Consider the following 72,089-nt stretch of genomic DNA (forward strand, 5'->3'; position numbering starts at 1 on the left):
AGTGGAAATGCATGCTACCGTCCACGCCCTCTAGCCCCGGGTTGAGACATCCGCAGATCAAACGGCGGTGCACCTGGAACCTTCAGTGATACACGTGTTGTGGCATGTAATTCCATGAAAAGCGGCGTTTGGTCCCCAGATAAAGTAATGGGTTTGCCCCAAACGAGGAAAGAAATGTTTATAAGGGAGGCTCAAGAGGGCAGTTCAAAATATTTCTAGATTTATATTTAAAAAATGTACTCAGTTTAAATTTTAAGCTCACCTGAGCCAAAGGCTCATGGTGAGCTTTTGTGACCGCTCAATGTCCGTCGTGCGTGCGTACGTCAACATTTTATAAAAAAAATCTTCATCTTAAAAACCACTGGGCAGAATTACACCAAACTTCACAGGAATGATCCTTTGGTGCCCCCTTTCAAAATTGTTCAAAGATTTGATTTCCACCCAGAAAGGGAAAACTTTAAAAATCTTCTTGTTCAAAACCACAGGTCATAGGGTTATATTTTCTGATCCTTCGGGATCATAGGTTTCAACTCGTTTAGATTAGAAGATTGAATACTGCTTAAGCCGGTGCTAGGGAACGTGGGCAGTGTTGCATTTTCCATTACTGCTCATGAACAGAATCTAACCGAGACTGCCATTTTCACTGTTTGCCTTATTCTCGGTGCTTCCGAGGGATCTACTTTTCAGATTTTATTGTCATCTAACTCGGCTTAAACATATATAGCAGGAATAAGTTATGTTCACAAAATATTCCTGCACACCGGACTGGCGTTTCTGGTGATTTTAACCATGCCGGCAAAACCCATCTGGCACCCAAGTGCTATTAATGACAACTAGCGCTTCATGCATTAATTATATATTGTGTATGTACAGTACGAAAAACTAAGTTTCTGTACCTTATTGTATATGTTTGACAATACAATTGGCACCGACTTGTTAATGTTTTTTTAGGCCTCTTCGGGTAACCCCGTTTATTTTCAATAGCCATTTACATACATAACGGTACACAATCAAATTTAAGCATACATGTATAGTATCATAATATTGTCATATACATTGTCTTTATTTTTTTCGTTTTAAAGTATTCTGTATTATGTTTCATAAGAAATGTAGATAATAACTAAATGTAGTGTGTACCTATTACATACTTTTCGGTCTGAACCACAAGTAAAAAGGAGGCAGTAGTAACATACTGAGGAAATAATGTCACAAAATTTTGGTCAGGTTGAATAATGTTATTCTTTTAAGTTTTTAACAAAAATAAAAAGGAGAGAAAGGAAAATATATATTATATATTGATCACATCCATCCATGTTAATACTTATTTTAAGATTTCTTAATGATCGCTTCCATCTATGTTAATACTTATTTTAAGATTTCTTAATGGTAAGCTACGATATGCTAGGAACTGAAAACGGCCATTTAAGATTGTGTTTTTCTAACTTTTTTTTACTAGTGCAATTTCTTTTTCTATATAATACTGTTATTCTATTATTGAGAAAAAGTTTGAAGTGTTCAAATGTTCTAAATATAGAAAATTTGCAAAGAATTATAATAAAGTTGACAAATTCATTATTTCTTCTGTTGTCGAGTATGCAAAATCAAACATCTTTATAACTTAGACAATAGTTTAAGCCTTTAGACTTTAAAAGACTAATTAGCTGGGACCATACTTCAACATTGTATCTTACTGTTTCTGAAATACTGTTTTTTTATAACGCTTTGGTATTTATCTTCTAGTAAAATATTATTATTTACTTTAAAGTATCCTGGGCCACGTTTCATGTTTGAAAGATTAATGTTTAGATATACTGATGCATGGTCTGTTTTATAACCTGGAGTTATTTCACATTTTTTAACAAAATTTTGTAAACATTCTGACATTAAAAAGTAGTCGAGTTGACTGGATATAGGTGGGATTGTACTGGAATGCCATGTGTATTCTAATTTTTTTTTTCATGTGTATGCCTCCATATATCTACTAGATTCAATTGCTGTTTTATATTGTTAAGTTTATGCCTACACTTAGTATGAGTATCTAATCTACCATTCTTCTTCCATGTTCATTACTGTATTAAAGTCACCAGCTATAATGAAATTCTTATTATTTTCGTATAAATATTTTTCAAGTTGTATGAAAAAAGCAACATCGTCAGTATTTGGACCATATACATTTAGAAATGTAAACTCTCTATCATCGGTGTTTATATCAATTGCTTTTAAGCGGCCTTTTACTATTTCAGTATAGTTTGTTATCTCGAAACTTTTACTGGCATTAAAAAGTATGACAACACCCTCTTTATTCGACTTGTTACCACTAAAATAGGCTTTTCCATCCCATTCAGATGTCCATCTGTCAATGTTATTATTAATTAAATGTGTCTCTTGTAGCAGACATATTGAGTATTTTTTTCTTTTAGCCTCTGAAATACTTGTTTCCTTTTCTGTGTGCTAGCAAGACCTCTTACGTTTAATGAGCATATTATAGTTTCCATGAAATTTTAAGGAACATGTTCGAAATGGTGGAAGGAGGAAGCGATCTTAAACAGTGTAATAAGAATTAAATACATTTTGATATTGATATGAAAAGAAAAGGTGTAAAGGCTGTATCTACAACTTTTGCAACATTTTGAAAGACACTATCTACATTGGTAAGTGAATAATCGGTATTAAAAAAATACAAAAAAAACCCCAAAAAACAACTAGCAATGCATGTAAGCATCTGATTGAAGATAAATTTTGGGAGCTTTTATGAAAGTCGACAAGGAGACGTTAGATGAGCTCCTTGCATTGAAAAGAAGAACAATATGTGTTACAAGTTAAGGTGATTTTTTTAACATTGATGATGTTAGAAGAATAACAGGGAGTTGTTATGGGCTGGACATATTTACATCTAAACAGACATTGAACGTTCCTAGCGATCCACCATAAGCACTAAGTGCTAAGATGGAGAAAAGGTTTTAATACTGTATTTAATACTCAGGTTTTTACAGTATTACACATCTTATTAGTCCCCTACTGGTTGAAAACCAGTTTCGGGGACTATAGGAATGCGCTTTTCCGTCATTCCGTCCGTCTGTCCGTCCGTCCGTCCGCAATTTCGTGTCCGGTCCATAACTCTGTCATCCATGAAGGGATTTTAATATTACTTGGCACAAATGTTCCCCATGATGAGACGACGTGTCATGCGCAAAACCCGGACCCCTAGCTCAAAGGTCAAGGTCACAATTGGAGGTCAAAGGTCAACAGGGCTTTTTTCCTGTCCGGTCCATAACTCTCCCATCCATGAAGGGATTTTAATATTACTTGGCACAAATGTTCCCCATGATGAGACGACGTGTCGTGCGCAAAACCCGGACCCCTAGCTCAAAGGTCAAGGTCACAGTTGGAGGTCAAAGGTCAACAGGGCTTTTTTCCTGTCCGGTCCATAACTCTCCCATCCATGAAGGGATTTTAATATTACTTGGCACAAATGTTGCCCGTGATGACACGACGTGTCGTGCGCAAAACCTAGACACCTAGCTTAAAGGTCAAGGTCACAATTTGAGGTCAAAGGTCAACAGGGCTTTTTTCCTGTCCGGTCCATAACTCTGCGGTCCATGAAGGGATTTTAATATTACTTGGCACAAATGTACCTCATAATAAGATGATGTGTCATGCACAACTTTCAGACCCCTAGCTCAAAGGTCAAGGTCACACTTAGCAGTCAAATGTTAACATAGCATGAACAGGGTCTGTTTCGTGTCCGGTCCATAACTCTGACATTCATTTAGGGATTTTAATATTACTTGGCACAAATGTTCCCCATGATGAGACGACGTGTCGTGCGCAAATCCCGGACCCTTAGCTCAAAGGTCAAGGTCACAATTGGAGGTCAAAGGTCAATATTTTTTTTCTGTCCGATGCAGAACTCTGTCATCCATTAAGGGATTACAATATCACTTGGCATAATTGTTCCCCATGATGAGATGACATGTCATGCGCAACACCCAGTGCCCTAGCTTAAAGGTCAAGGTCACACTTTGAGATCAAAGGTCAGTAGGATATTTTTCCTGTCCAGTCTAAAACTTTGTCATGCAAAACAGGATTTAGATATCAGTTGGCACAAATATTTCCCTGGATGAGACAACATGTTATGCGCAAAACCCAAGCCCAGGGTCTAATGTCAAGGTCACACTTAGAGACCAAAGGTCAGACACAAGAATGACTTTGTCTGGAGCATTTCTTCTTCATGCATGGAGGGATTTTGATGTAACTTGGCACAAATGTTCACCAACATAAGACGGATTGTCATGCGTAAAAACCAGGTCCCTAGGTCTAAGGTCAAGGTCATATTTGGAGGTCAAAGGTCAAATTCAAGAATGACTTTGTCCGGAGCATTTCTTCTTTATGCATTGAGGGATTTTGATGTAACTTTGACCAAATGTTCACCACCATGAGGCACCCTTGTTTTTAGAATTACGCCCCTTTGTTATTACTATAAATAGATTTTATTGTAACTTTTTTAATATTGGCCGTAGAGAAAAATCGAGACCACTTTTCTGTGGTACAATATGCATGTTACATCCATTTTTTAGGTGTATTTTGACCTATCTCTACTTGGTAAAGAGTTTCTTGTGGACTTATATTATATAGATTTTTTTTTTTTTTTTTAAGATTAATTTCCTTTTGTTGGTACTATAAATAACTTATATGATAACTTTTTTATAATCGGCAAAAACATTTCAATATGAAAACAACTGTTGGTTTTTATGTATGCACATTTTAATCCAGTTGTGTTGTTATAACATATTGTATATAACAGTACAATATTGTTTATACATCATTGACAGATATCAGTTCATGATGTTATACTGCAGTAGAGAAAATTAGGTACCTTCCAGTAGGGGACTTTGTATTGCATGGCAATACTTCATTCACTTGTTTGTATTAAGAACAAGATGCCCGTGGGCAACATGTCGAGCCCGCCAGTTGTCATAAGGGCTTTCAGTTGCACTTGATACTCTAGGTCCATGTATAAATCCTTTGTACCATTAAAGATAGGTCATAGTACACATTAAAAAATATATATGTTGCAGGCATGTTATTCTACAGAAAAATGGTTTTGAATTTCCCATGACCAGTAAAAAAAACAAAAAAAAAAAAACAACAAAAACAATACAAGCTTTTTATTATAACTATAAAGGGAAGTAATTCTATGGTCTTGCACATGGCACTCCGTTTAATAATGGTGAATAATTGTCAGTTAACGCCCATAATTTTTAATATCTAAAGAAATTTTTGAAATAAGCTTTGCCTTCGGTGTTCTGACTAATGAGTTCCCACCACAGGGTCTTGGCAGTCTGCTGTTCTGCGAAGGTTTCATTCTACGAGAGGTAAAACTTCCTTCCAATTCATCCCTCTTCTAGTTAACCATTAGATTTAGATGCTTCTCCCTTCCTGGCCTAGGTTGTTTGAAGAGCGTCTAATAGCCCGTTTCCTTGCCCAGAAGGGGATGGACGAACCCATGATCCATGCAACTGAATTTTTCATTAACAAAATATTACCGTTCAAAATTAACGAATATAGCTGATATAAGCATCTGAAGCCCATCGGCCTTTTTTCTTGAAAATGTTTTGCGGCATTCCTTGCGACTCCAGGTAAGTAGCTGCCCCTATTCTGAAAATATGTTAGTATTCTACTTGTTGGCAAACCAATATGAATCAAACAACGTTTCAATAAATGACAAAATAAATATTAACTAACAAGCCTTGCTACCACTTAAAATGGACACACATTTGAATTAGCTTTAGCTCCTAAGATCTGCTTTTGTTGTTTTGTTCTGTCGTGAACACATAATAGATATTATTATCCCCCGCCGATGAAATTCGGGAGGGGGGTATTGAAATGGCGTTGTCCGTCCGTCACGTCCGTGTGTGCGTGCGTGCTTGCGTCCGTCCGCAGCCATTTCTCAGTAACTAGCAGGTAGAATTTCATAAAATAAACATGAGCCAACATACTGCGATGATGCCCGTCAAGTTTTTTTTTTGGATTGGTCAATTTCCCTTAGAGTTATTGCCCTTGATTTAATGAAAAATGCCCAAAAATGTCCGTCCGCAGCCATTTCTCAGTAACTAGAAGGTAGAATTTCATGAAACTTGAAATAAATATGAACCAACATACTGCAATGATGCCCATCAAGTTTTTTTTTGGATTGGTCAATTTCCCTTAGAGTTATTGCCCTTGATTTAATGAAAAATCCACATCTGCAGCCATTTCTCAGTAACAAGCTGGTGGAATTTCATGAAACTTAAAATAAATATGAACCAACATACTTCGATGATGTCTGTCATTTTTTTTTCAATTGGTCAATTTTCCTTAGAGTTATTGCCCTTTAATTGTTTGAAAATCTACAGATTTGTACATAACAAACCAACCAATTGGTAGAATTTCATAAAACTTCTTTCATTCTTTTCCATGAACATTTATTGTAAACATGTGAAGTTGTGTACCCACACCTGTCACCACCTTGCCTTCGTCACACCCCCCCCCCCCCCCCCCCCCCCCCCCCCAAAAAAAAAAAAAAAGAATTCTTTCCTTTTTATTATTATTATTTTCAAACCTTCCATGAATATTTATCAACATGCAAAGTTGTACTGTTCCCCCACCTCACTCCTCCACCAAGTCATCCCCCCCTCCCCTACATTTTTTTTTCATTTTTAATTTTCCATCAATATTTATAATCAACATCAATAATCGATGTTTTTTACCCTCACCCAGTCACCCCTGCTGCCCCCGCTTCCCTAACCAAAAAATAGCATTCATTTTCTGTTAAATTGATTTTGACAAATGAAATTATTTGCTTCTTAGTAACATCCTTAACTTTTTGCCAGATATATTTTTTTGCCATTCCTGACCACAAACCCTTTCGGCGGGGGATACCAATTCATCGAATTTGCTTGTTAATTATTAATCTTATTGATCAAACTATGTCGTTTAATGGTTGGTTTAAGACACAATGGGTCACTGACATATACTCGCATTCCGATATCAATTGACGATTTCGAAGAAGTCTGGTTTCAGCTCTTGATAAATTATGCACATTTTATGAAACTTGCCTCTTTAAAGCATGTTTTGGTTTATTTAGAATAAGTGAACTTGTTTTTACTTTGTCCGCTTTACAGCATTATCCATTACAAAGAACGGCAGATTATCTTTTATGATACTGACACTACGTTATTCTAAAAACAACAAAAGTTCTTAATACAAATGAGATGTGTAGTACTGTAAAAACCTGAGTATTAAATACAGTATTGAAACCTTTTCTCCATCTTAGCACTTAGTGGTTATGGTGGATCGCTAGGAACATTCAATGTCTGTTGAGATGTAAATATGTCCAGCCCATAACAACTCCCTGTTATTCTTCTAACATCATCAATGTTAAAAAAATCACCTTAACTTGTAACACATATTGTTCTTCTTTTCAATGCAAGGAGCCCATCTAACGTCTCCTTGTCGACTTTCATAAAAGCTCCCAAAATTTATCTTCAATCAGATGCTTACATGCATTGCTAGTTGTTTTTTTGTTTTTGTTTTTTTTTTTGTATTTTTTAATACCGATTATTCACTCTTACCAATGTAGATAGTGTCTTTCAAAATGTTGCAAAAGTTATAGATACAGCCTTTACACCTTTTTTTTCATATCAATATCAAAATGTATTTAATTCTTATTACACTGTTTAAGATTGCTTCCTCCTTCCACCATTTCGAACATGTTCCTTAAAATTTCATGGAAACTACAATATGCTCATTAAACGTAAGAGGTCTTGCTAGCACACAGAAAAGGACATAAGTATTTCAATGGCTAAAAGGAAAAAAAAACTCAATATGTCTGCTACAAGAGACACATTTAATTAATTTCAAGGTTTCAAGTTTATTAGCAATCGGCAAAACATTTGCCTTTGGCCATTTACAATAGTGATAACTTATGGCAAAGACAACAAATATATACACAAGACAATTTACAAATAGCAAAAGCACATAAACGCACAAATACAATTAACGATCAGTAGACATATCAAAATCAGTTTTCAAGAGTATTTTTACGTAAGCATAGCGCTTCTTTCACAAATCTTGCAATATTTAGCAACCGTGTTCTATTTTGTGTTGACATTAATGCATTGAATTTTTGTATGCTAGGCCAGGAACATCGACCTAGATACTTTAATCTGACACAATGATACAGAGGGCAGCATAAGATAAAGTGGTATTCAGATTCTATCATATTTTGTGAACATAATTTGCACAATCTGTTTTGTCTGTCAACATTATTGTATCTACCTATTTCAGTTTCTAAAGAGTGTGAAGATAATCGTATACATGTTAATTGTTTTCTTAATTTATCGTTTGCTATAACATCGAGATATTTTTCGAAACAAAAATCATTCTTATATTTACAATAATAATCTAATTTTGGCATAGAATTAATACAGTCCCTCCAGTCTTGGACAAATTGATCTCTTATCCTTAATTTAAACAAGTTGTCATAGTTCATACTTCTGTCAAAATTGAGTCTAACATTTGCAAAACCAATGTGATCAACAATTGAATTTAATCTACTTGCCCAGCAAACAGTAGTAACATTATTACATAAATCATTATACATTGAATACACAGGTGTGTTATTATTTTTCATCATCTTTATCCAAAATTTAATAGCCCTTTCCTTACAAATAACAGACAAAGGAAATCTACCAAGTTCGCCTAACACAGCATAGTTTGGAGTTTGGTATTTTACACCAAGAATGTATTTACAAAAACGTATATGTAATTTATCAACATCTTTGTAATTATAAATACCCCATACTTCACAGCCATATGTTAAAATAGGAACGATCATTAGTCCTCCACCTCTGATAATTCATGTGGGGAAGTTGGCAGTTACTTGCGGAGAACAGGTTTGTACTGGTACAGAACCCAGGAACACTGGTTAGGTTAACTGCCCGCCGTTACATGACTGAAATACTGTTGAAAAACGGCGTTAAACCCAAAACAAACAAACAAAGGAACGATCATTGAATCAAAAAGTGATAGCTTAGTTTTAATAGTTGTAATTTATCAAATACACACAACAGATTATTGTACGCCCTAAGGGCTTGATCGTGTAATGCTCTAACCGCATTTGCCATATTTCCAGTGTACGTAAATTTAACACCAAGATATACAAAATTATCAACAATATCAACTTTTTCATTATTTATGTAAAATTCTGGATAAACATTTTGTTTTCGTTTTTCAAAAACACAAATCTTAGTTTTATTCACATTGATTTTAAGTCCCCATTTTTCAGAATAATGATGCACAGCATCTATCTGAGCTTGTAAACTACCAGGATAAGTGGTAAACAGAACTATATCGTCGGCAAATAAAATCATATACATGGATAACAGATCATAATCTTTGTCAGTTAAGGTATTAAAATCAATATTTTCAACAATGTCATTGATGAACAATATGAAAAGTAAGGGTGACAATGGTTCGCCTTGTTTTAATCCAATTGTTACGTCAAAAAAATTACACATATTCATAGAAATAGACATTTTAACACATGCTTGTACATTTTTATATATGCATTTTATCATATTGGTCATTTTACAACTAATTCCTGTTTGTATAAGTTTTGTCCACAGTGCATCTCTATTAACGGTATCAAAAGCTCCTTGATAGTCAATAAAGATGCACCACAGTTTAGACTTTTTTGATAACACTTTTTGTATAACAGCATGTAATATGAAAATAGCATCTGCCGTAGACCGACCATCACGAAAGCCATATTGGCTATCATTAAATATATGTTCACTTTCGCACCATTTATTGATACGGTTTCTTAATATCAACGAGAAAATTTTTCCAATAACATTTACTAAGGTAATTCCTCTGTAATTTGAGGGGATATTTTTATCACCCTTTTTATAGATTGGACAGATGACACCCTTAGACCATGCCTCAGGATATATACAATTATCATAAATGTAGTTGAACATTGTACATAAAAATGGCGATATTACACTATTTGCATCTATAAAGAAATCAGAAACATTTTTATCCAAGTCACAGCTTTTATAACGATTCAGAAGACGTATAGTTTTTTTTTACTTCTTCGATAGAAATAGTTCTATCAAGACATTCAATATTAACAGGCTCATCACGTACATTGTTTATCACATCATCATTCACATGGCCCTGATTTTTATTGGATATATTTTCGAAATGATTTTTAAACTCCTCTAGACTAACACTGGAATCAAGACTATTAGTTGATTTATACTTTTTAACATACTTCCAGAATTTACGTGGTGCTTTTTTACTCAAATTAGCCATATTCGCTTTTTCTTTAGTATAGAATTTATATTTAGCATCTCGTTTAACCGTTGAATATTCATTTCTACACTCAAGCATATATAATCTGTTTTCATCAGATTTTACAGTAGACAGTCGACGTTTAGCATCATAAAATTTATTCTTAGCAATTTTACAATCATAGTTAAACCATAGCGACTTCCGCTTCTTTGGTTTTGGACTATTACTGAAAGTTTTACCATAGCACGAATAAGAAATATCAAATACAGTATCTGAAAAACATTTCATACATTGATCGATATTATATTCTCCACTCAACAATTTATCGTTGATTTCTTGAAAAGTGTCACATTTATTTTGTACGCTATTAATAAACTCATCTGTTCGGGACGTGTCCCATATAATTCTATCAAATTCAACGTATTCATTATAAATGACATTCATACAACAACACAAAGAAAACGTCAAAGGACAATGATCAGAAAATTCATTTATATCAAATACACACATATTATTTACATTTTTATAACAATCAGGACTTGAAAGTGCATAATCCACTAAGCTAGATACCGGTTTATTCCGGTATATAGTATTGTAAGTACACCTGCCCTCCTCTTTACGACCATTTAATATGATAAGATTATTCTCTTTACAAAGAGTCAAAAGTTTTGACCCGTAATTATTAAAACCATTATCAAGATTTTCACGGTCGGGTAAATCATACGCAGACACGGTTTCGGGAATATTTCTATAGACCGCAGAATCCTCTGGTGGAATGTAGCAAATACAAAAATATGAATCTTTGCTGGATTCTAAAAACCCTTTATCTAATTTGAGCCAAATAATACCCCTATGGTCAATTTTATCAACACTGAAATGACTTTTATAACATGTTTTGTAATAAACAATTACGCCACCACTATAACGTCTAGCATTTTTATTAGATTTGGGGCGTGGACAATTTATACATTCATACCCATCAATATTAACATCTTTAAAAGAAGCGTTCCAAGTTTCAGTAAAAAGCAATACATCATAGTCACAAACAAATTTTAAAAAATCATTATCGTGTTAATAATAACATTGACAGAAGGACATCTGAATGTGATGGAAAAGCCTATTTTAGCGGTAACAAGTCGAATAAAGAGGGTGTTGTCATACTTTTTAATGCCAGTAAAAGTTTCGAGATAACAAACTATACTGAAATAGTAAAAGGCCGCTTAAAAGCAATTGATATAAACATCGATGATAGAGAGTTTACACTTCTAAATGTATATGGTCCAAATACTGACGATGTTGCTTTTTTCATACAACTTGAAAAACATTTATACGAAAATAATGATAAGAATTTCATTATAGCTGGTGACTTTAATACAGTAATGAACATGGAAGAAGAATGGTAGATTAGATACTCATACTAAGTGTAGGCATAAACTTAACAATATAAATCAGCAATTGAATCTAGTAGATATATGGAGGCATACACATGAAAAAAAATCAGAATATACATGGCATTCCAGTACATTCCCACCTATATCCAGTCAACTCGACTACTTTTTAATGTCAGAATGTTTACAAAATTTTGTTAAAAAATGTGAAATAACTCCAGGTTATAAAACAGACCATGCATCAGTATATCTAAACATTAATTTTTCAAACATGAAACGTGGCCCAGGATACTTTAAAGTAAAAACTAATACATTGTATTTTACTAGAAGATAAATACCAAAGCGTTATAAAAAAAACAACAGTATTTCAGAAACAGTAAGATACAATGTTGAAGTATGGTCCCAGCTAATTAGTCTTTTAAAGTCTAAAGGCTTAAACTATTGTCTAAGTTATAAAGATATTTGTTTTTGCATACTCGACAACAGAAGAAATAATGAAGTTGTCAGCTTTATTATAATTCTTTGCAAATTTTCTATATTTAGAATGAAATATTGAAAAACAATTCCAACATTTGAACACTTCAAACTTTTTCTCAATAATAGAATAACAGTAGAAAAAGAAATTGCACTAGTAAAAAAAAAGTTAGAAAGGCATTTTTTTTTGTGGCTAGGGTTACGGTACCGTAATCCTAGCCTCTGATTCTAGGATTACGGAAGTTCCGTATTTCTAGACAACCCTATGAGAATAGGCTAGGATCACGGAAGTATTTAAGAGGAATCAAATATATATGTTAGGACATACATAAATGATGTTGTTAACTTAATTGTTTCACTTAAAATAGCGATTTTTCATGTCTGCCGTATTATTTCGTGTTATCGATCCGCCATTTTGGGTTAGTAAAATATAGGTGGACAGTTATTTATGCGCTGTTGATGAATGATTATGAATGATAAAAGTTAAAATATTTTTAATGAAAATAGTAATGTTTCAATGTTTACATAATTGTCCAACTATATCCGGGCCACATCACGAGGAGTGTTCAGTTCAATTGGCCCATTTCTTTTACTTTTCAATTTCCATAAAAAAATAATCGTTCTTTTTATTTTTAAAAAAAATTTGTTGTAATTTTGTTTTTGTTTAGAGTACGTTATTATTTCATAGTCATGATTATGCAAATTTTTTTTCTTTCACTTTTAATTGTTTTTCTCTATTTTGTTTTCTTTTCTCTTTCTTCTTTTACTAACCCATAATACGACAGACATGAAGAATCGCTATTTTAAGTGAAACATTTAAGTTAACAACATCATTTATGCATGCCCTAACATATATATGATTCCTCTTAAATACTTCCGTAATTCTAGCCTATTCTCAGAGGGTTGTCTAGAAATACGGAACTTCCGTAATCCTAGAATCGGAGGCTAGGATTACGGTTCCGTAACCCTAGCCACTGCCAGTTAGAAAACACAATTTTGTTTTCAGTCCTACTAGACAGACCAAACTCATATTATACACCCCCATGTTCGTTTTAATCTTATCCGAACTATGTTTACATTTACTGAGAGACATCGGTTTCGGCTGGTTCACATTTAATCCTGATTTTGTAACATTTTCCAGCGTGTGAATCACTATAGTCTTTGCTCAAATACTCTTAAGTATTTAATTGTTTGTTAAAGACAAGTATCATCCTTTTGTTCAGTCTGCGTTCTGTATAAATCATAATTATTTTCCAAATAACTCATAGAAATTGTCACATTTCCTGACAGGATATGCATCCTTATTCGCATTGCATTGTTGGACTATTTACCGTTACTAAGTAACATAAATTATCATTGTCATCTACAAAGATGTTTAAATCACTTGAACATGTTAGAGTTAACCCAATGGTGCATAATTTGGTATTCTTTTCATCAATACACTTCATAAAAGCGCCATTTATATGATACGGCAGGGTTCAGCAGAGAGGTTAACGTTTTAGGTCACTGTGACCATTTGGTCACTGTGACCCGTCGGTCACTAACCATTTGGTCAATTTACCCAAAATAACCCATTTTGACTGTTTTTGGTAACTTTTTTGGGTCACTTTCACTGGAAAACTATAAAAGGGCCCGATATTGGTCATCTGCAAGGACTTCAGCTCAGGCATTTAGACCTAAAACCACGTTTGACTTGTTTAAACAGATTTTAATTAAAATGAACACTATGCTGAACATATAGATGTAAGAAAGTTGCTCTGCAATCAGAATTTATATTAATTAAAAGCCATAGGTTTATAAAAGCCCCATTTGATACAACATTTAGTAACATTTCTACTAGTTTATTTGCACAGATGTATTTACATATTCATTGCTTATTTAAAGTAAAGTCAGTTAATGGATTTGTCTTAAGTACTGAGAATATAAGTAACTATATCTTATAGAGGGAATTTCTGTTGTTGAACAGTGTCTTTGTATCCGCATCAATATTTACAACTTATGGGACGCCAGATCAGTCATAAGTAGATTAATCTAAAAGGAGATGTGTATTGAATCTTGCATTTTTGTACCTGTAAGAGTGTGCAGTATTTAAGAAATAATAAATATGTGCCTATATTTTATCAGTTAATAAAATATGGGCAGGAGTTCGGATGCGTAATAATTAAATCACGAGTGCGTAGCATCCGAACGACTGCCCATATTTTATTAACTGATAAAATTATTGGAACATATTTATTATTTCAATTCTAACCACGCAAATCCTTCGCATTTAACAGCACTACATTTTAGCTCGATATGTCATTCGGCTGGCCATATGCTATTATAAAAACCTCCCCACGAATGGAAAGCGTTGCATAAAACGGAATTTTCCGATATTCAGCAACTTTTAATTAAAGTATTATTATTTGCTGCTGTAAAAATGTTATTTTCAATAACATCTAAGGTCGGATATAGAAATCAGAGGTAAATACTTCATTCAAATTTTATATGCAGTTTCTAAAAATAGTGCATGTCACCTAAATGATGGCACTGAAACATACACGCCAGAACATTGCGGCTGCATATAAACACGTAAACACTTGAGTTTGGAAGATTGGGTCATGAATTATAATTTATTTACTGTCAAAGTAGAATCTAGTTGACATTTGTGGTGCCTACAACGCAGAAATTGTAAACTACACACACGACCAGACATAGATGCACTGGTGTTGAATTTGAAACTTACCGGGCTGAAACATTTTCTTACGGTAAAATTATAAACAAATAAATTCATCAGTTAGAAATTGTTTGTTTCAGAAAATTGTGATGTACTTTTTATTACTACTACATAGCACTGAAAAAGTTGAGTATTTAGTCGGTATATAACGGAAGCAGAGTAAAATCTCACAGTCATGTTACAATCGTAGGGTGGAATGGAAGAGCTATATTTTATCGTAGATTCATGTATAGGCGATTCCGCTATATGTTTATAGCAACTGCTGCGGATCGTGTTAGAATGTTTTGTAAAACACTTTAAAGTTCATTGTAACTAGCTTCGCTACCTGTAAACTATGGAGAGCCGGAACAGTCTTAATCTTATTTGATAAGTTTGTACTTATACTGACAGAATTTAGCCATCAATAGATAAATACATTTATTATCAAGAATTTGTGAATTTAATATCAGTCAGATCATTTGTTTAATGTGTTGACTTCACGTGTATTTTCTGGAGTATGATATATTAACAATAATAAACTTCATTAACTGTTATCCCGAGTCTTATAGTCTCTCTGGTTTAGGTAGTTTCACGGTACAAAGAATCAACTTGGCTATACCCTATTTGCCTTTTCGACTGCTTGAGTACAGTTTACCCAGAGTACTTTAGTACGCCTTACCTATGCATCTCCGCAACACCCCTGAGTCGTAACAGTATCATGTCACGTGCCGACGACGGACATTGTGCTCACTGTGACAAGTAGGTAATGGTAATGAAAGGCCGTATTTACATGGAATTCAATGGAGTATTGAAGAAGAAAAAATGCTACAGACGACATAATTGTTTTATTTATTCGGAAAAAAATGCAACAATCTTTCATTTTGTTTGAAAGCATGATGATTTCTAAACTGGCAAACGAGGAAATTGGTTTGGCGGCATGTTTTTCTACAGTGATCTACAGTGAAAACAATCACTGAAGTAAAGAAAAAAATAGAAAGTTATTGCACAAGATTTAATGTATTCATAACTTACTTACATTATAAAAACTGAAACCCGAAATATATCAATGACACCGCGTTTCTATTCAAATATGATATGCAAATCAATGATTTTGTTATATCTGAAAATCGCTCATTATTAAACAAATATAAGTGTTTCTTGTACATACCAGACGGGGACTTCCGGTATTTTTACCGGTGCTGGAAAATCCATCTTAAACCCCGGGTTGTAAGATGACTCTCGTGCTGTAAATGACGTATTACGAACTACATATACATGTAGAAGATTTATGTAGTAATTCACATTTTATTTCATAAAACGGAATAAAAGTCCAATACCTTGACAGTTCTTTGTTCCTGATAGTATATTTCTCGATTCAAAAAATGTTATCAAAAAATCATAACGTTACGTTGCAACTGAAAAAACAAATCTATACATTGTTATTTGTCTTTGATACGTCATGACACCTTTCCTGTTTACGGAAGTCGGTTTCCCGCGCTTTGTTTAAATACGCTGCTATAAGAAATACTTATAAAAAGAAAGCCGTTGGATTGACTTTTTATTATTATCATTTATTGAATATGGTATGCAAGAAAATGATTCTGTCACTGGTTATAGGTGCAGATGTGAATATCCTGCTCTCGGGTAACTGTTTACGCGGTAACTCGGCAGAGCCTTGTTACCGCCTAACAGTTACTCTCGAAGCCGGAAATTTCCATCTGCACCTACAAGCAGTAAAATAATCTTATATTCTATATTACGATATTTAAGAGACGAAGAAGCTACAATTTACTGACTGTAAGCAGGTATTTAGGCAACACATATTTTGTTCGCTAAAACGGACATATTGGTAGAGCTGACTGCAAAAAGATATGTCATTAAAAATGCATTATCTTACCCACCATTCATATTTGAATAAGGCTTTTAGCTAGTGCTATCCCTATATGTTTTGCTTGTGTACACTTTTACACCGTTCTCTATTTCAAATGTTCTTGCTTTAAAGAATAATATCACATTAAAAAAAAATGTTTGCATTTCATGGCCTTTCTGCATACGTTCGTGGGTTTTACCATCTGTCACTATAAATGTTACAACATAAAATGATTTGGAAGACAGGTATATGACAGGATTCCGTCAAGCAACTCCTGGGGCAAGTATTTTCAAACACGCAATTTTCTTGGTAAATAGTCGGCGTCAGTTGATTAATAATACACAATCGTTTCCATTTGTCCCATAAAACCGTGTGAGATCATAGTTTACGAGCGGAATGCTGCAGTTTATTTGGTGCCATGATTCGGTAGGTGATTCTTCGGAGGTGTTATGATTCTTAACAACATATAATTATCATAGGAAGTCTTAACTATCAGGCAGAATGAAATGGAACAACGGATTTCTATCAAAGCTCCTAACAGGATATAAGACCTGGATATGCTTTTATTTTCCAAGGCGTCGCGTGGCTTCGAAAAGTTGACCACACACCAGTGATAGCAAAAAACTAGAAGTGTCAAAAATGCTTTGTTTCAATCTTCTTTACCTCAAGGGTTCTGTTTCACAAATACCTACACCGTCAGGAAAGTCAGTCAATGGAAAGTTTTATAGAGACAAAGTACAGTATTGAAAGCTGTGAAACGAAGGTTAAAAACAAATGCACCCATGGACTGCTCTGCGGCTCACAACAAATCACAATCCCATTTATTCAACAGATCTATGTCCTTGTGATATTTTCCTTTCCATGGCTGAAAAAGAAATGCTGGCTGGGCGGATTTTTAGCTCACCTGAGCCAAAGGCTCATGGTGAGCTTTTGTGACCGCTCAATGTCCATAGTCCGTCGTGCGGCGTGCGTCCGTCAACAATTTCTAAAAAATCTTCTTCTTAAAAACCACTGGGCAGAATTACACCAAACTTCACAGGAATGATCCTTGGATGGCCCCCTTTCAAAATTGTTCAAAGAATTAAATTCCATGCAGAACTCTGATTGCCATGGCAACTGAAAGGAAAAACTTTAAAAAATCTTCTTGTCCAAAACCGCAATGTGTAGAGCCCTGATATTTTGCATATGACATCATCTAATGGTCCTCTTTGATGACTGTGGGGTGAAAAGAGGCTTCGCCGCGGGGGTTCACAAGTTGTACACAGACTTATATTGGATTTTTTAAAAATATTTTCTTATCTAAAACCACAAGACCTATGGCTTTGATATTTGGCATGTAGCAATGCCCAGTGGTCCTCTGCCAAAATTGTTCAAATTGTATCCCTGGGGCGAAAAGAGGCCATGCCCCGGGGGGTCTCATGTTTTACATAGACTTGTATGGGAAAATACTTTAAAAATCTTCTTGCCTGAAACTGCGAGGCCTAGGCTTTTGATTTTTGGTGTGTTGCATAACCTTGTGGTCCTCTGCCAATTTTTTTTAAAATTATGCCCCTGGGGTGAAAAGAGGCCCTGCCCTGGGGGTCCCAAATTAAACATAGACTTATATAGGGAGAAAGAAAAGTTCAAGGCCTATGCCTTTGATATTTGGTATGTAGCATTGCCTAGTGGATCTCCAACAAGATTGTTCAAATTATGCCCCTTGGGTGAAAAGAGGCCCCGCCCTGGAGGTAACTTGTTATATGAGTTATATACGAATAAATACTTCAAAAATTATCAGATCATATTCCCTAGACTATTTATCAGATCATATTTCCTAAACTGTTTACTTATCATTACCTGATGACCACAAGAAATTAGGGGTCACTTGACTGTAACCTTGACCTATTGACCTACTTTCTTGTTTTTAAGATACAGCCTTGAAATTTGGATGACATGTACAGTTTTTCACACCAATCTTAAAACTGACTTTAGTGACCATGAATGCGACTTACTGACCTACTTTATAATATTTTAGCATCAGTGTTCAATTTTAAACATGTGGCTCATATTACTCCGGTGAGCGATTCAGGGTCATCATGAGCCTCTTTTTATATCGGTATAGTAGTGTTCAATTACTGAAGACCATACCAAGGGGAGACTACTCTGCAGCGTCCACCTCTTGGATTTCTTAATGCAGAAAGTCAGGGGTGAATACTCTGAAGGGATAAACTAAATTTAAAGCGAGATTGCTATTATCGATAGAAATTGCCATTATTAGCTCATCTGTCACATAGTGACAAGGTGAGTTTTTGTGATCACGCTTCGTGCGTCCGTCCGTCCGTCAACAATTTCTTGTCTGCACGATAGTGGTTTCATTTATGATTTTATTTTAACCAAACTTGCACACAACTTGTATCGCCATAAGATCTCGGTTCCTTTTATGAACTGGCCAGATCCCATTATGGGTTCCAGAGTTATGGCCCCTGAAAGGGCCAAAATCAGCTATTTTGACCTTGTCTGCACAATAGCAGCTTTATTTATGATTTGATTTTTACCAAACTTGCACATAACTTGTATCACCATAAGATCTTGGTTCCTTTCTTGAACTGGCCAGATTCCATTATGGGTCCCAGAGTTATGGCCCCTGAAAGGACCAGAATTAGCTATTTTTCCCTTGTCTGCACAATAGCAGCTTCATTTATGATTTGAATTTAATCAAACTTGCACAAAACTTGTGTTGCCATAAGATCTCAGTTCCTTTGTTGAACCGGCCAGATCCCCTAATGGGTTCCAGAGTTATGGCCCCTGAAATGGCCAAAATTAGCTATTTTGACCTTGTCTGCACAATAGCAACTTCATTTATGATTTGATTTTAACCAAACTTGCACACAACTTGTATCACCAGAAGATCTTGGTTCCTTTCTTAAATTGGCCAGATTCCATCATGGGTTCTAGAGTTATGGCCCCTTAAATGTCCAAAATTGGCTATTTTGGCTTTTGCAGCCATATAGAGACTTCATTTATGGTTATATACAGACTTCCAAAATATCTTCAACAACAATAAATCTTGGATTCCATGACAAATCAGAGCCAATCGTAGTTTCCAGAGTTATTTTATATCTGATTACCTCCCCTGATTGTAGTCAAAATGGATTTATATCAGTAAGTACTTACAGGACTTATTTGAAATTTCATTATTGTCATTAGCTGGACCGAGCCAATCAGGCTCCGTAACTAATGAAGATACTGATCTGAAATTTCATTAATGTCAACAGATTTATTTGGCAGATCCTTCTTTTTTTTAACTTACAATAGTTTTCTTTTGAATTACGTCCCTTTTACGTTACTATAAATAGCCTATTTTTAGTAACTTTTTTATTATTGGCCGTAGGGAAAAACCGAGACCACTTTTTTGTGGTACAACATGGATGGTACCTCCAATTTGTAGGTGTATTTTGACATATCTGTACCTTGTAAGAATTTTGTTTTTCTTTTTTGGTTAAATTTCTTTCCTTTGTTGTTCCTGTCCTTTGGACTTAGATATTTTTTCTGAGGACCTTCTTGTCCTCAAGTGCAATGATAACAGATGGGCGATATAGGGCCATCATGGCCCTCTTGTTTTTAGAATTGCCCTCATGCACGGTGTCAATGTAGCAACATGTTCAATGTAATGCTATAGTTTAGATTCTCGAGTTTTACTTAGAGTAGATTTTTAAGAAAGTTCCTGGTCTTTAAACATGCAGTAATAATAATGACGAACTAGACAGCTGTAATGAAACTTCGTGATTGTACTTATTGCTGCATTTTTCGGATAGATTTGATGTACTTTGATCGAATATTACCATTTCAGTCCTTCATGTAAAAGAATGGTTTCCCACAATGCCCTCATGCAGGTGTTGTGTTTTAAGGGGAATACTGGATTTTTGGCATTATTTCCAACTGGAGTAGAAAGTTGCTTGTTACACCATGTACATTTTGTATTGTTATGCACATCTTTTTCTGTGAAATATGGTATTAATTGAGGTTAAGCTTTGAATTAAATATTACACGCGATACGTCTGCACAGGTACATTTTTCTTGAATGTAATAAATGCGTGAAATAGAAATGGAAATGCGTCGTCATAATTATATAATAGTTCTGCAACAAAGGAGGGTGTATTTCAGACAATGTTGATCACTAGTGTAAAAGCAAAACAGCAAGCGGCAGATGACCTGTTCGAATCTCCATCGAAGCGGAATCTCAGTCAAATTTCACTTCTTAATACTATATCATATGAAGAAACAGGTACATTGTAAATACAAAAATCGAGACAAACGGACGTTACAGTATAATATTTTTCAATTAGAACGGGGAGTCAAATGTCGTTTAAAAATAAGTTGATGTTATTGTAACATTATATTGAATCAAGATGCGTCATCATACAAGTGTGTGTTTATGTGTGCCTGCATACGTGCGGACGTGTGTGTGTGAACATGGTACAAGATGGAAATCTGCAAATCCATGGTTTAGTTAAACAGATTTTTCTGCGGCAATTATAAGCTACGAAGACTCATTACAACACCAACCCGAATCTTAACACCGATAAACTGCAGTATTTCCGCCGTGAACTACGCTGTCATTACGAATTTTATGACATACTATGAGTACTAAACTAAGCTGTATTAAATGTTTTATGAGCTTCCTGACGTTGTGCAAACTTGACATCTACCAACTCTTGACCTTAGATTGCCTGCTTTAAGATTATCCATTACAGGTGTTTTAAATTGATCATTTTGTCCAATCGTTGCCAACCAGAAGCTGTATTTGTTGGCAAAATAGTGACAGGTGCCTTTTGCTCCATTACATTCTATAAAAGGATTTACACGGAATTCTTCCAAACAACTGCCAGGACTGGATAATGGTTGACCACCTCCGCTTGAACCTGCACCAGTATACTGAAAACAACAAAATTTTATTTTATACTTGGTACACTTGTTATTATATGACTTTATCTTTTTTAACGCTTTTGGAATAGCTACAAGCAATACAATTTGAATATGATACATGTAGCAAAAGTACAAAAAACAATTGCATTTGAAATGAAAAGACTTTATAAATTCCGAAGATCAGGTATATGCCCGTGAAGAAATTACACGAAAAGTTATGAAAACATCAAATCTTCAATTACAAATTTACTATTTTTACCAGAATCATGTATCTACTACAATACCTCAATACCTGCATGTATATCTAACACCACGAAATTATGAAGCAGTGTTTAAGGAAAAGATCAATCAATCGGCAGAAAATAAAACAGTTTTTTTTTCTTATTTATAATCCAGATGTGAAATAACTAGAGACAAAACAAAAATTTCACCGGCTGCTTTGATTAAATACTTTCGGATGTTCTTAATTCGTAGGTAATTCAACTTGGCTGTACGATATTTGCGAAAATTTACACGATCTTTAAAGTTCAATGTTTCATCAAGTAATACACCAAGATGTCTAATTGTGTTTTCAAGTTTGATATCATCACCAGCAATGTTAATCGAACTTGTAAAACGTTTGCTCTATTCAGGTCTGCTACCAAACATAATTAACTCAGTTTTTGAAGTGTTAATTTTCAGTTTGTTCCTGTTCATCCAGTCATTGATTGTAACTGCGCACCGTACGAGATCTCCGATCGCTTGTGAGCCTACGGAAGCAGATATGAGACGAAAACTTTTATTTGCTATATAGTCATCAGCAAAATCGTAGACTGATATGGATTTGGGAATGACATCAAAAAGAGTTCCATGATAGGTGAGATACAGCCACGCACCATGAGCGTTGGGCGCACTGATTCAAACTGGCGGTCTGATTAATTGAAGAGCTGTTTCACAGACATCATACTGTACTTTTATGACATCTAAGAGAATGTCATGGTTGACAGTGTCTAATGCCGTCAATAGCATTAAGGGCCGTGACTTCATGTTTCTCCATACCACTAAGAAGACCAACCAAAGTAGAGCAGAGCAGATTCACAGTAGTGATATTTCCTATATGCAGACTGGTTCTTAGGCAAAAGATTGTTTTGATTTACATGTTTGTTTAATCTGTAAAGAACAGTTTTAACAAAAATGGTTAGTTACTCACAGGACGACAGTCAGAAAGCTCAAGTTCAAGGCCTGCTTTTGTAGCGAAGGTCTAACGACAGCTTGTTTGTATTTCACAGTAACATTATCCTTGACCTTTACCAAAGCAATCCAAAATGCAACTGAAATTTGGTCTCCATGAAAGCTATATATATATATATCAAGGTTTGTTGCAAGACCTAATTCCTAACAATCATTGAGCCAAAAGCCACTTTTCTATATTTACCAACAATGACCATGACTCATGCTACCCCTACCAAATACGCAACCAAAACATTGTCTAAGTAAGCTACCTGTTCACCTAATTATATATAATTACTTAGTCCTATCTAAAGTTATTTTGCGAAAAAGCATCCCTTCCGGTAGGAGAAAATAAAGGTAGTACCATTAAAAAGCTGTATCCTATCCATAGTCCAGTCCATCCAATTGGGCACTCTGGAATCTCAAGTGTCTGACTATGTACTGCTATCACGTTAGTCGGAGTATCGCAAACAACACATCTACTTATATATGGCTGAATCTCTAACTCTGCTACAGGCATCATTGGCATTGGAGCATTGGTTGACAACCAATAAGATTTGTCATTCCTGCTGGCATAGTTGCAGACATTATTGATATTGCAAAACAGGAATGGCATTGTGGTGAATCTTTGAATACAGGAGCCAGGCAATCCTGAAAATAAAACAGTAGGTGATTCATACCTCAAACAAGAAGTAAGTTTGCATCGTGTCTTGCCTTACAGTAATATAGTGGCGCTTTAAAGGCGATACATCAAATTCCAGAGGAGTTAGAGATAATTGGTATCACCCGCCAAATTGATTTGTGTTGAGGAATGGCAAAGAAATATATGTGGCAAAAAGTATGTTACTAAGAAGCAAATAATTTCATTACATTTTAACTTTAAAGATCAGAGGTCCTTCAGAAAGCACAATCAAGAAAGAAATCTGGAAATGGAGTGGGATTTACAACTTCACATGTTGATAAATATTCATGGAAGATTTGAAAAAGGAATGAAAAGAATGTCTTTTGGGGTAGGCGGTGACGGGTGAGCGTGCTTGATAATAGATATTGATAGAAAGTAAAACAAAGAAGAATTTTTTTTGGCTGAGGCAGGGGGTGCATGATCGGGATGGTGGGGGTGACTGGGTGGAGGAGCGAGTTGGGGAGGGTACAACTTTGCATGTTGATTAATATTCATATAAGGTTTAAGATTTAAAAAAAAAAAGAAACAAATGGGAGGGATGGGTGGCGAAGGGGAGCGGGTTTGACCAGGGTTGTGGGGTACAAATATATGGATTTTAAAACAATTAAATGGCAATATCTCTAAAGTTACTACAGACATCATGACGAAATGGAGTGTGCACTACCATACTATGGTGATTTAAATTCAGTTTAGTTTCATAGTTCTTCGTCAAATAGATATAAAGAAAAATAATATGAAGCAGAAATTGCCATATTCATAGTACCCTATAGGAGAGATCGCTAATATTTAGCTCTGGTGGAGCAAAGTGTTTTCACAATTCAAAACAACATGAACACACTTGGTAACGATCACCCAACGAATATTTCTCTGAAATTACTTCGAAATAGGACATGAGTTGCCCTAGGAACATTTAATGTGAACATATATGAAGACTTGATCAACATTTGTTTATCCGATTATAAACATACAGGGAAACTTGCAGCTAATGATTACAAAAATTTGATTGAATTTTACAGTAAAATTAGTTCGAAATTGGACCAGCAGTAACTGTTTCAACATTTGAAATTGCCGACTATATATATAAAGTACTAGAAATATTTACCAAGCCCTTTGGGGGCCGACTTTTTTGCCAAATCAGTATTAGGCGAGGGTCATTTGAGAACATTTACTGTTAAATTATATTAAAACTTTTGGGCTAATGCTGATGGAGGAAATTCAGTTTTAATGGCCAGGTTTTTTGACAACTCAGAAAAATTTTAATATCTTATTTTTTTAAAAAAAAAACCGAGCAAGTGATTTCTGACAATTTTTTTTGGACGTATTCACTATATACATATTGGGGGGAAAGTAAACAGGTCCTATCGCGGCTATGTATTTGGCTGAAAAAGAATAATTTGATTTTTTTTGTGTCAAGGTTATCCGAGGAATACTTATTTGGCCAGCATATTTCTAAATCAACCGTCCAAATGATGGCTATATTTGTGGCGCATCAGATGTCAAATATGAATAAGTATAGTAATAACATATCTATGCAATTATCTTTTAAATCGGACAAGCGATTAAGGGGAATATATCATTTGAGACGTTTTCTATTCTAACTGCATCAAACTTCACAATCTTAAAAAAAGGGAAGATAATTTTCTGAAAAGGGAAAATGAGACAGACCACTGGGCTTGCTCATTTCCTGCAAGCTATGCACTTTTTTACCTAAAGCATTATCAGTTACTGCTGATGGATTTGAGCAGAGCCCTATTGAGCGAAAAAAAATCTCTATGACCCTTTTGATTTAGTTGACTTGACTTATCATTATTACCCCATGTCACTAAAAACAAAGACAAATATCAAACAGGGAATGCCACGTACCAAAAACGCAGCCTCCTCAAACCGCCCTTACACTTTCAAGTGGCCGAGAGGTTAAGGTCGCTTCCAATCACTTGCCCTTCACCGATGCGGGGCGTTGAATTCTTCATGTGAGGAAGCCATCCAGCTACCTTGCGGAAGGTCGGTGGTTCTACGCAGGTGCCCGCTCGTGATGAAATAATGCACGGAAGGGCACCCGGGGTCTTCCTCCACCAGCAAAGGCGGAAAGTCGCCATATGACCTAGAATTGTGTCGGCGCGACGTTAAACACAACACAAACAAGAGCTGTTACTAATGATGACAAATTCCCCCGCAGCGCCTTGACCTTTAACCTGGTGACCTTGACCTTTGACCTGGTGACCGCAAAGTCAGTAGGGGTTGTGTACTAGATAAGTACTATCAGCATGTGAAGTTTGAAGGTCCTGGGTGCAGTGGTTCGCGAGTGAAGTGCCTTCATGCAAAAAGTTATCGTTGTGACTAACGAACTAACGAACGAACGAACGGACGGACAGTTGAAAAATAATATGCCTCCTTTCGGGGGCATAAAAACTTTCAAGCCAGCCAATTCAGAAACTTTGTATATATCATCGACGTCAAGTAGATATGCACACGCGGATGATCCGGTGTCCGTGTGTCCACATTCTGACTTAAACATGTTCTCCTCTGAAACTGCGAAACTAGTTTGGTGTAATTCAGACGGGAAGTGTAAGAGCGGTTTAGTGATATTAATAGTAATAAATCAAATAGGGTCATAAAGATTCCTTTTTGCTCACCAGTGTTTCAAAATATCTTTACCTTTGTAAGTACTATTTGGATTTGTTGTGGACTTAAGTGAGTTAAAAAGGGGGTAAGGAACTAATGAACTATTCGAACTTGCCCTAGATTCCATCAAGGCAACAAATCTGACATAATTTAATGAAGATCAATTGAAAAGTACAGTCTCTATCGCATATACAAGGTTTTTTCCTTGATTTGACCTAGTGACCTACTTTTTGACCCGAGATAATCCATATTCAAATCTGACATAGATTTTATAAGGGCATTCTGACAAAATTTCATGCAAATCAGTTGAAAAAAACAGCCTATATCGTTTACACGAGGTTTTTCTTTGATTTAACCTAGTGACCTACTTTTTGAACCTAGATAACCCATTTTTGAACTCGGCCTATATTTCATCAAGATAACCATTCTGACCAAAATTCAGAAAGATCAATTGAAAAATACAGCCTCTATCGCATTCACAATGTTTTCCTTTGATTTGGTCTAGTGACCTAGATTTTGACCCCAGATGATCCATATTCAAATATGATCTAGATTTTATCAAGGCAATCGTTCTGACTTAATTTCATGAAGATCAATTGAAAAATACAGCCTCTATCGCTTACACAAGGTTTTTCTTTGATTTGACCTAGTGGCCTACTTTTTGACCTCAGATAACCCATAATCAAACACAACATTGATTTCATTAAGGTAATCATTTTGACCAAATTTCATGAAGATTAATTGAAAAATGCAGTCTCTATCACATACACAAGGTTTATCTTTGATTTGACCTAGTGACCTACTTTTTGATCCAAGATGACTCATATTCAAACTTGACCTAGATTTCATCAAGGCAATTACTCTGACTTAATTTCAGGAAGATCAATTGAAAAATATAGCCTCTATCGCATACACAAAGTTTTTCTTTAATTTGACCTAGTGACCTACTTTTTAACCCAGATGACCCATATTCAAAGTTGACCTAGATTTTATCAATGCAATCATTCTGACTAAATTTCATGAAGATCAATTGAAAAATACAGTCTCTATCGCATACACAAGCAAAATGTTGACTGACGACAGACAGACGCCGGACATGGAGCGATCACAAAAACTCACCTGAGCATTGCTCAGGTGAGCTAACCATGTATTCTTCTGCAAACTAAAATGCTGTTTAATTTTATGTAATGATATTTTGAAGGTATACCTACATATAAGGAGTTTAATAGTTTTATGTCAGTGACTTAGCCATCTTACTAAATATTACGTTTTACAATATGTAAATGTGTATAGATCAAATTGTCTCTTATTATTTCTGTATAGAAAGGCATATGTATTTTTAAAATATTGTAATATTTATTATGCTGTACGTAAGAAGAGACATGAATAAACTATTTGGAGATATAAAGTCCTACGTAGGACATAGTATCTTCTACCTAGGACTTAGTATCTCCTACGTAGTTGTTAGTATCTCCTACGTAGGACATATTAAGTACGTATCTTCTACGTAGGACATAGTATCTCCTACGTAGGACATAGTATCTCCTACGTAGAAGATACTGTGTCCTACGTAGGACATAATATCTCCTACGTAGGACTTAGTATCTCCTACGTAGGAGTTAGTATCAAGTAAAACGTAGGCGAAAATGGGAAATATTCATTTTAACATCGTTAATTAAGAGGTTAATATACGGCTTGGTTGTGCCTTCTTGCCATAACGGCACACCTAGTGTCATAATTGCCCGAGGGCTTTAGCTCGAGGGCCATTATGAAACTAGGAGTGTTATTATGGCTAGAAGGCACAACCAGCCGTTTATTGACCTTTTTATGTATACCTTCGCTTCATATTCATCTTGGTTTTTCATTTTACATATTTTTTCTACAAACTTATAGGGCCTAAGCATCATTTGTACTGATTTATTCATCAACAGTGCCATCAGTATTTGACAATCTATCTAAAAATGATCCAGCACCATTTTACCCGCCATAATGACGTTGCTACATAAAGTAAACGTCAGATCGTGCTAACGTTCCGGTTACCTGGGGCCATTTTGATTATGGCGCGTGAGGCGCACTGCGCCGTTATGGATTCGTCAACAGAGGCCATAATGATCTTTTTGTTACTGTTAATAGTAACGTATATGATAAGTTATTATAACATCATGTTCGAGTAAGTATTACTTTATCTAACTTTATTACAGAAATATTTCGATTGTTTGGAGAGTAGTCGGGTACCCCGATTTCGAATAAAGTGCATTCTCCTGAATAACCGCGGGAAAAACAGTAAATTTGTTGTACGGAGGCTGTTGCTCCGAAAAGGTTAATTTATTTAGCAACTTGGTTAGATAGAAACACCATCCTTTGCAAAGATGTTTTAGCTCTCTGGAGATGTGTATAATAATGTTATCCTTGTATTCATAGACACATAATAAAAACATATTCCATAAATAATATTGGTTCCTAATATTAAAAACATAAGACATACGAGTAAAGACTCTCCTCATAAACATCCCATGACATAAAAAAGAAAGAATGTTCTTTCTTTTGTTTGTTTGTTTGTTTTGTTTGTTTTTGCTTTTTGTTGTTGTTGTTGTTGTTTTTGTTTTTTAGCTCTGTTTTTTTTTTCTACGTAACTGCAGGCAGGTAACCTAACCAGTGTTCCTGGATTCTATATTCTCAATAAAAACTTCTATCTTCACCACATAAATCAGAGGTGAAGGAAGAGTTATTTCGAACTAGTGCCTTCTATCAAATCGTCACGCCCAACCCGGAGACCTAACTCGCGATTCATAGATCTGCGCTCCTTCTGCTGAGCTAAGCGGATTGGGTAAAAGAAGGAATAATGAATACTGAACTTGCAGAAGTAAGGATTTATTGCAAATAGCGTCTGTGGTATAAAATTTCTAAGTATAAATGAAAAATTAACTCTGACCTGTAAAACCAAATTCCGCCGTCAAATTATGTGAACAAATGGAGCGGGTAATTAACCGGGCAAACCCATGGCAACTTATTTTATGGTCAGATGTTACTACGGTGGTGAAGTAAGAAATGTAAGACATTGGGATGTGCGTGCGTGCATGCACGCATGCGTGTGTGCGTACTTAGGGAGGGTTAGATTAAGAAAGACAAGATACAAACAACCTTTACTCCCTTGGAATTTAGAACTTTAGAATATTTGAATCTGTTGTATAATATTGATCAATGATATTGTACAATAATGATACTTTCTCTTTGTGTTTCAAGTGTGAAAACTCCGAACAATATACACAATTGCATTTGCAAATATTCTTCATGTTAGCAGTGTTTTACAACGGAAAACATGTTTATTGGTACTTTAAATAAGAAAAATATGAAAACAATAAGCTTTATCATATAGAAAGTATATTTAAGGCGACTTTTAAAAATAACATGCTCAGAATTTTAAGCAAAGTTGTCGTATTGTCGTATGTTATACATTTTGCGTTCAAACGATCTCGCAATGAAGTCGCCAATTTTACAGGTATAAAGACCTCTTTTATAAAGAAAACACTCTTTCTCACGTTCCATGATTCGTTTCACGCCTGTAGTGAACAACTGATGAATGAGAATGTAAAATACTAAGATTTGAAATGATATATATCAGAAGAGCACCCAAACTAAGCTATGTTGTGATTTGGGGGTAGGGGTAGCGTAATGTAATATTACGCGAACATTATTTCGGTGACCCCATGATTTTATTCCTTCAATCGACAGAAAGTAAAGTTTTCATGATCATGTTAGTGTTTTTGGCAAATTCTATCGTTTGGGTTTTACATGAAACCAGATTAACCCAAACTTTTTATTCAAAACTTAACGTCATATTTGTCGCTCCGACGTCACTTTAACGTAAATATCGCCTTCAACGTTAAAATGATGTCCACACATTATGCACCATTTCAAAGACATTTTTAAATGAAAATATGATGAGAAACAAGCAAATCGATACTTGTTGACTGAATAGAACGATTTACGAAAACAGTCTGACGGACGTGAAATCATGGTTCATCAAAAATGGATGTCAATGGTCGTGTTTAAAGGTTTGCAGAGAAAAAGGCTACAGAAATATCAAAAAAGTAAAATACGAATTCTATGAGAAATATGCTGAATTTTATATTAAACAAAATGTCGAAACGGAACCCAACAACTTCAAATTAGGGGCATTTAACCTTAAGATACCATTATCAACAAAAGTAGACTCTCTCTCTCTCTTCTCCACCCCCACCCCCGCCCACTCTCTCTCTCTCTCTCTCTATCTCCAAGAGATATCTATTAAAATTTAGCTCTCTCTCTCTCTCTCTCTCTCTCTCTCTCTCTCTCTCTCTCTAAGAGTTTTCATTATTATATATTTTCTCTTAATTACAGTACTATATATAGCTCATTTTTATATGTTTTTTACTACTGAATTTTGTGATCTATTCCAGAGAATACACTCAATAATAGAGTAAAACTAATGTCAAAGTAAACATGATTTATTCCCCTTAATCGCTCTTCACATTAGAGGCTATTATTTCTTTTAATATAAGAGCTAATTTCACGCGAAAAAAACTTTATAATTTTGTTTGATCAGAATGACTAGATAAAAGAATAATTGACTAGCTGAAACTTACTAAATCTTATAAAACACTGATAAACGTGTCATGCAATCAGGTCTATATAAATTTATTCTTTGTTATTGGTTAGAAACAGTGGTTATGAGATAATTTCACTGAATTCAATGGAAAGTTATTTATTTAAGTCCCACTGCGAGACAACACATGAAATACATGAATATAAATAGTTTACAAAATAAATAAAATATTGCAATAAATGCCTTTTATCAGCACGCAATTAAAAAGCCAACCAGCAATCTTGAATTAAGACATGTACCGGAAACGCAAGTAGGACCACAGAATGCTGCAGCGCCACAAAATAGGAACCCTTACGTATGAGTTACTACGTCCTACGTAGGAGATACTATGTCCTACGTAGGAGATACTAACTCCTACGTAGGAGATACTAAGTCCTACGTAGTAGATACTATGTCCTACGTAGGAGATATTAAGTACTACGTAGGAGATACTAAGTACTACGTAGGAGATAATATGTCCTACGTAGGAGATACTATGTCCTACGTAGGAGATATTAAGTACTACGTAGGAGATACTAAGTACTACGTAGGAGATAATATGTCCTACGTAGGAGATACTAAGTCCTATGTAGGAGATACTATGTCCTACGTAGGAGATATTAAGTACTACGTAGGAGATACTAAGTACTACGTAGGAGATACTAACTCCTACGTAGGAGATACTAAGTCCTATATAGGAGATACTATGTCCTACGTAGGAGATATTAAGTACAACGCAGGAGATACTAAGTACTACGTAGGAGATACTAGGTCCTACGTAGAAGATACTACCTAGGAGATACTATGTCCTACGTAGGAGATACTAACTCCTACGTAGGAGATAGTAAGTCGTACGTAAGACAAATTTAAATCTCTCTGCTGGCACCAGGACGCTTCCATAGTACACATCTGTGCACGAGTCAACAGCAATGCTTGCTGCATTCGGCGATCTTTAAACTGGAAGTTTTTTTTTCACTGAATATATGAAATATCTCCATATTTATTATAGATTTAGTTAATGCTAAAATAGAATAATTATATTACACTGTGCACAGGGCCGTAGGAACAGATGCTGTCATATATTTCCTGTTGTAACACTTGTGCAGAGTTTATATCAAAATATTGCGAGACACTGTATGCTTTTAATTTAATTAGACAAAATTGGATACATACAACTGTCTTAGTTTTTTTAATGAATAATATTCAACAATAAACAGATAAACAGACTTTATTTGTTTAACCCCTTAATTTTATTTGTACTATGTTCAATGTTCAAAAAGATGCAGAAATAGCTATTTTCGTTTAAAAATCACCCTTGTTAGATTCAAATATCACAAAACATTGAAATTGAAAACATGAGGTACACGGAGGGACACGGCATCAACTGTTACAGATTATCGTTGAGAAATTTCTCACGTTTTGAATATTGTCTTCTGTGATATAGTAGGCGATCAGGAACAAGTTTGAATAAATCAATTGTGTTATTGCAAAATCAGTGTGAAACAAGAATGAATTCAACATTGTAAGAACCTGCAGAAGCAGTTGTGTACACAATGTAAATGTGTACCTATAATACTATTAAAGGACATAAATAGCAAAATAACTGGACATGAAAGTCCCGATAGAATGCACATGTATAATTCATAATGACGGTGTAAACCAAGTTTCATGTGAACTGGATGGACACAGTAGAAGGAATAGGATATCTCTTCTTGTTCTCAATATTGTCGAGTTAAAGAAGGGTTCATTTGTCACTATTTGCCATACCTAAATCTTGGTGATGCGATCTTTCATTTCCTTCAACGTACAACAAACTGTATCCTTCCCACATTTTCCCCATACCCACTGGACAAATTGGAATGCCGGTGGACTGACTGTGCTTTGTAATAAGACTATGAAAGCCGTCAGGTGTTACAAGGCTGGAAATACCTTGCACACCCTGTTCACTTCTTATACCTGCAAATTAACAAATATAATTTAGTTATTATTAGCAGACAAATAGGCAAGCTATGGTATAAAAGCTTATTTAAGATGTTCAAGATAAATCAATAAGATTACACCCCTTAAAAATTGTATCCTAAAATATATTAAGCATCTGCAACAAATATTGAAAATTGCAAGACCATTTAAGTTTAGTTACAGAAAGTATGTAACTGATATCTCTTCCAAAGAAAACACAACAGGAAAATGCAAGAAATAACAAAAATAACATCTCACTATCAGTGTCATCTATTTGTCCTTGACTGCTAATGTCTCCAATTTCTCCCTTACTTTCTGTCTTCTCGTTATCACTTGGGAGTTCTTCTGGTCCTAATTGTTAAGAGCAAGTCTTCAATATAATAGAGGTTAACATTTGGGCTGGTTTATTGTACTAGTTATGTTCTGTTCAATGGTCTTTAACTGGAAATGATACAGATACATCGTTTATCTGGATAACCTTCTATGCAACCTGGGTCTGGTATATAGAAATATAGAACATGCAACAAATAAATGGTCACTCTTAAGTTAACTGATAAGAACATGATTTGACAATCATTTTGAAAATATTAAAATCTACAAATCTGAGTTTTTATGAAAGTCAATTTGCTGTACTTTTATTTAACCAAAACGTATAGAACTACCTTAAAACACCATATAAAGTTTTTATAACAATCTATTCATTTACCCGCACATATCGATTATCCCTCTATATTTTTCTACACATTGAATAGTATCTATTACATACTAATTTTAAACAGGTTTACGATAAACTTTAAATGTCGCTATTATGCATTGATGACATGCAAAATTTGAAATCGAATATTTCTTTGTGTTAAAAATTTCATTACTGTTGATTTTTTGGATTTTACTAATGCATTACATTAATTTTACACGTATAACAAGTGTGTATTAAAATAGTATAAAGCATCAAGTCCGAGCATATTTCTAGAAACAAGCTACAAATATTACTTTTGGTTAATGATTTTTTTTCTGTCTTTATATAATTTACAAGCATATATTGTTGCTGGACTTCTATAAGGCTTTATATACGAACTTTTAAAAAATCAATAAATCATTTAAACAAAGTCCTCATACACAATCTTAAATAAATACAATATTATGCAAGAGCTACGTTGGACGAAGAGAATCATTATATTCAACTTAAATATACATGTATTTCTTTAATTGTTCTTTACCAGTCAGGAAGTTTAATAAATTGCCAGACTACTAAAAGTATTAACAAAGGAACATCATTTTGTGTAGTACGCTTGCTTTTAATGTTGTCTATCAGTTTATGCAGTTTCAAAGCAGTCACTTAAAAAACGTTTCAATTTATGCCCTAAACAAGAGAAATATCAAGAGAAATAATTTTCTATAGACATATGAAAGTATCATTGTGTGAAATGTTAACTAAATCTGTTGAAAAGTATTTGAGTTGTGTTCAAGAAAAGCAAAATAAAATATAATAAAGAGAGACCAGTTAAAAGATGCATACGGTAGAGTTATAGGACTTGAACCTGCTCTCAATGCCCTCTATTACTTGTGAAATATTAACCAATTATGAGTAATCTATATACAAGTATAATAAAAGTATAACAATAATAATTCAGGTTCATAAACACTGCTTTTTTCCTCTGCGTTGCTTTGATATCCTCTGTGTTCGTATGCAAACTGAATATATTCCTACAGCTATGGCATGGACAAGTAAATCTTATAAAATTTAGACAGAAATAAAGATAAAAAGGTAAACAATGTGGAGTTTTTGTTCTTGTTCACTTTCTCTTAATGTCGTCTGTTATTGTGTAGATTTAATGAAATTCCTTTAATAGTTTTGGAACTATTATTTGGACAAAAGTATCACGGACACACGGGCGGATGCACGCTGGTTTTAGCAGACGGAGACATTTCCCTCTTTGTCCTTTGAGAAAGTGAAATTTAAGCATTCTATTCTAAAACTGAGAACTAATTATTTACCTGGTTCTCCAAGCTCTCTCTGAGGATCTGACATTTCCTCAGCTCTAGCCTCTTCAAGTAAATCAGTTTCTTCTGGGAATTGCTCTGCTTCGGCTTCGAATTCTCCCTGTTGACCTAGAAGGTCAGTTTCTTCTAGGTACCGCGCAGGTCCAGGCTCTTCCTGTGCACTTTCGACATCATCCTGAGGAACTTGGTCACCTTTGTCTCCTTTTTCTTTAACTGGCAGTTATTTGTGAATTAGAAATGAGAGGCAGCATTATTTACTAATAAGTGAGTTTTGGTCTCTAAACTTTTTCAAAAAACAATGCTTAAAGAACAAGGATAGATATCTAAAGAAGAAAAGTCAAATTCCAAAAATGCAGCCCCTACCCCATCCCACCACCGAAATGCAAACCAAAACACGCAGACGTGCATGACACAAACACACACATCCATTCAAAGCAAACAGACTGGAACAAAGAAACACAGTGGGAGCGGTGATCTAGTGATTAAGGTGTCGGCCGCTCAACCCAGGAATCGTGGTTTTTGAGCCCCACTGGGGTCAAGACCATGACTTTTCATATGAAAAACGGAATCGAAAGTGGTTCATATAAGCTTAAAGCTTTCATCACAATCGAGCTAAAATAAATTAATATAAACTGAAGACAGTGGGACATTGCCTTACAAAGGTCAATAGTAAAAACACCACTGAGAACTTATACCGGTTTATGGTTCACCGAATTTACCTCCACCATGTTCCAAAGTTACAAGACAGTGTTAATAACACTTATTCCCGCCATATTAATCCTTAACACACGCAGTGGCAACAGAAGGCAAGAAATGCTCTTGTAAATTTATATAGAAAGCAATCCGTAAGAACTGAAAACGCTTGTACCCAATGCCTTTGCAGAGGACAGCGCAACAGAGATAAATCCTTAAGGTCTCGACGAAAGAAGCCAAAAGACAGATATCAAAAAGCCCAGACCCGGTGGTATTTAAGATCTACCTATCAAAGAGTCCCCAGTCTGTTCCGTCAGAAAAAAATCAGGAAAAATGAGGAATGCGTAGCGTCCAACTGTAACCTGGTTGAGTGTGTCTCAAACCAGTTGAGTCATAACCTATAAACGTTTAATACCTTTACCAAATACAAGTGTAGAATTGCCATGACACAAAATCTAACGAAGTTTGTAAAAAGCATCACCATAAAACAAAGGGTTTTTATGAACCTTCTCACATAAGTGCATTTAAATAACTATTAGATTTTAAAACCAAATCAATGTACAAGGTATTTACGTAATTTATAATACCGATAGCCTTGCTGAAGAAGCTTATATAATATGTAATATATTGTTTACGTTCGTTTAAATCCTCACAATGACTACACGCTCTGGCAAACCGGATTAATTGAGAAATATGTATCCTAAATGATGTTGCCTGAGGTACATTCCCATCCGAAATGGGGAAATTTACAATACTATAATTGAAATCATCTCTCTTGGCATCAGTTTGTTATGTATAATATTGCCATTAATAGTGAGATGTAAGTCCAACAATGAAGCAATAGTATCCAAGAAGAAGAAACATGTCTGAGTCAGGAATCGAGCCCGGGTTGCCTCGGCAATAATCACGTTCCTCCCACCCTGGCCAGTACACCGAGTAGAAATTCGTACTAAACGACTCTTCATATAAAGCTTAATAATTAAGGCAGTTAGCATTCTTGACAAACGCCTTTCAATTTTGTCATGGAAAAATGTGTAAAATTAACTTATTCGCACATGTTTCCATAAAATATAATCTGTAAAACCATGGTTAAAAGCTTTCTAAAGAAGTACAGCAATAATGTCCTGCTATCTTGAACTTTTCTTCTTCTTGGTTGTCTGGAAGTCGGCCCCTTTAAATGGGCAAAACAAAAATTATTTCAGGTTTAACTAAATGTTGCTATACTGTGTTAATGCTGACCTTTGAAACACTTTTTCTTTGACTTTGCATTAGCATTTTCTATACGTGCTCGCAATCTGCACTCTCTCCCTACGGGACACTAAAACATTTCGTAGAAATATTCCTCGTTAAAGAATATAGCAAACAAATTCTTATATACTGTGTAATAAATTCATTTGCAATTTTTGTTATTTATAATACGAAATCTGAATTACTTAATACTAAGCTGCTAGGAGTAAATGTCTGTTATCAAAAAATGTTGATGTTTAACTTTTTTTATTTATAATGGACATGCATTGTTATTAAGTTGAGTCTAAATTAGGATAGAGTCTGTATAAACTGAACGCAACTGCAACTGCCAACTTGCAAAAGCAAAGTTTTTCCGAGTAAAAATTCAATTCAAAGTTAGCAATTCGATGCAATATTATATTTAAGACTACGACAATACTGATAAATATTAGAGATAAAACATACATCGGCGTCCGTGTCACATGAAACAGCTTTTGAATTTGCAGTTTGGGAATAAACTGTTAACAATACAACCACCTGAAGGTATACAGATATCAGTTTTACTCATTCTGTTGAATCACTATAAGACAATAATGATAAAATAAACCAATGTCCATGTCAGTATTCTTAACAACAGCATATAAATATCTAAATATTACATGTTATAAACATCTACATATATCTGAGTACAGTAATTAGTATTTTAGGCAAGATTGTGTGTGTGTGTGTGCGTGTGCGTGTGCGTGTGTGTTTTCAAAACAAAACATTAAAACATTTTTAGATTCATTGTTGTGATTTTATGGTATAGTATTGTCTTATTGATGATAAGGGTTGTTTATGGTATAGTATTGTCTTAGTGTACAAATTGCCATATGCATATTCTTGAAGGAGTTCATTTAGTTGGTGAATCCATGGTATGAAAGTTCTTTATTCACAACTAATTTAGGTTTTTACCTGCTGACTGCTTCGGACAGTTCTCTGTCCTTCATCACGAGCACTGACTTCCGGTCTATGCAGTGGCGGAAACAGCCAAAGATGACCGGAAGTCAGTGCTCGTGATGAAGGACAGAGAACTGTCCGAAACAGTCAGCAGAGAAAAACCTAAAAAAGTTGTGAATAAAGACATTTTATACCATGCAATATGTATAGTCTCTGATAAATCATTTATATGATTGGTCACATACATGATATTTGTTAAATGTACTGTACATGTAATGCGAATGAGACTTTAATAAAATATTTGAATTTGAACTGAATTCAATATTATACCTTTCATAGACATTTAAATATATTACATATCTAACATTAACAGGTAATGGTAGATTCCCTAGAAGCAATGAATATAGGGCCACAGATCACAAAGGACTTCCATAAGTCGAAACAGTAGTGGAAAAATGCCTGTTTGCTTCAAATACCCATCAGCATGTACGTTGCTCCATTGTTTTCGAACATGGTATGCACGAAAATTCCACCACTGGTTGGTGAGATTTTAAATTAATCTTACAGATTGGGAATATTTTCTAAGATAAAAGTTAAACCATTTATGATTCATTTAAATGACACAGTGTCGTCTTGTATTTGAGCCGCGCCATGAGAAAACCAACATAGTGCGTTTGTGACCAGCATGAATCCAGACCAGCCTGTGCATCTGCGCAGTCTGGTCAGGATCCATGCTGTTCGCTTACAAAGCCTATTGCAATTAGAGAAACTAAGGGAACAACATGAATCCTGGCTGGTCAGGATCCATGCTGTTCGCTTACAAAGCCTATTACAATTAGAGAAACTATAAGGGAACAACATGAATCCTGGCTAGACCGCGCGGATGCGCAGGCTGGTCTGGATCCATGCTGGTCGCAAACGCACACGCTTGTGATCCTAGGCCAAGCATTCTCAAGTTATCGTCCTGAAACCGTTTAACTGTTCCAGGTCACTGTGACCTTGACCTTTTATTTACTAATCTCAAAAGCAATAGGACTCGTTTGCTTGTTATGAACAACCTCTCTAACAACTTTCATAATCCTAAGCCGAAGCGTTCAGGAGTTATCATCCGGAAACGGTTTAACTGTTCCTAGTCACTGTGACTTTGACCTTTGATCTACTGATCTCAAAATTAATATTGATCATCTGCTGGATATGACCAACCTCCATATCAGCTTTCATGATCCTAGGCCTAAGCGTTCCTCAGTTATCATCCGGAAACCGATTCGTCTACATACCGAACGACATACCGACCGACCGACTGACAGACCGACATCTGCAAAACAACATACTCCTCCTTCTTCGAAGAGGGCGTAACAAGAATTAAAACTTTACCGTCAGGTCGGCTTTAGGACAAATTTCAATACATTTATTTCATATGTTAGTGATGTTTTCGAACTTCGATTGCATTGTTAACAATAGAAGTAAAGCATGTGATCTGTAGATCGCGCAGTCATCTACAAGAAGCCGAACAATTGCCTTTACAGAGGCAGTCGGGCTAATTGTAGAAACAGAATATGCCAAGTACCTGTGTATCACCAGAAACTACAGAGACCGTGATTAAAGTTGCTCCATCAAAAAAGTATGCCGTTTACGGTAAACTTGAAAATGACTTCATCCAAAGAGTCCCACACAATCATTGTGACTGATCCCAAATTAAGGAAAAGGCAACAGTGATGAACAATGTCAAATAGAAGTTTTGTAGCCAACCAGGAAAATTAACAGCACACTTATTTTGAGTTTGTTCAAAGGTCATTTTTACCAAAAAAAATAGATAAAGTTTTACCTCAAAAATATGTGAATTTATTATTTTCTTTCGAGATAGAAGAAAACTTAAAAGTCTTACTATGATCAAAATTGTAAGCGTCTTCATCTTCTTGTGTCAAACAGAACAATTCTGCGTTGAAAGTATTGAACCTAATCCTGCAAAACGATAAGTGAGCATGTCATTTTATAATTCAATCTTTCTTCTTGCGTATCTTTTGTATTGCCATCTACCGATTTAATTACATGAAATATATCTTGTATTTTCAGAGTTATCGCAGAATCACTTTTTTTTGCGACTGACTGACGGAATCATAATTCCCTCTAGTGAAACAATGGTAGGAAAAATATGAATAGATTTCTACTAAGCTATCTAGAAACCCTCTGAAAATACGGTTCAGCAAATTAAAATATCACATGTAGGTCCTGCCCTGCACAGAAATTATGTTTATGGTCCTAGATATGCCGCAAAACGTTTCTAGACAATTTCTAAACCTGCATGCCCCTTGGTACCCTAGCAGGTGTGGCCTACACGTAAATTTTATTGCAAATTTGGGTTTTTTTGTTATCTTAAAGGCAATTGGTTTATTTGTATTTGTTTAACTTTGTTATTTGTCATAATCATATAGCAGAATTGTTTTCTGAAAAATCTTCATTTTAACTTATTAACAAAGCAATTTTACTATTACTTGCTAAACACTATACAAGTTGAGAATTATCTGTCGTATATAACGTTTATTGTTGCAACAGCGGTTTTATCAAAGCAGCGAGAACTTGGAGCTGTTGTTTTCCACCAAAGTCCATTTTAGGCTCAATATATGATCTAATTACTTGGAAATTTGGAGCATTGGAATTGCATTTTGACTTGTTTTGACTATCATGATAGCAGAAATTCCTAGAAAGCATTTTAGGCGGGCAAGAAAAATAAAGGGTTTAGAAAGGCCGCAGAATTGTTCTCAATGAGCTAAAAATAATCTTATGAAGAATGTAGGCTATAGATAATTGACCATAAACTGATTTTAGTTTCAAAACTGTTGTGTCCTGAATTTTGCTGTACTATACACTTGAACGATACCAGTCTCGTATTGACCACAGGTATTCACCCTGAAATTGAAATTGAAGTCCATTGTCCGAACTATATTCAATTTACTAATCCAAGTGCGTATTTGAACAATCTCATGATATCCGTGGACTCAACTTTAAACAATTTCAATCCTTCTATGAAATTTGAAGGCAGTGTCACAAGCCTTGTAATCTGAAACTATTTATCCTCAAGATTAAAGGTCATCTGAACATTTTATGAACGACACCTCTCTAAAACACTGATCAGCAACCAGTTTCAGTCTTAATATCACTGAGACCACAAAACAGCTTGAGGCATTTACTAGTCAAATGCAATCACCCTTCAAAGATGAAGATAGTATTCCAAAACAATCCCCAGTTCTTGATTTTTTAATCTGAACTGTATTCAGTCCCGATCACTTTGATCTTTACCTTTGACTTACTGACCTTAAACACACTAGGTTCATTAAATGACTATAAGCAACCTGACCTGTTATGTTTGAAGACGGCTTACCTAACACTTCTTTAGTTGAGGTTTAGGAGTTTATTATCAAAACACATAAAAAATTTGATAAACAAAAAACATTTTTACCAACACTCTATCAGACCATTACTGTTCTGCCGGCCGTACGGTCCCGTACAATTGATACTTAAAATGTTCTGAAAAAGCTGTGCCCGTTTAAAAAAAGTGTACAATTTGTAAAGAAATAGAAATAAACTCTTGCTGATAACTACGTTCAACCTAGTTATGTGGAATTTCAACACTGAGACATTATTGCAAAGGCATCAAAACAAACATATAACAGTTTTAAAAATGTTCAGTTTTTCAAGATGTTTGCCTGTCCGAAAGTGTGATCCTTTATGCAGTCGTTTTACAGAATGAATTCAATGCATTTATCAGTATACTGACAATTGTTCTGTATTTGTTTTGTGAAAAAAAGATATACATGTTTTATATGCTGTTCAATTTTCATGTAAAACAAGCGTTTCTTTCTATGATTTGGTGTTGTTTGAAGTTTTTCTCTCAAAATGTAAATCTAAGCGTTAAAGATTGGAAACCATTTCCAATGTAAAGGTCACTGTGCTCCCGACATTTGATGTACAAAACACTAAAACAATTGGGTGTACTATAATTTCACAGCTGAACGTCAATGCATAATTTAGTCATTGATAGAAACTTTTTTTTCTATTTTGACCTTTGACAACCATCCTTTGAACCTTTTCGGTTGTAGGCAAAAGCTTTCTACAGTTATTTCTAAAAACACTTTAAGTCTTAAGGTCGCTATGACTTTGATCTTTAACTGACTCCAGAAGTTTACAAATTGTACGACAAAATCAATAAAAAGACGTCAAGGAGACTCCTTGAATATGCGAAGCTCCTTCTACAGACTTAGCATCCGCTTAAACAAAATAATAATTACTAAACAAAACTGTTATAAATTTAAATGAAGTTCTTCATAATTTTCTACTAGTAAAAAAATAAAATGCTTAGCTAAAAATATAGGAAGTATAGATCAAAGCAACATCTATCTGCTAAAGTTTAATTATAATATTTAATAAAAAGACTAATTTACTTACCTGAAAAGAAAACACACGAAAGATTCCCTCTCCTAGATTATGGAAGGGCACCTTCAACAAAATGTATAAATGTTGTGCCTCAGTCAGAAGCTGTACCAAATAAAGTGATCTGTCTGTAACATTCATACCATTTAGACGATGGGTAAATTGGCACGTTTTAAAATTATTGCTCCTTATCTTCTAAACCACTCTTCAAGTTGAAATTTTTTTTTTCGTTTATAAAATTAACTTTAAGGTTTAATTTTCTAATTACTCATTTTTTGTAATCTTGTCTTACGAGAATTATAATATCATCTATTACCTTGAACCCCCTATTTCTCTGAAATCTCGCTCAATAGTCGGGGTGAAAATATATTGTGTTACTGTTTTCTTAGCTTAATGGATGTAGCAAAAATATTAACGAGGGGTGTTCAGAACAGACGTTTTATGTATTATGTCATTACACAATGTTTTCCACATAAGCATCTTTATGACCTGACATTGCAATGGTGCAGTATGTCACTATTTGACTGATACAACACTTCATCCAAATCCATGCATTCTTAGTGCAGGAATAATGAATGTTTCTTCTTTTTTTGACGTCTGTGGATCCCCGAGGAATTAGTGAGAGGACTTTGCAGGTGCTGTTTGTAAACACATCTTTACTCTACAGTTAAAGAACTTTTTGTAAACAACAGCAAGGACAGCTTTATGTTAGAAAGTGCTTTCATACATGAAAAACGGTAAACTTGTCAGTCAATCTTCATGATTGGTATATGCATTTATTTTCTGTTTCAAGATAGCCACTGTTTGACGCTAACTGTAAAGAATAAAAACGGCCAGTTAAAGTACAGTCTGGACTGGTCAATGCTGAAGATTGCCCTCGTTCTGGAAGATTTGTGAGTTATAGTTACTGAAATCCTGGATGCACACCTTGACAGACTGCTGTATGTGCAGGTGTCTCAGTAAAAGAGTTTCAGATACGAAATACCCGATACACGACTATACAGCCTGCTATGTGTAGTCAAACATTTTTATTTTACTAGAGACTGATGATATATAAACAGAAACGTCAGACATTTCCATAGAGTGCGATTTACGCTGCAGTTCATTTCTGAATATGACCCAGGGTATCTTCTAATTAAGTATCAGGTGAAATATCCACGGTTCATTCTATTGTATTAAAGTAAGAAACAGTATAGTCAACAAAATACAGAAAACGCTCCTGTGTAACAAGAATGCTTAAAATGGTTTGAATGAATTTTAAATTGTTCAGGGTCCAAAAGTCCAAGTAGAGATTCCAAAAAATAATATTGTAAATGACACCTACTGCTCATAAACAGTTGCTCTTCTCTTATGTATTTGTTGCATGACAATGCCACATGGAACCTAGTGACTCATTTATTGCCAGAAGCGAAGGTTACCAAGCTACCCAATTCATCTTACCTATTAGTATGCAAGTTTTTTTTTTTACATTTTTCAAAACTTGAAATAAAATAAAATTGAAATAAAACCCTCCAAAATCGCTTCTCAAGCTACGAATGACAGTTGAACATTAAATCAATCATTCAAAAAGTAGATGAAACGTTTGAAATATGCATTCTTGTGAAGAGTTGACATTTTGAAACTTTTTACATATTACAATTCATGTTAATATTGAATAACACTCATATAAGACTTACAACAACCTACACATTTTATGTGTTTGCTTTTCAAGCAAAACGAATTAATCATTTTTTCTATTACTTTCCATTATCAAAAAAATGTTCTTGCGTTACAATGAGGGAAAAAGTGAGCATCGTCTCCAGTGGCCTTGAATTAAGATGAAATAACCTTGGTAGATAGGCACCCAAGCAACATTTTGTAATAGGAGGCCACGCAAGGCTCGTTTGTAAGAAAGATGTAACATGCATGTTGTACCACGGAAAAGTGGATTCGATTCGACAATCTGTCTCATGGTATTGAACATTTGTGCCAAGTTACATCAAAATCCCTCTGTGCAGGAAGACAAAGTCATTATTGTATCTGACCTTTAGCCTCTAAGTGTGACCTTGACCTCAGACATAGGGACCTGGTTCTTGTGCATGACACTCCGTCTCATGGTGGTGAACATTTGTACCAAGTAATATTAAAATCCTTTTAAGGGTTGTAGAGCTCTTTAAACAGGAAAAAAAACCGTATTGACCTTTGACCTCCAATTGTTACCTTGACCTTTGAGCAAGGATTCCGTGTTTTGCGTATGACATGTTATCTCATCATGGAAAACATGTGTGCCAAGTAATGTTAAAATCCCTTTATGGATGGCAGAGTTATGGAGCGGACAGGAAAAAATCCTGTTGACTTTTGACACCCAATTGTGACCTTGACCTTTGAGCCAGGTGTCTGTGATTTGCGCATGACACGTCGTCACATCATGGGACACAATTTGTGCTAAGTGATGTTAAAATCCCTTAATGAATGAGAGTTATGGACCGGACACGAAACTAACCCTGTTCATGCCATGATAACATTTGACTGCCAAGTGTGACCTTGACCTTGACCTTTGAGCTAGCTATCTGAAAATTGTGCATGACACAGTGTCTGATTATGAGGTACATTTGTGCAAAGTAATATTAAAGTCTCTTTATGGATGGCAGAGTTGTGGACCCGGACAGGAAAAAGGCCCTGTTGACATTTGGCCTCCAATTGTGACATTGACCTTTGAGCTAGAGATCCAGGTTTTGTGCATGACACGTTGTCTCATCATAGGGAACATTTGTGCCAAGTAATATAAAAATCCCTTCATGGATGACAGAGTTACGGACCGGACACGAAATTGCGGATGGACAGAATGACGGACGGAAAAGCGCATTCCTATAGTCCTCGAAACTGGTTTTCAACTAGTAGGGGACTAAAAAACACTAGAAGCTATGTTTTTGTTTGAAAATTCTCGATAGGAGATTGCATAGGGAACATCCCTGTAAAAACATTGCAAATCGAGACTGCTTTTTTTGCGACAAATTAAAATATTGTGCACTTTTTGACATATTGCCTTCTATCTATGTACCATATTTCATAAAAATATCTGGCATTTTTCAAGTAATTTTTGCCATATTAAATTTTCAACAACAACTGTTAAAGTCGCCTACTGGATAATGCTTTTTGATTTTTAACAAGAAAGATAACCACTTTATTTCTGAAGAGAATTCGAAAGATCCGTAAACGTATTTCGTATTCGCACCATTACTTCACGTATATCATGAAACAATATACTAGTATTTAATGTATGTAGATTCTTCCGCGTTCAAAATTTATGATTTATTAAGTGCATACACTTGTCGAAAGAAAATATAATACGATAATTTTACAGTCTAAGGTGGTTTCAAGCCGAATTATTACAGAAACTAAAGAAAGAGACATAATTCTCTGGAGGGTTGCCTCGAACAGAACTGTTTACAATTTTACACTGTGGAAATAGACCCCAAACAGCCCCAATGTACCAAACGTTTTGCCTCATAAAGCACATATATTCGCATATCCGTGAGTGAACCACACAATAAGGATCAGAAGTCATTAGTAATAGCTGAAGTATTACAGATACGAAAAAAAACTAGAAATAAGAGAGGGGATCCGAGCAAATTGTGCCTACGCATCACAGAAACATTAAAATACCCGAAACTGTGTAAGTGGGAGTACTGAAAACACCCAAGACGAAATGTTCATGATGAAAAACTAAACAGTACGTACCACTAACACAATATAAAAGTCGAACTGAACGAACTGAAAAAAATACAACAGTGGTGATTGACAATGACAATGACAAATGTTTAATTGATGTAGTGGCCAATGCACGGGAGACTTTTTATGGCCGTCACACGGCACAAACAACGCTACTGTGATAATAAAACAGAACAAGAGCTACCGGCGGACTGACTATTCAACAGCCTTGTCACTGAATGAACACTAAAGTAAAAAAAGGGCATAATTTTTGGCAGAGTTATGGAACCTGTACAATGCATATCAGTTTATCGCAGTGGATAAATGTGTAAAGTTTCAATCCAATCGCATTAGTAGGTACTTAAATCCTATTACAGACAAAACTTAGTTTGTAAAAGTGCAAAGTATAGTTATTGAACCTGTACACTACGTGTCAAATCATCGAACTGAACAAATATGTGCAGCTTTAATCCGTTCCCATCAGCGGTTACTGAGATATCAGCTTATATACAAAGACTTAACCGGGGCATAATTTTGTAAAAAGTAAAATAGAGTTGTGGAACCTGTACTTTGCAGGTCAGTTTATCACATTAAATTTGTGCATGAAGTTTTAGTTGATTCACGCAAGTGGTAACTGAGATACTAGCTTTGAACAGTCGAGCTAAAAAGTGATATTTCCACTGGTCGTTCAAACACGACAAAATGAAAATTTTGCAGGTTTTGTTAAACTGAGTCTATTCATGGAGGTATGGGGAATACCGTCTCCGCCCTGTAGCCCCGAGCTGAGCAGAACTTATTTATTTTCACATATTACAAGTACCAAAAAACAACTTAGAGATATCCGCAGATGTGTTCATGTACCGATTCTCGGTACACACAGAACCTAGATCTTAACATACACTACAATCCAACGTCATAGGAAAGTGTATATAAAATTTTTACACGCCAAGTGGACCCCTTACACTCGCAACGACAACATATACACTCTGCTAGTAAACATTTCGTTTTACAAACTTGTTGTAAAAAAGCCTTAAGAGCCATAAAGGTGTGTACTCAGACAGAAGATCAAGAAAAACGTCTTTAAGGGTCCAGCGAAACAGGACAGAAGACAGATATCAGCTCAGTCCCGATAGGATTCGAGAGCAATCTGACTAAAGTACATCTCCTATTACGCTACGCTTAGGATCTGAGAACGAGCTATCGCTAGCCAATCAGAGCTTAACTTACAACATTTTGCAAATCTACAGTTAGCCTCGATTTTTGATATTTACAATTCTTATGTCATAATGTGTCAGATAGCCGGTTAGCTCAGTCGGTAGGCCACTTGCTCTGTAAGCGAGGGGTCCCCGGTTTGAGCCCTGGATTGGCTGCACATTTTTCTTACTCTTTGACATTCGAATAAGTTGTCTGATTGGTTCAAATAAAAATAGATTTGTGAAAATAAAAATAGCTATATTGGAAATCCAAAATATTCAGAAGACGAATGTGAATGGGTCATTTTCAGATCTTCGTTTAGAAGATCAAGTACTTTAGTCAGATTGGATTCGAGAGCTGCCTATCGAGTTCTCCGTCTGTTCCGTCAGGTCAGTCACAATAAAAGATGAAAACGTTGCTTCCAGCTGATTTTAACACCAGATATGTGACTTATCTTTAAACGGTTCTAGAAACAGACCCGATGACATGCATATGTTCACTTCATGTTGATGATGTATATCAAGTTTCTTCTCATTTTATTTGGTTCCACCTGTAGGACAGCAGCACCAAGAAAGTGAAACGGACGTGTCACCCTTCTATTCGCTCCTAACTAGCTCAGGATTGTCATACTTGGTGACAAATGTCAGTTATGGGTTTCACTAATAATGTTCAATGATATGGTTCCATTACTATCACAGATATAATCTAAAAATATAAAACAACAAATGGTAAATATAACCAGAAATAACAAACATCATTTGACAGATGACAGCTGTCAAAAATGTAAACAAACAAGCATTACAATAGGTGTGTGGTTATATTTTGCAAAGTATTATTGTGCGTTTTATTCGAACTGGCGGGGTGGATTTTATCTCTGAATTATGCAAATATTGGTGATCTCAAAAACGAGCAAAATAGGCAGAGCAATATAATTGTTTAATCCCGTCACTAACGACTAAAATTCAACGCTACATTCGTTACAATGTAATGTAGATGATCACTGAAGAAGTAAACAGGCTGCATCCTGCACAATAATGCTGAAGACCGTCGCGAAACTCCGCCCGCCAGGTCGGTTAAAACGGACAATACAAACATAAACTTTTTTAAAAAAATTAACCTTTTCAGTGACCAGATCGTAATTGAACAGCCACCAGGATATCTTTGCAAAACCAGAACTATGGCACACTTCACTTCAATTTCTAAGAGATAATCTATTCTCTTTGGACTATATATAAATATTGGAGAGATTTGGCAAAATTACGGAACACCAGACAGTGCATTAACGGAGAAAATAAAATAAAACAACCAAAACATTAAAGGATTTACAGATACCGCTATTTTACCCTACGACAGTTCAAACAAGGGTAGGTACGTACGTTACGCGCACACGCTGCATGGACGTTTACATCGATTTTCACCACTTCGAACTCTGGTAAGTCATTTTCTTTATCATTTATACCATCTTCTGTGAAACAACTTAGCCTACCGTAAGGAATGTTTCTGACGTTCAGATAACGAACTATGCACTAGTTTCGAGATTACCCCTGCACAGTGAAGCAGAAAATATCAGTGTATCTATTCATCTTCTTTTCAGCCTGTGTAGTGAAAAAAACCAATTTTGACACGAAAAGGTGGAGAAATGTTATAGTAACATCAACTGTCAAAATCCTGACATTTCTCACATATGAGGTTTTTTTTAGATGAGACTTGATCGCCAATGTCGTTACACGCTTTCTAGGATCTGTGTCCTCTCAGATGACATACAATTATGAATGCTCTGATTTACAGATGTTTCTACGCATGATCTATATCACAAAATAAGGTAAATTTTAAGCAGTAAGTTCTTTAACTACATGTGATGTCATATCAAACAAATAATTTAATTGGCAAAAATATACGTTTTCATCGTCAGTAAATAATATTACAATATAGTAGCTGTTCTTTGTAGGATATACATTTAAAGACTAAAATGAAATATTTCTACTTGAGTAAAATTACAACTGGTATATTGCCGTTGACTGCTTCCACTTATTTCTAAATAGCTATAATTTGAAAACTTGATACAGCTACACTATGTTTTACTGTATTTCCTCACGATTTAGTTTTCTTGAGTATGATGACTGAAATAAATTGCAACTTTATCATCTTTAAGAATATCATTTGAAAGTATAGAAGGCAGACAAACATAAAAGTTGCAGAATTGGTTTCATTGAGTCTTTTTATCTGTGGTAATGGAATGTGCAATAACCCTCACACCATCTTGCACCGGCTATAGTGGAATTCTATAATAGTTACATTTAACTGGCTCCATGATCCCAAAAGTATAGAAGATATAACAATACTAAGTTCAAGTACGGGGAGAGTGTTTGAATTATGCTACCACATAGCATTTTTAAAGACCATTGTTTTGGTAGTTAATAAAATCTATGAGAACATCCTTTAGAACAATATAAACCATAATAACTACGCATTGAAGGTCTGAGACAGTATTCAACATTTGAGCCATGCCATGGGAAAACCAACATAGTGGGTATGCGACCAGCATGGATCCAGACCAGCCTGCGCATCCGCGCAGTCTGGTCAGGATCCATGCTGTTCGCTAACAGTTTCTCCAATTCCAATAGGCTTTAAAAGCGAACAGCATGGAGCCTGACCAGACTGCGCGGATGCGCAGCCTGGTCTGGATCCATGCTGGTCGCATACCCACTATGTTGGTTTTCTCATGGCACGGCTCATTTAGACTTGCTTGTTACATATTCCTCCATATTTTCAAATCATGCACCAGTATTATTTTCGTTGAAAATCTATACTAAACCAAATACGCAAAAACCTAGAAATTTTGTATTTTCAAATTAGAATGATGACTATATAGGCAGTTTTCGATATGATATTAACCATGATATACTGCTTATTAAATAAAGCAATTAATAAGATGGAAAATAACGAGATCATCTTAAAGCTAACCTTAAAGGCCTTTAGTGAATTTATTTTGATGCAAAGTAGACATTTTAAAAGGTCTGTTAAAACAGAATAAATGTGTTACAATCGAAGAAAGATAACAAACACTGTGTTAGAAAATCGAAAAATGTCTAAAATATAAAAACAATGTGCTGAAATGAATAAAATACGAAGGAAGAAACCCAAATATTTCCGGAAAATATTCAAAATCAGCAGAAAAATCTGGAAGCGGTGACGTACCAGTATATTGAACAATGTTATAATCATTTCAAGATTATTGCATCTCAAAAGCGATCAGGCGAAAACGAAGAAACTAGATTAGATTTAAACGAAAACTCATCAACTTTCTACGAATTAGATGAGCCCATGTCGTAGGATGAAATTTTAGCGGCGTCAAAAAAAGCTGAATAAAAACATAGCACCAGGATTAGATTCTTTGCGGTCTCAAATATTTCATAGAATCGTTGGACTTAATAATTCATCTATTGGAATCACTTTTCAATAAAATATTGCAAAGTGAAACTTTTCCAGATCAATGGTCTAAAGGAATATTATCCCAGGTAATAAAAATGACTTAATAATTTATCTATTGGAATCATTTTTCAATAAAATATTGCAAAGTGAAACTTTTCCAGATCAATGGTCTAAAGGAATATTATCCCAGGTAATAAAAATGGACCAATTCTCAATCCTTATATTACAGGGGCATAACACTGGCTAGTTGTTTCGCCAAATTATTTATGACAACTGTAAATAACAGATTAAAACGTTGGGTAAAAAATAATGATGTCATCACAGATGCACAGTTAGGTTCAAGAAAACTTTTGGCATATCTGATACTATTTTCTCGTTAAATGAAATTATACAGGATCATTTGGGGAACCGTTCTAAAATGTACTGATTGTTTATGGATCTCTGGAAAGCATGCGATTTCCTTGACAGAACATTTTTTTTGGTTGAAAATGATAAAAAGTGGCATTGATGTTAAAGTACTGCAAGTGAGCCGTGCCATGAGAAAACCAACATAGTGGGTTTGCGACCAGCATGGATCCAGACCAGCCTGCGCATCCGCGCAGTCTGGTCAGGATCCATGCTGTTCGCTTTCAAAGCCTATTGGAATTAGAGAAACTGTTAGCGAACAGGATGGATCCTGACCAGACTGCGCGGATGCGCAGGCTGGTCAGGATCCATGCTGGTCGCAAAGCCACTATGTTGGTTTTCCCATGGCACGGCTCAAGTAATTCGAAGTTTATATAGTAACGTTAAATCATGTGTAAGACAATTTAACACTCGTTCATAGTTTCTCAAAAATAAAGCGGGATTTTTCCAAGGAGAGATTTGCTCACCTTTCCTTTGTTCTTTATTTATAAATGACCTACAAATGGAGCTGTAGAATAATCTTAATGCGGAGATTATAACTAATCCTTTTCGCAGACGAGGAGTGATCATGTCCGAAACAAGTGAAGGTCTTCAGGCTTCGATAAACAGTTTTAACGGTATTGTGCAAAATGGAGTTTAACGGTAAATATAGAGAAAATGAAAGTAATGTATTTCGAAAATGGGGAGATAATTTGACAATAAGAAATGGTATTACGGTGATAAAGAAATAGAGACTGTAGACAGTTTCAATTATTTAGGAATTGTTCTCACCCCGGCGGCTGATTCCATACAGCCGCATTGACATTGGCAGGAAAGGGTATTAAAGCAATTGTTTTCTATGACTAAGGGCATGGTGGTAAGAACAAGTACAACGTCTAACCTGTTTCACTCCTTTGTAACTTCGGTACTCTCGTACTCCAGTGAAGCATGGGGGTGTTCAAGTTCTGATTGTATCAAACTTTTAAAGTGGATGTTTAATGTAAAAATGTCTACTAATAATGCAAGCGCGAAGATTACCATTGATATATGGAAGCAAAGTGAGACTGATAAAATAATTTTTAAAATTGCATGATACTTATGAAAATTGTATATTAGAGTGGTTTAAACAAGGTTTTCATGTTAATTGACTTAATGACATAGTTTTGGATCCCAGATGACCCCGCAACGAGATCTTGACTAGGCTTTGTTAAAAGCAGTCTGAGCCACATAACGCAAAAAATACAACAAAACGCAGCCAGATTCATACAATGCAATCAAAGCCACACAGCACAACGAGAGCCACAAAACATAGGCAGAGCCACACAACGCAGCATGAGCAACACCACGCAACCAGAGTCATATAAATCAATCAATGACACAAACCACAGTCACAACCACACAAAACAACCAATGCTGCTTAACTCAGTCAAAGCCACACAAAGCAATCAGTGCCACACAACTCAGTCAGAGCCACACAAAGCAATCAGTGCTACACAACTCAGTCAGAGCCACACAAAGCAACCAATGCCACAAAACTTAGCCAGAGCCGCACAACTCAGCCAGAGCCAAACAAAGCAATCAGTGCCACACAACGCAGCCAATGCCACACAACTCAGTCACAGTTACACACAGCAATTAAGCTACAAAACGCAAACAATGCCATAGAAAGGAGTCAGAACAATACAACGCAACCAATTACGCACAACAGATCCAGAGCCACACAACGTAAGCAATACCACACAACGCAGCCAGAGGCACATACCCCAACCAATGCCACAAACTTTAGGCAGAGCTACACAAAGCAACCAATGCCACACAACGCAATCTTTGCCACAAAACGCAACCAATGCCATACAAAGCATCACACAAAAGCCGTACAACGTAGCCAGAGCCACAAAAAGCAACCAGAGCCACACAACTCAGTCAGAACCACACAAAGCAATCAATGCCACACAACACAGTCAGAGCCACACAAAGCAACCAGTTCCACACAACTCAGTCAGAGCCACACAAAGCAACAAATGCCATACAACACAACCAATGCCACACAACACAGCCAGAGCCACATACCAAATCCAATGCCACAAAAGACCTATACAAAGCAACCAATGCCACACAACGCAATCTTAGCTACACAACGCAATTCCATACAAAGCAGCCAATGCTACACAAAGCAACCAATGCCGCCCACCGCAGCCAGAGCCACACAACGCAACCAATGCCATACAACGCAGCCAGAGTCACACAAAGCAACCAGTACCACACAACACATTCTGAACCACACAACGCTACCAAATCCATACAAATCAGCCAGAGCAAGAAAAAGCAACCAATGCCGCACAACGCAACCAGAGCCAGACAACACAAACAATGCCAACGTAACCAATGCCACATACCGCAGTGCCGGACAACGCAGCCAGAGCCACATAACGCAACTATTGTCACACAACTCGGTCAGAGCTACACAAATTAAGCAACCAATGCCACACAACGCAGCCAGAACCACACAACGCAACCAATGCCATACAAAGCAGCCAGAGTCACACAACGCAACCAATGCCACACAACGCAGCCGGAGCCACACAACGCAACTAATAACACACAACGCAGCCAGAGCCACATAACGCAACCAATGCCACAGAACGCAGCCAGAGCCACACAACGCAACCAATGCCACACAAAGTAGCCGGAGTCACACAACGCAACCAATGCCACACAACGCAGCCAGAGTCACACAACGCAACCAATGCCACACAACGCAGCCAGAGCCACACAACGCAACCAATGCCACACAACGCAGCCAGAGCCACACAACGCAACCAATGCCAAACAACGCAGCCAGAGTCACACAACGCAACCAGTTCCATACAAAGCAGCCAAAGCTATACAAAGCAACCAATGCCGCCCAACGCAGCCAGAGCCACACAACGCAACCAATGCCATACAACGCAGCCAGAGTCACACAACGCAACCAATGCCACACAACGCATTCTGAACCACACAACGCAACCAATTCCATACAATCAGCCAGAGCATGAAAAAGCAACCAATGCCGCACAACGCAGCCAGAGCCAGACAGACAAACAAACAATGCCAACGTAACCACAGCCACATACCGCCACACAACTCAGTCAGAGCTACACAAAGTAACCAATGCCACATAACGAAGCTAGAACCACACAAAGAAACCAATGCTATACAAAGCAGCCAGAGTCACACAACACAACCAGTGCCACACAACGCAGTCAGAGCCACACAACGCAACCAATGCCACACAACGCAGCCAGAGCCACACAACGCAACCAATGCCACACAACGCAGCCAGAGCCACACAACGCAACCAATGCCACACAACGCAGCCAATGCCATACAAAGCAGCCATAGTCACACAACACAACCAATGCCACACAACGCAACCAATGCCACACAACGCAGCCAGAGCCACACAACGCAACTTATGCCATACAAAGTAGCCAGAGTCACACAACGCAACCAATGCTACACAACGCAGCCAGAGTCACACAACGCAACCAATGCCAAACAACGCAGCCAGAGCCACACAATGCAACCAATGCCACACAACGCAGCCAGAGCCACACAACGCAACCAATGCCAAACAACGCAGCCAGAGTCACACAACGCAACCAATTCCATACAAAGCATCAAAAGCTACACAAAGCAACCAATGCCGCCCAACGCAGCCAGAGCCACACAACGCAACCAATGCCATACAACGCAGCCAGAGTCACACAACGCAACCAGTGCCACACAACGCATTCTGAACCATACAACGCAACCAATTCCATACAAATCAGCTAGAGCATGAAAAAGCAACCAATGCCGCACAACGCAGCCAGAGCCAGACAACACAAACAATGCCAACGTAACCACAGCCACATACCGCAGTGCCGGACAACCCAGCCAGAACCACATAACGCAACCAATGCCAAACAACGCAGCCAGAGCCGTACAACGCAACTATTGCCACACAACTCAGTCAGAGCTACACAAAGCAATCAATGCCACACAACGCAGCAAGAACCACACAACGCAACCAATGCTATACAAAGCAGCCAGAGTCACACAACGCAACCAATGCCACACAACGCAGCCAGGGCCACACAACGCAACCAATGCCACACAACGCAGCCAGAGCCACACAACGCAACCAATGCCATACAAAGCAGCCAGAGCCACACAACGCAACCAATGCCACACAACGCAGCCAGAGCCACACAACACAATTAATGCCACACAACGCAGCCAGAGCCACACAACGCAACCAATTCCATACAAAGCAGCCAAAGCTACACAAAGCAACCAATGCCGTCCAACGCAGCCAGAGCCACACAACGCAACCAATGCCATACAATGCAGCCAGAGTCACACAATGCAACCAATGCGACACAACGCATTCTGAACCACACAACGCAACCAATTCCACACAAATCAACCAGAGCATGAAAAAGCAACCAATGCCGCACAACGCAGCCAGAGCCAGACAACACAAACAATGCCAACGTAACCACAGCCACATACCGCAGTGCCGGACAACCCAGCCAGAACCACATAACGCGACCAATGCCAAACAACGCAGCCAGAGCCGTACAACGGAACTATTGCCACACAACTCAGTCAGAGCTACACAAAGCAACCAATGCCACACAACGCAGCCAGAACCACACAACGCAACCAATGCCATACAAAGCAGCCAGAGTCACACAACGCAACCAATGCCACACAACGCAGCCAGAGCCACACAACGCAACCAATGCCACACAACGCAGCCAGAGCCACACAACGCAACCAATGCCACATAACGCAGCCAGAGCCACACAGCGTAACCAATGTCAAACAAAGCAGCCAGAGTCACACAACGCAACCAATGCCACACAACACAGCCAGAGCCACACAACGCAACTAATGCCACACAACGCAACCAGAGCCACACAACGCAACCAATGCCACACAACGCAGCCAGAGCCACACAACGCAACCAATGCCACACAACGCAGCCAGAGCCACACAACGCAACCAATGCCACACAACGCAGCCAAAGCCACACAACGCAACCAATGCCATATAACGCAGCCAGAGCCACACAACACAACCAAACATATGTTGGTCATAGAATGAATGTTTGTGTAAATGAACTTGTCCAAAACACAAGATATATTTTCAAATTTATTCACACGTTTTTCAAGAGACATGTTATATAACAAAATATACATGAACTTTACAATATTTGCAGGTCGTAAATATGAAATGCAGTAACAGTATGACTGTTATATCCCTACATTACAACTCAAATATAATTTTGTGTATACCGTTTCTGACAGTTCCATTTAGATTAATATTTGTGTTATTTTTGTTTCTTAGTTTGAACGCATGGTTGGTATGTAACAATGACAACATACTGGAAATGTAGGCATATTTTACAGAAGCTGGGAAAACAGCAGAATGTGTCTGGGTGAATGTAAGTTTAGAATTCAGAGCTGAACATCACTTGCGTCTACATCATCCTCATGCTCCTGCGTCCCACTTCTTCTTCTTCCAGTAATGACAAAATACAAAGAGAAAATGTTTTAATTGCACGTCACATATTGCCTCCATTCAGCGCAATTTAACGTTCAAAATCCCCATCGGAATACTTGTCAGTTGCCATAAATATATATACACACAACCAGGTAGAAAATATGGAATCTCGAGTATCAACAAGGTTTATTTTCTTATTGTTTTATCCTGTAAACTAGTGTTTGACAAAAAAAACTGACCCAGTTTCAAACTCAACCTTTACTAACATTTAAAATTTAACTGTTTTACATTCTGATCGGGTTTCGTGTACATTAAGTGAAAAATGTGGCATCTGGAGTGACAACTAAGTTTTTCAATACTTTGACCTTGTGACATAGTTTACGACCCTCAAGATGGCATAGTTTCAAACTTGACTTAGCTTCAATAAAGGCAATTTTTCTGACTAGGTCTCATGCAGAAAAGGTGTCCTCAGTAGTGTTATAACAATGTTGTTCTATCATTTGACCTTAATAATCCTGTATTCACCCTAGGTTTCCCAGTCTCAAACTAGAACTAGATTTTACAAAGATAACATTCTGACAAAGTTTCTAGAAAATAAGGTGGGAATTGTGGCATTTATGTTGCTAACAAGGTTTTTTTTCTGCTGTTTGAGCAGGTAAGCTAGTTTTTGACACGAGATCACCAAGTGTCAAAATTATCAGAGATTTCTATGATTCATTGATACTGGGTTAGAAGCTGGGGATTTAGATTGGGCTGACATTGTGGATTTGCATGTTAACGGTAAACCATTCGACGGACGACAGATGTACCATACCTAAAATTCGGCTTGATGAGATTTTCCTCCAAATATATGTGCTTGCCGTAGGCTTACATGTATATTGTAAATATATCCAGCGACTGGTGAAACTTGAAAATGTTTTTCCTTTATTTTACATTTTAGAGTTTGGATGTGTTGATGGGTTAAGTTTCACCGACACAGTTTTGCGGCTATTTCTAGTTTTAAATAATGGAGGAAGACCATAGAGGAATACCCTAGGTGCCCCTCCCGGAGGAAGACCCTAGGCATGTGCCCCTCCCGGAGGAAGACCCTATGCGCCCCTCCTGGAAGAAGACCCTAGGCATGTGTCCCTCCCGGAGGAAGACCCTAGGCATGTGCCCCTCCCGGAGGAAGACCCTAGGTGCCCCTCCTAGACGAAGGCCCTAGGTACCCCTCCCGGTAATATTCCAGGCATATGCAGGCACCCGTAGACTGACCAGTCTTCCGTCAGTCCGTAGAATGGCTATCATGAAAGAATTCTACAACCCAAGCCCACAGCGATGAAGGACAAGTGAGAAAGTCACTGTACAGTATAAACAACGAGCATTCGCAACAGCATTTGTTTCATTTTGTGTTATCGTAGAATAAAATAATTCGTCGGCATTCTAGACTGAAAAAGAAACATGCCAGCAAATTGAAACGTTTAATGATAAGCATCGTGTAGATGTAGAACTGAATAAACTAACGGTAAGAATTTGGTGATAGATCATTAAACTAGTTTGGAGTATATATGCCAACCCCGCACATACCCTATTTTAAAGTAATTAGGCAATGCCGTTTAAATAAAATCAATCCCTATCGGGATAATTTCTAAAAGTATTGACAAAATAGTACTAGTACACTACATTACATTAATAGGATCAATCAGACGTATTAGTACAGAAATGTACTCAATAAATTGTTTGACGTCAGAGTACAAAGAGTTATAAGACAAAAGTGCACTCCTTCGGTCAGTTTATGTATGATTTATGAAAGAACGAGCTTGAGGAGTCGTACCATAGAGTTGGAAATTGTAGTGAGCCACTGCTTTTGTTGGGTTTAACGTCACACCGACTCAACCATAGGTCATATATCGTCTTTACAGCTTTTATTGGTGGAGGAAGACCCAAGGTGCCTCTCCGCGCATTATTTCAGACATAGGCAGGCACCTGGGGTAGATCTACCGACCCACCGCAAGCTAGCTGAATTGCTTCCCCGCAAACAGCAAGTATATACCACAAGCTAGGTTTTGAACCTGTACCAGTGAGGGGCAAGTGATCTTGAAAGTGACCTAACCACTCAGTCACGGAGGCCCCGTAGCGACGAACTGTAGGGATAAATCATCAAACATGCACTGTGCTTTACGATATTTGCAAAGCCTATACATGTATATATGAAAGAGACATTATGATCTGTAATGAAACAAGTATTTGAAACGATAGTTTTCTATAAATAAAACGCCAAAACTTTGGATAACTATGAACAAAATGTTGCATATGCTACAAGTTGCCGTGAAGAGCCTCCACATATTTTTGCTGGGAGGATTGGGCATAAATAATAAATGTTGATGTGCCAAATATTTTTTACCCAGAGATAGTTTATCCAAACAAACAAACGTGTATGTACCAACAAAACCAGTACAATAAATATTACAAAACTAATAAAACTGTAAAGACTGTTATTCTCAACGAGAACTTTATGATAATAATAATTTCTACTCTGACATAATAATTTGAGACGCACCATGAGAAAACCAGCATAGTGGCCTGGCGAAATCTTTGTGGTCGGAACGTTTTATGGATTATCATACTGTAGTAAGCACAGTTCGCATCATCGTTTATCTTTTCGTTTATAAGCAATACATCATAATGATAATTCAAGAAGTCACCCTTCAGACACGACAGGTGAGCTTCTCCGGAGTCTATTAAACATCTTGTCCAACATTTTTCTTTTTAAAATCATTCCATTGGCATAGCCTTGAAAATTTAGCAAGTTTATTCAGTGATGGACAATGTCCTAAAAAGTCAAAATATACCATCAAAGCATTAATTACTTCCCCTAAACTTTGTTAGTGGGGAGGTAAATCCATCTCAGTTATAGCAATTAGTGGTTCAGGTAAAACCGTGTACCCTCTAATTTTTGGTAGACTTTTTAGTGCGCGTTTATGATTTTAGCTAATTTTGATATTCGTCTATGATTACAGCGATCATTACGGAAGAGCATTAGTGCCAGGTGTATGTTATTTATTAACTCGATAATATCTCGAAATTTCGAGTAACATATTTTGAAACTTCGAGTTACTAAGTCGAAATTTCGAGTTATTAAGTTGAAATTTCGAGTAACGTACATGTTTCTTGAAATTTCAAGTTACTAACTACAATAGTTTACCTTGATGTATAGGTCCTGGCCAAGATTAAGTACCTTGTGTATCTATCGAGCAGCGTTTGCTCATACAAAAATATCACTATTTAAACCATGCTTAAGTGTGGAAGGTTTTCGACCTAGTTTGAGCTAATATGACAAGGAAATATAGACATACCCTACATGAACGTGTAGTAATGAGTCTGACCAAGAATGGGTACCTGGATAGATCTAGATTTTGATGAGAGTTCATAGAGGGTGACCGGGAAGTATTCAAACTTAGAATATTTCACTATTTTGACCATATCTGGAAGGTTTTCGACCTAGCCCCTACCACCTGAACATATTATACATGTAAATGAAGGTATATATCCTGGATACAGTTTGAAATCTGAGGTATAGCTCTAGAGGCAATGGTTAGGTCATACATTGATGTATGGTAGTATATGTTCAAGTCGCTACATGTGGATGTGTAGATAGATGACTCCATTTCGAAGAGTCAAAAGTCGTCCATTACCGTATTTTGGCCTTTGAAAGGCGGACAGACGTTCAAATTTTGCGATAAAAGTCGAAATTTTGTGTTATTAACTCGAAAGTTCGAGTTACCTAACGCGAAATTTCGACTTAGTTACTCGAAATTTCGAGATATTAACTCTAAATTTTGTCTTAGTATTTAGACATTTCGATTTAATAAATAGCATACACCTGACACTAATGCTCTTCCGTATGAAAGACATTTTAAAGCATTTACAGGTCTACTTATTTCCTTTTGTTAATTCAACCAAACCGTATTGTTTTGTAATAGTTGGATGGCAATAACTATAATCTACTATAACTATGTATGGCGATATACTATAATATACTATAACTATGAATGGCGATATACTATGATTTACTATAACTATGAATGGCGATGTACTATTATCTACTATAACTATGTATGGCAATATACTATAATCTACTATAACTATGTATGGCGATATACTATAACTATGAATGACGATATACTATTATCTACTATAACTATGTATGGCAATATACTATAATCTACTATAACTATGTATGGCGATATACTATAATTTACTATAAGTATGAATGGCGATATACTATTATCTACTATAACTATGTATGGCGATATACTATATTTACTATAACTATGAATGGCGATATACTATAATCTACTATAACTATGAATGGCGATATACTATAATCTACTATAACTATGTATGGCGATATACTATAATTTACTATAACTATGAATAGCGATATACTATAATCTACTATAACTATGAATGGCGATATACTATATCTACTATAACTATGTATGGCGATATACTATAATCTATTATAACTATGAATGGCGATATACAATAATCTACTATAACTATGAATGGCGATATACTATAATCTACTATAACTATGTATGACGATAAACTGTAATTTACTATAACTATGAATGGCGATGTACGGTAATTTAATTCTATGTTACAATTAAAATGAACATGCACATTGGTTAGACTTAAGTATTGAATAATAAATAGTTATCATTATGATATATCTTGGCCAAACTGGCACAATGTTCACATTATAATTTACATGTTAAATAACATTAGAGCATGAACTTGTGAAGGGGACTTAAGTGATAAGCGTAACATACTGACAAACTTCGAGGGGTTTAATATCTTGCAGCATGAACTAATGTAGATAAAGTCTTTCCTATCTAAACTTTGAAGATCGGTAAACAAAAAGGTAAACAAAAAGTATTATAATGGGTAAGCCGAGTACCTTTATTTCTTTCTTTCTTTTGCATGTTGTAACCATAAATGGTTAATATCTACATATATTACCTTCCATTGAAGGTTTTTACCTGTTATTGTTATTTTAAAAGTTTCAGCGCTTTACAACCTACATTCAATAAAAGATTCATGCTATATGTATTTGCAACATTGTTATATTAAAAGTTTACCTCATTGAATGCAATTCCATTATTCAAATGCTATTTTAAATTGGACCTAAGTTTCGAGTAAATTTGGCCGCGTCAATTTCGAAATGAAAAACAAATGTACCTGTGTTCATTACTCTGCCGAAAACAATTTGTATTTGACAACTGTAAATGTTTACAATGTTGTATCGATTGTAGAGATCAATAACGAGGGCATGGATCTATAAATAAACACAGTTCACTGTTTCGCAATGTTTAAAATATTCAAATAACATATAACATGTACGAATAATCGGATACTTCTTAAGAATGGGTGCGTTGTTTCATATAATTGAGATACTTGTTGTTTCTTTTATTCTCTTTTTCTGTTTCAGAGGGTGGATGGAAGTGAGGAGATGGGGTATGTTCGCTTTTAATGGGGGATAGGGGTGGGGGTCATAAATTGGCACAGATTTGATTAACCAGGAAGATTCTTTTAAAGGAAATTGGGCTAAAATCTGATAAACGTTTGCAAAACTGTTGTAAAATATCAACTTGGTCATTGTTTCGAATTAAAACAGTGATCCCAGAAAGCAGTCTGCATTCAGATTTGTTTATGCTACTTTATTTTAAAGTTTGATTGTGACGACATTTTAAATATATCCAGTCCGCTTCCCGTTCAGGGTGTCGTAGGAGAGTGCACGGTGGGCTTAAACTCGTAACCGCCAGGTTAAATTGTAATTTTGTTTTTATGATTCTTGTCACAAGTTTTTCACTATCTTGGTAAATCTGAGCAGATCTGTTATCCAACGGCGAAAACAGATCACGGAACGCACAAGATGGCAATGTCATTACTGAACCGTGACGTAATTAAAAACGGTGAAAAGTTATTTACCTGTTCAATAAAAAGTTTTGTCCATTGCTACTAATAAACTTTGATAATGTGGCAGTTGACCTCAATACAATCGACACTATTATTTTCCAACACAGGTAAATCCAATATTTGCTTTACAATAAATCTATGACAGATTATCTTTGAACACCCGTGGACTTATTGGACTCAACTGCCACATTATCAAAGTTTATTAGTAAACTGACTTAGTATATTAGAAAAAAACAACAACAAAGATTTGCGATATCAGCTATAATAATGATGATGATGCTAATAGTTATAATAAAAGGGAATCAGTGGCGCAGTGGTTAGAAGGTTGGACTACAAAGCCAGCGGTCCGGGTTCGATTCCCGGTCGCGGCTGATATCCAAACAATAAATTGGAAGTATCGACTGGATTCTGGGGAGGTAAAGATGACACCTGCCCGTGGGCTCGGCTGGGAACAAGTTGTGCCATTCATTCCAGGTGGGGACTTTCGTCGACTACCCACGTTAAAATTTATAATAATATCCATAACCTTTCTACGAAACAGTTAGCAAATAAACATCAAATGCTCTCTATTGTTATATTTTCTGATACTTTGGGATAATACAGTGTAGTGTTTTACAACCGAGTTCCTCTTAGGCCAGTGCTAGGGCTGAGATAGTCACTCCTGAAGAGAATGGTTGAGTAATCTCTTTTCTTTCTTTTTTTTTTTTGCAGACGATCGTTGGGCAATTAGCAGCCCTCCCCCGCCTTATGACGTAAGCAATGATGACACGAGGATCAAAGATACTGAAAAACATAGCATTTACGTAGGACAGCCCGGAAACGTGTTCTGCAAGGGAGCTCGATTTGATGGCATTTCAAGAATGAAAATACATGTACATTTTTTGTATTACTATATTGCTGAACTTACTTCATTTCTAATATGATTACGCTTTGCATAAATGTACAATGTATTATCAACGATTCAAAATTCAACTATGCTATTATTTTAAAAAGTTAGTATTTCATATACATTTAAATTCGAACACATCTGTATGTATGTGAATACGCGTTATACTAGTATGCGTTCCATTTTAATCCTCTTTTGAATTGAAAAGTTTCATTCTCTCAAAGGAATCAATCACGTAGGTTTTTGTGTAAAGTTATTGATCTATTTCGACCGTGTTCAAACTAAAATAAATTTAATACTTGCTTTTATGTATCAATTAAATTTGCTCTAAATATCCTTCCAATGGATCATTAAAATTTTATTTACCTTTAGCCCCCTCCACCGGGATGTGAGCCGAATGAATACCAGTCAATGTTGATGAACAAAAGTGGTGAGATTTTGTTCACACCTGCACCACAGAGACAATCTGGACCAAGCAAATCAAAAAATAAGATCACTCCAAATGTTACGGTTGTTGCGGACATTCACATGGCTTAGGATCAAAAACTCAGTATACTGTCAATTTCCGTCCTTATAATGATTTATGTTCTCGTGTATGAATACGAACGACATTTTTAAAGTACATAAAGGCATAATTATTTCAGTAATTAATATTATTTCAGTTTTAAGAACTTTCATATTATATACAAGTGCAATTGTATTGACAGGTCTGCGATGCAAAATTAATGATTTTCTGCGTCATTTAAATACATCAAATGAAAGGTTTGAAATATTGATGAAAATACACGATCGCATATGCATTTCTTTGTTAGCTTTACTCTCGTTTAAATATTCTGTTCAACGAACAAACATGATTTACATATATTGTTAATAAACATAAATCACTGGACAAGATCCCCTTTGTTTTGTCATTGTTCCAAAGTCGTCATGATTTGAGGCAACATAATTGAGCCGTGCCATGGGAAAACCAACATAGTGGCTTTGCGACCAGCATGGATCCAGACCAGCCTGCCCATCCGCGCAGTCTGGTCAGGATCCATGCTGTTCGCTAACAGTTTCACCAATTCCAATAGGCTTTAAAAGCGAACAGCATGGATCCTGACCAGACTGCGCGGATGCGTGCATCCGCGCAGTCTGGTCTGGATCCATGCTGGTCGCAAAGCCATTATGTTGGTTTTCTCATGGCACGGCTCATATGCTTCCTTTGAATCTGTTTATTTCGGACAGGTCCGTAGCGGAAAAAGTGTTTGTAAAGAGTTGAGAAAAAAAAATAAGTCTGAGCATTTCAGTTATATGACATTGCCAGATAATGCATTTCAGTAGTTTTTTTTTTTGTACAAGAAAAATCTGTTCTCAGCAAGTGACATCATTACCTAATGTTGTCCAGAAAATGTAACAACACTAAGTCAAAGTATGGGAGACTTTCTCCTCATGTGATGCATAACGACGTAAAAGTTCACACAAAAATACTAGTTCGAGAAAGGGGCATTACTTGATGAACATCAGCTGTCACTGGAGACAGCACGCTCGACCATTTCGATGTTGGATAATCAAACTGGGCGCATCTGAGGAAACTGGAGCTGTTACTGGAATAATTATTGACTCCAATGTGAATGAAGATATTGGACAATCGTTTAAACTAAGTATTTGTTGTTGGGTTAAACGTCCAACCAACAAAATTATATGTCATATGGCGACTTTCCATGAAATTTTAAAGGTGTTTTAGACCCAAATTCCGTTTCTGAAAATATGAACAGTTAAAGTTTATGTGTATTAACAATACTATGCATTTAACACTGTAAAAGTGTAGCTAAACACAGTATAACTGTGGACAGACACTAAAAAACTGGAAGTTTCATTGCAATCGTCTGTTACTACATGACATTTACTTAAATGAAAGCTATCATCGAAAAAGGGCACAACACAGACAGTGCAGAATAGTTATGGAACATGAGCTTTGAATGCTAGATCATCACATCAAACATACGTGACATTTCAATCCACTTCCCCACCCCCTACTCCTTGAAGTTACCGAGACACTAAACTTAACCAAACTGGGATGCTAGGTGAGAGCAACCAGCATAAGCTAAACACTCCAAAGGAAGGGGCATGCACCCTTTCAAACAACAAATATATATCATTCACTTGCCATTTTGCTAAAGATTAGCAGTTCTTTTCAGGTAACTATATTGTAACTGGGGTAACAAGAATGCATTGTTTCAGCCAAAGATATCAACTCTTAAACGAAGCATTCCAAAACTGACAACAACAGGAGGAGCACATACCGTACTTATGACAAAAAATGCACATTTAAAGTCTTCTACTTTACCTGGATGAACTGGTAACAAGAGGGTCATGATGACCCTGAATCGCTCACCTGAGTAATATGAGCTACATGTTTCAAATGTCAAACTGATGATAAAATACTAGAGATGCTTTTGAGAAAAGCGCATGTCTCCCACAACTGCCCCTATGAAAAATGTTAGTTTCTCTAGATGTTTTAGACGAGTGGATCCAATCAGATGGTCTGGATGAGTGGATCCAATCAGTAATTCAAGGGCCATAAATCAAAAGTGCCTGGGCGGATTTGGCTAGTTATCGAACCTGTGTAAGGTCTTATGGCCAAACACATTTTGTTCAAGTTTGGTGAAGATCGGATGAGAAATGTTCGACTTAGAGAGCGGACAAGAGTAAAAAGACGGATTTTTTCGGTAATTCAAGGGCCAGTTATCGAACTTGGCCGAGGTCTCATGGTCAAACACATTTTGTTCAAGTTTGGTGAAGATCGGATGAGAAATGTTTGATTAAGAGTGCGGACATGAGTAAAAAGGTCAATTTTTCGATAATTCAAGGACCGTAACTTAAAAATGCCTGGACCGATTTGGCTAGTTATCGAACTTGGCCGAGGTCTCATGGTCAAACACATTTTGTTTAAGTTTGGTGAAGATTGGATGAGAAATATTCTAATTAGAGTGCGGACAAAAGTAAAAAGACCGATTTTTGGTAATTCAAGGGCCATAACTCCAAGACGCCTGGACCAATTTGGCTAGTTATCGAACTTGGCCGAGGTCTTATGGTCAAACACATTTTGTTCAAGTTTGGTGAAAATCGGATGAGAAATGTTCGACTTAAGAGTGCGGACAAGCTTTGTGACAGACACACACACAGACTGGAGTAAATCAATATGTCTCCCACACCACTGTGTGGTGGGAGACATAATTAAGAAAGTCAGTAGGTCACATTCATGGTCAATGAAATTCAGTTTTACGATTTGTGTGCAAAACTGTGTAAGTCATCAATATTTCAAGGCTGTATCTTAAAAAACAAGAAAGTAGGTCAAGGTCACAATCAAGTGACACCATATTACTTGGGGTCATAAGGTAATTATAATTAAATAGTCTTGGAAATAGAATCAGATGATTTTTTAAGAATTTTTCCTATATAACTCACATAATAACTAAGTGACCCCAGGGCGGGGCCTCTTTTAACCCAAGGGGCATAATTTGAACAATTTTTGGTAGAGAACTACTAGACAATGCATCAGGTAGTATGGTTTCTGACAAGAAGATTTTCGAAGCTTTTTCCTATATAAGTCTATATAAAACTTGGGGACCCCCAGGGCAACCTCTTTTCACCCCAGGGGTACAATTTGAATAATTTTGGTTGAGGACCATAACACAGTCCTACAAACCAAATATCAAAGGTCTAAGAGCTGTGGTTTCAGATAAGAAGATTTTTAAACTTTTTTTCCTATATAAGTCTATGTAAAACTTGCGACCCCCGGGGCGGAGCCATATTTGACCCTCGGGGGATAATTTGAACAATCTTGGTAAAGGACCACTAGATGATGCTACATACTTCGTACAATTTTGAAAGGGGGCCTGTGAAGTTTGGTGTAATTCTGCCCAGTGGTTTTCAAGATTTTTTTAGGAAATGTTGACGGACAGATGACGGACAACGCACGCCGGACATTGAGCGGCCACAATAGCTCACCATGAGCCTTTGGCTCAGGTGAGCTAATAAAATCAGACAACAAATACAATTTTCTTAAAATGATATTTTATTTGTCATAAACAATGTTCATAAACAATGTCATTTGAAATAGCAAAGCACATGTAATTCCATGCAAGGAATTTTATTTGAAAAAAAAATCAAAGAAACTTTTGTTAACAAGTGATAATATCTGTACAGGAATATATAAAATGCTTCATACAGTTAATGGAGAAGTTATCACACATTCACTTTTACAATGTCAAGCATGGTACTTCTGTAGAGTTTGTGGCATTGGTTCTGCAGTTATATCATTTAGTAATTATATATCGTTTTGAAATGGGTATATCAGAAATAAGTGTTGACCAGTGATACTGACAATGGGTATAAGTCACTGGTCAGATCATAACTAAGTAAAATCATTTAAGAAATTTTTTACATAGCTGATCTTACTGAAATCTAAAGAATACTGAAAATCATGAAAGTCAACAAAGTTTAGACATCAGACGAACAGTTGGCCCAGCTAGAGTAGTATAATGTATATACTGACACCCATATATCACTTTTCCTTGAACTCGTGATCCTATGATTCACAGATCTGCCCTCTCCGTATTTACTTAAGCAGGCGGGCTATGATCTTAAAAAGAAAATATTTTTTCGACATTATTTCCCATGAAAGCAATTTGTCACATTATACATTACAAATTTCATCTTGATATATCCTACTTACAGTTAATAGACAAACTTTTTGTATTAAGTCTGTTAAGATTGATTTTAAATGAACTGAAATGTGCCTAAAATATACAAACTAGTTTTCTACATGTGGTGGTGCATGAAATTCACTGGCCGTCAGTAAAAATTGATACCGTAATGTTTTATTTTTTCTACAGATACACATTTCATTCATTCAGAGTCCAAAATGGACAGGGCTCACATAATTTAAGTACCTCATTGAGGCACACAGGTCCTGCAGCAAACTTAAATGATCCAACACCAAGACAGTTTCTTCAAAACACCTTGCAGCACAGGTATTATAGTAACATTTTATACAATTCACTAAAATAAACTATGATGAATCATGGCAACTTCAGTATGCAATTTCAGCACACAAAAAAACTAGACACTTAGAAAATCTCTTAACTCAAAACCATAAAATGAAGGGTCTGAATGACATAAATCTATCAGTATACCAATAAAACAGATCAAAATGGAAGTTAAAACATAAAATGGGGGAGTTTTTAATCAGGTAATAAAAGTGTCTTTTTATTTCCACTTGTAAATTTTGAGTTAGAAAAATAATATATTCACAAAGAAATGATAATGTCACAATTATGCAATCAAGGAAAAATTAACTCCTTACAAACCTCACCCATCTAAAAATAGTATACTTGCAACAATAGTAACCATGTAAGTGGTAACTAAACTTTGTAAAAAAAATCTGCACCTATCTGTTTACTTTTTTAAATAAGAAGTTGTTGTAGAACAGAGAACGAGTGTAGGAAAATGTTAGTCATTTTAGTATGTCTTTCGGAACAGTTTAAAGCTCCTTTCTACAGAAAGTACTGTCTATACAGACAAGCTGATAACATAATCTGTATACAATGACCCAACAAAAAGAACAATGATTTTGGAAAGACCCAAAGAAAGCTCAAGTTACTTCATCACTGAACTTGGCACATGCGCTCAACAGCCTTAGATGCCTTCAGATCTGTGCAGTTAAATATACATATTGCTTAAAATCTGTAGCACAAATAAATGCTTTCAAAGCTTGATATCTAACTGCTTTAATTTTGTCAACAAGTGTCAACTCGTGCTTATCAATGTATAATCAATATCTACCATTTGATCTGATTAAAGTTTCACAGACAATGGCAGTCCAACATGTAGTCACATACATGAAATGAATTACCAGTCAAAGAAAACTTCCCGAACAAGAAAAATATTAAATTAAAAGAAAAATCTTTTTTTTTAAATAATATTTCTAGAATGAACACAGATTTGGTATAAAGAAGCTCTGCAGCAAATGTTATGACTTTGAAAATAAAAAAAAATCAAGTACTTCCCAGTCAATACAATGACTCTTCAGTTAGAATTTTATCAGCACTTAACAGCAAGAATATAAAATCAAATAAATATGCAATCAGATAATGCCCACTTTTTTTTAAATTCAAGGTAGACAACTTTAGCTATATCATAAAATATTACCTTTCAGAGTACAGGGACATGAAGTTCCCACTCATTTATTCATTTATAAGTAAGCATCCATACATCTTGGCCTTCAACACAGTTTGCTGAGGAGTAGCCAGTACTATACAACATATATATTTTCAAACATTCTGAGAGCAAAAAGTTGCATCAATAGATTATGACAATTGTATGTTTACTAGTTACAGATATAAATAAAGTAAAACTAATCTAGTATTGTCCAAGAGGTGTTTTCATTTGCTGTGAAAGCACTAAAACCTTCTAGTCTTCTGCTTCAAATACAGACATTTCAAACTGAAACAAGAGCTATTAATAAAACAAACACATCCCCCCTGATGGCCTGATGGAGGCAGGTCGGTAGGTAACTTTGTTTGCCTAGACCTTGGCCTTCGACCAACTGATCAATAAAATAATAGGGGTCAACTGACCACTGACAAGCATCCTGTTAAGTTTGCCCACCGTGAGACTAAGCGTTCTCTAGTTATTGATGGCAAACCGAATGGTCTGCTAACTGGTCAACCAACATTAAGCAAAACAATATATCCACCTCTTCTTCAAAGGGGAGAGGGGAGACATGATATTTAATGTACCCTGTATACACTTACTATATAATATTGGCAGTATTTATAACCTAAAATCTGAGCTACATGGTACTGGGTATTTAGATAAAAATCTATTAAGAACTGTTTATGTCTAGCTTATGGATGCAATTGAAGTGCTTAAATTAAAGATGGAATCATGCAGCAAATCTCTGGGTTAAACCTTAGATCTTTAGAATTAATATGAAAACTGAAACAAAACTGTTTGTGTTTGATTTGAACTCTCAAATTTTTGTTAATTTGCTTTTCTGAAGAAAAATAACCAAGACAAACTGGGTGAGAGTCCATTAAAATCCAGAGTAAACATATTTAAACATATCCTTATTTTCTGTATTCATGTATTTTCTATATTATCATTTATATTTTCTTTAACATAAAATATAACATTCTACCACATTCTTACAAATATTTCAACTATTCAATACAAATTTATATTCATTTCTACAACCAGTTAAAAACCTTGACCTTTCAATTTAATAACTTTCAAACAAATAAACAAAACAACCGACATCCTCCCTAAAACCTCACATACATGCATACACTTTATAAGAACTAAGCACATGTACTTGAATTTTAGTTCATTTTTAAAAGCAACACTTCGTACATGCATCAAATAACAAAAGTTCATGTGATTGAATAACTAGTGGTTCTGAAATTAGTACTCAATCATGCTTGTCCAGGATGGCAAATAAATTGTCATTATTAACTCATAATTCCAGTATTATCAATAAATTTAGCATGAAAACTACAGTTGTGTATTGTTTTAAACATTGCTTTAATGAGATTGTGCTTTTTAAGGTCATAGATCTGCTTGCTTTTTATATGTAATTAACACATATGCAGGAAATAATCGTATAAAACATGTAAAATGAATATACAGATGGAATAGATGACAAAAAATGTACAGTCTTCATATCATCAATGAAAAAACAAGTCTCACATTTATCATGATGAAAAGTTTTAAAATACAGCATTATTTCTTATTTTGATGTTTTACTTGCACAACTGCTTACCCAATGTTTGTATGCCAGGTTAAAATAACGCCTGAGAATTGCTATAAAATATTATATTAAATTTTTCTTATTCAGTTTTAGTTACTGTTACCAGGACCAGGTAAATATTTAGAGCTTAAGGCTCCAATTCTTGGCTGGATGATCTGTCACGTATCCTGCAACTAATAACAAGATTCCATCCAATAAAACCACCTCTTTGTTTTCTTTAATGACTAAGTTAAATAAAATAACAAATTATGGTTCTAGTTCATAAAGAATACTGAAATCACTCCAACAGTGTTACAGTTGTGCCCTTACATTTCAAAATTTTAATTGGCCTTAGAATAATTTTAAACATCTTTTTGCCTACAGCGAACATTCTTAGATACTTTCCTGACTGGCAAATTTTAACAATTCTGAAACAGTCACTCAATTTACTTCTACTTAATCAAGAACCTGTGGCCACCCTGGATTTCAGTCCAAGATTTCAGAATACTATATTGTATAACCAAACATCTTTATATGCGCAAATTCTACCTATAAATGTATACAGCTTGTTAAATGAAGTATTACATCCGACAAACAAATAAAATGATCGAAGAGATGGTTTTTTTAGCCACTTATTTGCCTACCAAAATATGACTTTACATGAGTGACTAATTGGTATTTATTAATTTTCTTTTTTCCAGGCTATAATGATTGAAAATATCACAAATAAGTAGCAAAAACAGTTCGTTATAATTGTTATTAAAGTTCCATAAACTAAGAATATCATTATGTAACAGCTGATTCAATGACAGTTTATAATAATCTATTCTTCTTTCTTGTCGGAGAGTCCATATTAACATCTGGAGTTGCTGATCGTTTCCGAGAATCACAGTTGCGTGAAAACTCCTCTAAAATGAAAGAGTTCAGTTCCTCCACATTGGTTTTCGGCAGGCCAGATAACGTGTTAGGATTTGAATTACTATGTGGCCTAAATCCAACACTGATGTTTGACATAGCTCCATCTAGACCTGAAACATTAAAAATTGACAATACTTATTTTTGTTCATCTTGTTACGCTCGATTCTAATATAAATTATAAACATAACAGTTAAATTGTCACTATTCTCTATGTACATGTATGTGACTATTACTCCACATTATAACAGTACAATGAATAAA

At 35.9% G+C, this 72,089-nt stretch overlaps 4 protein-coding genes across 6 annotated transcripts in view; 2 read left to right on the forward strand and 2 right to left on the reverse strand.

Moving 5' to 3' along the window:
• Positions 1 to 15,712: 15,712 nt before the first annotated feature.
• LOC123562807 (collagen alpha-2(IV) chain-like) lies at positions 15,713 to 42,404 on the reverse strand. Of its 2 annotated transcripts, XM_045355405.2 has the most exons (9): positions 42,070 to 42,404; positions 39,512 to 39,588; positions 37,153 to 37,224; positions 36,700 to 36,778; positions 34,762 to 34,980; positions 33,025 to 33,117; positions 32,575 to 32,763; positions 23,244 to 23,530; positions 15,714 to 21,679 (listed from the first exon to the last, which is right to left on the reverse strand). In XM_045355405.2, exons 2-9 carry the CDS (start codon positions 39,536 to 39,538, stop codon positions 21,416 to 21,418), a joined length of 1,230 nt encoding a protein of 409 aa, XP_045211340.2. In that variant the 5' UTR covers positions 39,539 to 39,588; positions 42,070 to 42,404; the 3' UTR covers positions 15,714 to 21,415. The 2 variants fall into 2 exon arrangements, with proteins under 2 accessions (XP_053392808.1, XP_045211340.2); XM_053536833.1 differs by lacking the exon at positions 33,025 to 33,117 and having other exon boundaries at positions 15,713 to 21,679.
• A 10,158-nt stretch (positions 42,405 to 52,562) lies between these two features.
• Positions 52,563 to 53,378, forward strand: LOC128549530 (uncharacterized). The gene has a single exon (XM_053526380.1). It carries the CDS (start codon positions 52,563 to 52,565, stop codon positions 53,376 to 53,378), a length of 816 nt encoding a protein of 271 aa, XP_053382355.1.
• Positions 53,379 to 61,635: 8,257 nt separating this feature from the next.
• LOC123562808 (uncharacterized) lies at positions 61,636 to 64,028 on the forward strand. 2 transcript variants are annotated; one of them, XM_045355407.2, is made up of 3 exons: positions 61,636 to 61,701; positions 62,962 to 63,122; positions 63,509 to 64,028. In XM_045355407.2, the coding sequence occupies exons 1-3, from the start codon at positions 61,698 to 61,700 to the stop codon at positions 63,671 to 63,673; spliced, it is 330 nt and encodes a 109-aa protein (XP_045211342.1). In that variant the 5' UTR covers positions 61,636 to 61,697; the 3' UTR covers positions 63,674 to 64,028. The 2 variants fall into 2 exon arrangements, with proteins under 2 accessions (XP_045211342.1, XP_045211341.2); XM_045355406.2 differs by lacking the exon at positions 61,636 to 61,701 and adding an exon at positions 61,755 to 61,788.
• A 3,150-nt stretch (positions 64,029 to 67,178) lies between these two features.
• Positions 67,179 to 72,089, reverse strand: part of LOC123564189 (HUWE1-associated protein modifying stress responses-like) — a 19,780-nt gene continuing 14,869 nt past the window's right edge. The window contains exon 4 of the mRNA XM_045357561.2: positions 67,179 to 71,938. Coding sequence (XP_045213496.1) covers positions 71,724 to 71,938 — 215 coding nt within the window. The 3' untranslated portion in view covers positions 67,179 to 71,723. The remainder of the gene's footprint in view (positions 71,939 to 72,089) is intronic.

The sequence above is a fragment of the Mercenaria mercenaria genome, chromosome 2, assembly GCF_021730395.1.
Source record: "Mercenaria mercenaria strain notata chromosome 2, MADL_Memer_1, whole genome shotgun sequence".
Classification (NCBI taxonomy): domain Eukaryota; kingdom Metazoa; phylum Mollusca; class Bivalvia; order Venerida; family Veneridae; genus Mercenaria; species Mercenaria mercenaria.

Coding starts and splice junctions, on each gene's coding strand:
- LOC123562807 (XM_045355405.2), bottom strand. CDS start 39,538: ATGAAGACGCTTACAATTTTGATCATA. Junction 33,118..34,761: donor GAGAGAGCTTGGAGAACCAG/GTAAATAATTAG, acceptor CTTAACAATTAG/GACCAGAAGAACTCCCAAGT. Junction 21,680..23,243: donor TAGGATACAGCTTTTTAATG/GTACTACCTTTA, acceptor TGTTGTTTTCAG/TATACTGGTGCAGGTTCAAG.
- LOC123562808 (XM_045355406.2), top strand. Junction 63,123..63,508: donor TTTCAAGAATGAAAATACAT/GTACATTTTTTG, acceptor ATTTACCTTTAG/CCCCCTCCACCGGGATGTGA.
- LOC128549530 (XM_053526380.1), top strand. CDS start 52,563: ATGCCACACAACGCAATCTTTGCCACAAAACGCAACCAATGCCATACA.